The sequence below is a fragment of the Apium graveolens genome, chromosome 3 (assembly GCF_009905375.1).
Source record: "Apium graveolens cultivar Ventura chromosome 3, ASM990537v1, whole genome shotgun sequence".
In the NCBI taxonomy this organism is placed as follows: domain Eukaryota; kingdom Viridiplantae; phylum Streptophyta; class Magnoliopsida; order Apiales; family Apiaceae; genus Apium; species Apium graveolens.
In genome coordinates, this window is record NC_133649.1 from 104,459,550 (window position 1) to 104,531,638 (window position 72,089).

Sequence of the window (72,089 nt, forward strand, 5' to 3'; positions counted from 1 at the left end):
TAACATTCCCAGCTTGCAAACAGCCATATCCCTCAGATAAACCTTTGCTGTTATCTCCAGAGGTAACCAGGGGGCCAGCTTTCTCAATCCACATTTGATAGCAGGGCTCTATCTCCGGTCATATGTCTTGATGATCCATTGTCAAGAATCCACACTCCCGGTTTCACCTGTTTTAATGCCCTGTAACACAAATGGATTAACCCTTCTTCGGAACCCAAACTTGGTTGGGCCCGACATTCTTGTAGAACTGTCCTTTGTCAGGCAAAACAACATTTTTAATTTTAATTGTCTCAACTTTCTCAATGACTGAACATTTGACCTTGTAAACAGCCTTAACAAATTTAAGCTTAGGCACAAATGTCTCATTTCTAGCCTTAGAAGGACTAGCAGTCTTAGACCTATCATGCTTCTTGTTATTCACATGCTGACGAGGAGTAGTCTTATCATTAAAAACATGCTTACCATTAAAATAAGCATACATCATATTAAAAGCACAAGACATACAATTAGAAACACCACATGCTTTATGAGAGTGATTAATAGCAGGCAATTTATGCATGGCAGACATGGCATTTTTGTTTTTTTGTTATCCAAATCATGTGTGTCTGAGTTAGTCTCAGTTGCTTTCACAACTTTGACTGGAACTTTCGACACACTTGACTTGGAAACAACCTTCTCATTAGCATGATCTTCAGCACGTATTTCTTCTTGAATAACAGAAGAGGTCGCATCAAATGGTTCAGCAATTGTTGCTTTATAGAGGGGTTCATCAACACCCTTAAGCACATGTGGTACTTCCCTCCCTTTAGCACAGACATGAGGAGGGGAGTTTATGCCTAATTCTCCAATAGCAGCATTGTAATCATAACCTATTCCAGATGTTTGATTAACAGCTTGCTTACTGTAGAACTCTTTAGCCTTCGAACAAGAATTGAAGTAGGCTCTAACCTTAGTCTCAAGACCGGTGATCTTGTCTTTGAGAATAGTTTCGAGTTTTCTATAACAGTCAACTCTATTCTCTAGAAAAGATACTTGTTCTTTTAATTTGTCTTGATTAATGTGCACAAGTCTTAATCCATTGACCTCTTTCTCAAGGTCCGTGATCTGTAAACTTAACAGTTCATTATCACGACGTGCACAATCTAAGTTACCTCTTAGATGATAAACCATTTCAGCATCAGAAAGTTTTACCTCTATTCTTGATGATGAAGCTTTTTCATCAATAGCCATAAGAGCAAGATTTCCTTCTTCTTCATCTTCACTGTCAGTATCATCCCAGCTTCTTCCCTTTGCCAGATAAGCCCTTTCAGAGTTCTTTCTTACTTGCTTTGGCTTCCTACATTCTGTGGAAAAGTGTCCCAACTCATTGCAGTTATAGCATCTAATGGTGCTCCGATCAACCATCCCTGTTTTGTATCCACCACTGCTGGTGTTAGAGGATGAAGATCCACCTTTCTGGAATTTGTTGTAGTTAGACTTGTACTTAAGCTTGGGATTCCTCTTGAATCTGACATGGGAGAATCTCTTGACAATTTGGGCCATTGACTCGTCTTCCAATTGCTCCAGCTCTTCCAAGGAATAAAAATCATCACTTGATTGATTTGTAGTAGGAGGATCATATTCTGCTACTAACATATTTTCCTCAGCCTTGGAACACTGTACCATTCTCTCCAATTATTGAGATTGCTGTTGTTGTTGACCTTCAGCTACAAGCGCAATAGATGTGCTGACCATTCTATCCTTCCCATAGACTTCCTTCTGTTGAATCTGCTCCAACTCATAGGTTTTTAACACTCCATAGAGCCTGTTCAAAGAAATCTCACTCAGATCTCTAGCATCTCTAATGGCATTGATTCTATGTTCAAGATGAGTTGGCAGTGTTAAAAGGAACTTTTTGTTGACCTCCCTGATTGAATAAAATTTTCCATTGATGTTCAGGTTGTTGATCAACGCATTGTACCTCTCAAACACTTCAGTAATTCCTTCTCCTGGATTTGATTTAAAATGTTCATACTCAGAGGTTAGGATCTCCAACTTGTTCTCCCTAACTTCCTCTGTGTCTTCATTGATCACCTCAATAGTTTCCCACATGTGTTTGGAATTTTTACAGTTCATCACATGTCTGTTCATTAAGGGATCAAGGGAATCAATTAAAATTAATTGAAGGCTGGCATCCAAGGAGGCTTCTTCCTTTTCATCAGGAGTAAAATCTTCAGGATCTTTAGGATAGGTTCTGGCTTTGGTGATCACAATATCATCTACTATCACCTCCGGTTCAATAACCATCGGAGTTTTTATCCCCTTCTTTAATAAGTTTGAATATTTGGGATTTGCCACTTGTAAAAATAAGAGCATCTTCTTCTTCCACATAATATAATTCTCTTTATCAAATTGTGGAATTTTAACGGTTCCAACTTTTTGTGAAGTCATTATGAATTTTTGAATGAATAAAAATTCAAGGAGTTGAAAAATCACAAAAGTCTAGGATCTTGATTTGTTCGTTAATCAGAAGGCTTTGATACCAATTGTTAGGTCCCAATGCGTTTGTAGAAGGGGGGGTTGAATACAAACGGTACCGAATAATCGAATAAATGCGGAATAAAAAATGTGAAACAAAATTCAAGTTAAATAAGAATATTATTAAACTTGAAGGGTGTTACAACAACTGTATCGATTACAAGGAATTAATCTAAAATTAATTATCATAAATTTAGAATAAATTCGACATGAACTTTTTCTATTTTTGCAATAATTAGAATCAAATGCTAAACGCGATTTGAGATTAAGTTCTAGGGATTTTGATCCGCTAGATTGTTACACAAGAGCAAGATAAAGATTTCTAGTGGATTGGATTTAACTTTACAATCTAGAAATTTAATCTTGAAGTATGCAGATGAAAAGATGAAATATTTCTTCTTGTTTTTCTTTTCTGCTTTGTTCTTGACTTCTGTGTTCTGGATAAAATTGTTGAATGGCTGCTTCTGTCTTTTTAATCAATCAACAGAATGGAATGAACTGGAATGACAATCCCATAGCTGGTAGGACTTTCAGTGAGACTATCCTTTGAACTAGCAAGACAATCTCAACAGCTAGCAAGACTTTCGGTATGACAATCAAATGAACTAGCAAGACTATCAGAATAAACTAGCAAGACAATCCTCCTCCCAGTGTAACTTTCGGTGAGACTATTGAAAATGGCCTGGCATGACAATCGGTATGACAATCCTGATTGTCATGCTAGTTCATTTTCAATTGTCTTGCTGATTTAATGCAGATTTTAATCCAATTAAAATTCTGAAAAACCTTAATCTTAATTCAGAATTAATTAATCAATTAATTCAATTAATCAATAAAATAATCTTTGCAGATATAATTTATTTTCTTAATTAAATTATATGACTTAATTAATTAATAGAGAATTAATACTAATCTTGAGTAGCAACCATTCTTCAGAAAATCTTCTGAAAATCACTGTCAATTATTAATCAATTCCACGACTTCAATGTTGACACTCGATGTACTGTCTGGTTCATGAGTGACTAACTTCCGTGACGTTTCTTCAAGCCTTGACCTTGATACTCTTGATTTTCTTCAGACTAAATCCTTGTAATTAATTGATACCCTGACGAGATCTCAGTCACTTGATTAAATCCACAATCTTGATTTATATCACTGAGGCATGATCAATTTCTTGAACTTCTTCCAGTGAATTAATTCCTCAAGTCTGTAGATGAACCTTGTTTCTGAATCCTTTGACAGATATTACTTTGCGAGATCTCTTTGACGGTAGATCCACTATTTACTTATTACATTCTTATTTGAGTTGAGTTAAATCCTCGAATATACAAATAGGCTATGACATATGCCTTACAAGACTTTTCAAATCAGTGATTGATATGTTTGTTGATTAATAAGCTTGGATATTTAATTATTCTGCACTTTGTACTTTGAGTTTTACTTCGAGATCTCTAGTTTGTTATATAGAGAACTCGACATCTCGATAAGTAAAATGGCTTATCGAGATCTCTCATTACTCTATAGTTGTTTTGACTTATCGAAGTCTCTGAGTTCTCTATAAGAGAATTTGGCTTGTCGAGGTCTCTAAATTTCTGCATGTAGAATTGCCTCATCGATATCTTCAATATTCATATCTTCATTTTTACTTGTCGATATCTCTGAGTTCTCTAGTGGATAAATGACTTGTCGATATCTCAGAGATCTCTAGTGATAATTTTACTTATCGATATTTCTCAGATCTCTAGTGATAATTTGACTTATCGATATCTCCAATCTTCACATCTACATTTAGCTTGTCGATATCTCTGAAACTTCTCTATAAGCTTTTCTTGACTTCTCTATAAGACTTAACCCGTGACTTGTAGATTTTTTGACTTAGAATGTTTTTCCCAAAACAGATTTATTCAACTCCAAACTTTTTCACACTTTCTCCGAGGCATGATCTTCATGATCTTCTTCCAGAGTTTATTCTTAGGCTTGAGACTGTTTACAGAAAAATACTCTAGTCTAATCTGTTTTCATTTTTACAGACTTAAGTGATACAATATAGAATGCAAACTTAGATTATCATACAACTTACTTAGGCCTGTCAATTTGACTTAGTCTTGTTATGGCACAGACATGTCTTGTACAACACAGACGTTAGCCGACTAAATATCACTCTCAGCACAATCTCCATATATAAATATACACTAACACGATGAATGCATATTTAACCCTATCAAGTTTATTTAAGTGAAGAAATAAGCTAATATTTGAGTTATCGCTATAATCAGCAGATTTATAATTTTTTGCAATAACATTAATTAAACTCCAACTTATATTTTCTGATTTTTTTCATTAATGACCAAGTAACAGAAATCTACGAAAAGTGTTGAAAGAGAATTTATGTTCATACGCCACTGAAATGCGTTACGATTCTCACCAAAATATCAAGTTGGTTTGTCAAAGAAAAATAAGCCAGCCAAGGACAAATATTAATCTTCACAGTCTAATCAAGATCCTAATAGCCCGAAATCGGATGAAAGAATGGAACGTCCCATTGGAAGAGAAGCTACAAAGAAGTTTAAAAAGGCTACAAATGGAGCCATGGATGAAGAGAGCCCGAAACTTCTTAAAATAATGCAGAAATATGCATTAGTCATTGCTTCTTCAAGAACTGAATCGGTTAACATTAGTTTGTATTTGCAAAAGGAAATGGTGCTGTTACAAAAGGAGGAGTTACAACTCTTTTTAAAAATATCAGTTTGCAATTGAATATGAGCTTGTTTATCTCGAATTTGTGATTTTCTTTAGGCTAGTTTGACTGGTGGTGATTGGGATTTTGAGAAGAGAATTTGCGGTTGTCTTATAAAGAAATTTTAGCTTTGAGGTGAATGATGGTTGAGTGTTTGAGCTAAGTAGTTTTGAGGGTTGAGCTTGGTTGATTTGGATTTTAGGGTTTGTTGGTATGGTCCTGAACTGTCTTCCTTCTTCTTCTTTCTTCTCTCATCTCCTCTCTTCTTCTCATCTTCCTTGCTTTCATCCTTCTTCTTGTCCTTGCTGCCAGTTGCTCTTGAATATTGACTTGGATTTGAGCCAGAAGGTTTTTGCTCATCATGCTTCTGCTCATCATCATTCTTGTCATCTTTTGAGTTGTTGATTTTTAGATTTGGCAACATGGTATCAGCATTTACAAGATACCTATCAAGAATTCTTATCAACTCCACATCCCCAGGCTTCTTGCTCCTTTTGTACTTCAGATCAGACTGAAGAGTCATAATCATCCTCATGTTTGATTTGACACAGTTTCTAGGAACAATGAGGTGTTTGCATTATTTGGTTGTTAGACAGATGTAGGTCATCCCTTTGTTGGATATAGATAGGCTTCAGGAAAAGCTGCTATATGTGCATTTTTAAGCTCTTTTAGCGACTGAGTGTCCTCTGGAATAACTGGATTTACTTTATCAATCATTACATCCAGTTTAGATGCTTTTAAGGTTTTGAGATTTGGAAGAGACACCTGGAGACATCTGTCCACACCACCATCATTGATATTCACAACAATTCTCTTCTCCAAGTAATTATCAATTCTTACAACCACTGTCCTAATAAAGTTGATGTTTTTGGTCAGTGCTCTTTTGTAGGTGATGTGGTTGTTTTGAAGAGACATTCTCAGGACTGCAAAAAGTTCACTGAAATCTTGATCTTGATTTGGTCCTTCTACATCCTTGTTGAGTCTGTCTTTTCCCACATCTTCTGAAATTTGAGCTTTTGAGGAACTTTGACCAATCTGAGTAGGGTCATTTGACTTACCAGCATCCTTATATTGTTGAATCCTAGCTTCTATCCCCCCTTAGAGCAAGTCCAATGCAATGCTATAAGTGGTGCCATTTTCATAATTTGAAACCAAATGCTAAAAATTACAATTCCAAAGGAGTTAATCCTTGGATGCAAATATGCATATATGCATCCTTGTTTCTAAATTTAAAACCAAAAATGCATTTATGCATTCATGCCACATCATCAAATAACCATAAATGACATGCATATTGGTAAACTTTAATTAAGATATAGGAGGGAAAGACAAAAATGAGTTAAATTTGGAATTATTTGGTTTCAAAATGCAACTAGCATTGGAGTTGAAGTTTTATTATAACACAAAAAAACACTTTTTGATACCAAATTAATCAATGACTATAGTCATTTTGCATCTAGCATTGGACTTGCTCTTAGTCTTGGGAATAGGCATGAGCAGGGAAGTTGGTAATTATGGCCTCACAACCTCAGGAAGTGCAGTCAATGGAATGTTGAGCTTGCCCATGATGGCTCCCAATGCAACAAAATTTTGCATTTGTAAGTTCTTGTGGGAGTCCACCAATGCTTGAATGTCTACATGTTGACTCTGCACCAGTGTAGTGAGAGCATGCACTTGCGCTGTGAGTTTGTCATTGGAGGATTACAGAGTTGAGACTTGACCTTAAAGATCTTGAATTTGGAGATTTGTAGAGGTGGAGGCAGGTTGTTGAGAGCTTGGAGCTAGTGAGGATCCAAAAGTTTCTTTCACAGCTTGTTTAATACCCTCTATGAGTAGTGCAGAAAGCTCATATCTGCTTTGATGAAGCTAGTTCAACTTGAGTTTTATATCATTTGATCCTGTTATTTGTTGTTGAACCACCTCATGCAGATCAATGAAAGACTGTCTAAGATTCTTGACATCCTTTTCCATAGAAATCAGATCAAATCTTACCATTTATTCAGCAAAATATTAAAATTTTGAAGTGATCTTGACTTGAGAAGGTATGATCTCATCCATCTTCTCTCTCACTATCTTCCTTACTTTATCTTCATGACCAACCAACTTTAGTCCTAGAGCTTTACCAAATAGGTGAAAAGCCTTGAGTTGAGCTTTGTAAACTTCAGTGAATGTATCATCGACATATCACGGAGTCAGGGCCCTGGCATTACTTCCCAGAATGGTGACATTCATCTCTAAACCTAGCTAAGACCTGATCCATCTTCAAAGCAAAATCATTAGACAACCAAGCATCAACATTTCCATCGTGCTCAGCTTCATTAACAATTTTCTGCTTCTGCTCTTCAACTTCTTCATTGTATGTTACCAGAATGACTTGATAATCTTGATTGCTTATATTTGAATAAGCAAGTGCTGTGAAATGTTGGCCAGTCCAAAAATCAGCTCAACAAGAAGATCATCTACTTTTGTAGGTTGAGTTTCAGTTATTTGCAGCCATTGTGAGATGAGGTGTGGTTGTTGAGGTTGAGAAGTTGAAGGTTGATTGGATGGGTGTGAGGGTGACAAGGTAACAGAACCACCTGTGACATGAGTCACAGTTTGACTCACAGATTGCTCTGTGCTTATGACAGTGTGTAGTTCTCCACTTGTGGTGGGAACCTCTAGTTGAATTGAAGGGGATTTGACTGGGTTACTGTCATGTGCACCAACCTCAAACCCATGTGCTTTTTGCAAATCATTGTCACATGAATGTGATGATCTTGCCTCTCCCATAGCGGGGTCATTGGAAATTGTACTCCCAGCTTCAATTGTTAGTGTAGTTTCAGCCAGAATTTTGAGGAGAGTTGTTCATGTGACAGGAACCTTCAATTGAATTAGAAAGAATTTAGATAGCTCTCATTCAAGAGTACTACCCTCAAACCTTACAGCATGTGAAAACTGATTTTTACATGAAGGTGCATCTGTAACCACCATGGGGTCTTCATTATAAACTGATGAATCCTCCAAGTTTGTGATGGTGTCATCAAGGTCTACCCCAGCTAGTAGCCTCTCATCATCTAAATTTGGTGTCTGGGTGGTGAGCAAGGTTTCTTGAACCATGTCACTTGAGTGGGGTTGCACTTGAGAATCATGTTCAAGTGTTGTGTATGAAGAAAAAAATTTAGATAGAAGATTTTGAATTTCATTATTGAGTGTTGACAGTTCCCCCTGAATAGATGAGGGACCTTCAAGGGATGTGCTCTCCTTATTTGTGCCATCCTTATTTCTCTTTCCATACACTTGCATTTGTTAAAGTGACGGTTGTGTAGACTCAATACAAGGTGCATTTGGGCTAATGCTCTTTTCAATAGAGACATCCTTTTGAGAGGATGCCCCTAGAGTCTGTTTAAGTTCCTTGTTTACAACTACATTCTTTTGAAAGGATGCAGAGGTGGCTTGAGTGGTCAACTCTAAGTTTATAGCCTTATTTGGTTTCTTGACCAAGGGTGGCTCACTTTCTGTGTTTTCCTCACCACTCTCATTTATGATTGTTAGGGTTGCCTGCTCTCTCTTCCTTTTACTCACTTCACCCTTTTGAGAGGATGAAGTGGTTGGTTTCCTAACTTCTAGTGGTATAGAAGAAGTGGTCTCAGCTTGGGAAGGCCCATGTTGGTTATCCTGTATTTGTACTTTTACAGGTTCAAGACCATAGTTGTGCTAGATTGTGCATTTGATCTCATGTCGGGCATGGGGTAAGGGAAAGTCTTAAACCTCTCCATTATAAATGGGGTGATTTTTAGACTCACAATTACCTTGTTCTTTGTAGGAAGTGAGCCAAATATAATTTTAGACACTTACTTACAGTTGCCTATTTTTGTGCTGTCTATACCATTAAGCAAATGTATGTCTGATACTTTATGATATAAAGTAGATATAATAAATTTAGGAAAGAATATTTCCTTACCTCTTGCAACTAGGGATTGTTAGCCTGGTAGCAAGTTCTTCCAGGATCAATAGACCAACATTCAAGTGTCTGTTGTGGGCTATTGAGAACACCAGCTTCTGCACCACACTTGAGATTTTGTCATATCCTCTCTTTCTGCATGTGAAGGCCCTCATTATAGAATCAAACACAAAGGACCATTCCTTCCTTAGGTTTGTTCTGTTCAGACTTGCTAGGTTGATCCTTCCACCATAGTTGACAAAATCCATGAACTAAGCAAGCTCATCATGTGTTGGCACCTCCACCAGATTTGCAGTTGGAAGACCCAAAACAACATTCACATCTTGCTCATTGAACTCTAATTGTTGGCCTCCAATTATGAAAGTCACCCTCATGGACACAGAGTTATCATTCATAAAAGTCCTTACTACAACTGTTGTCCAGAATTCATACAGGACATCCAAGTACAAGTTTGGGTCAGCAGTTAAAGCACCTGCAAGATAAGATTCTGACAAAAATTTGATAACCCCCTTAAAACTATTAGGGGCTTGATTAGCATCAGTGAAAGCAAGGTAGTTGGTTCCTTGTTTGGGGATTTCAACTCTAACAAGATTGAGTGCCAGTGTTGTTGAGTAAGAAGGAATGGATAAGAAAAATGAGAGATAAAGAGCTTGAAATGAGAGAGAAATCGGTTTGGAATTGAAAATTCTAGGTCACTTAGAGTTCTCGAAGGCGTAAATATGTATATGTCGAGATGTCTGAGTATTTATAGTAAAACCAAATGACTTATCGAGAACTCAAAAATAAATATTTAGAATTTGCTTATCGAGAAGACAATTTGAAAAGAGAATAACATATCAAGAAGTTATTTTAATTTACTCTTTTAGATAACTAAAATTGACTTGTCGATATGTCAAATAAATACTGAGTGTGTCCAAAATGGACTGAATTGTTTCCAATTTTTATTTGAATAAATCCAAATAAAATCAGAATAATTTTGCCAAAAGTATTTTATTAAATTAATTAATTAAATTAAATTATTCCAATTCTGAGTTATTTATAAGTCTAAAATTATACTTGTAGAGAACTTTTTGAGTTGACACTTATAGAGAACTCTACAATGACTTATCGATAAGTCATAATAAAGCTTATCGAGAAGTCAAAAAATTGACTTATCAAGATCTCACTTGAGAAGTCTTAAAATGACTTGTCGATAAGTAAGTCAGACTTATCGAGAACTTAGTTCTCTATAAACTTTTGATCACTTTGATTTTGCCTTGTGCTAATTTTACATATTCACGATGTAAATCAACATTTAGACAGTTTTCTTAGAATTGAAAAATTCTAAGCTAAATTTCGAATTTTGAAAAATAAATATGTAGAGATTTCTGAAATATTTATAATTCATATTTCAATTAATTTCCAATTAATTAAATAAATTTTGATTTATTAGAAATTAATCTGCTACAAAATATTAGTTGAGTTCTTGCCTTACGATAAAGAATTAAACATTCCAATTTCACATACAAGTCTAGTGAAAGTTGCTTCATCCAAAGATTTAGTAAAAATGTTAACTAATTGGTTTTCTGTTGGAACAAAAATTAGTTAAATGGTACCATTTGCAGCATGTTCTCTAATAAAATGGTACCTTACATCAATGTGCTTTGTTCTAGAATGATTAACTGGATTAGCCATAATAGATATAGCACTATTATTGTCACACATAATTGGAAATTTGTGTAACACTAGGCCATAGTCCATTGGCTGATTTCTAATCCAAAGCACTTGAGCATAACAACTTCCAGCAGCTATGTATTCTACCTCAGTTGTGGAAGTTGACACAAATTGTTGTTTCTTGCTATACCAGGATACAAGTCTTTGTCCAAGAAACTGACAGCTTCCATTAGTACTTTTTCTGTCAACCCTGCATCCAGCAAAATCTGTATCTGTGTATCCAACGGCTTCAAAACCAGTTCCCTTAGGATACCATAATCCCAAGTTTGGAGTCCCTTCCAAGTATCTGAAAATCATCTTTCAACTATCAAATATGATTCTTTTGGATTTGCTTGAAATATTGCACACAAACATATTGCAAACATAATGTCTGGTTTACTTGCAGTTAAGTACAATAAAGATCCAGTCATTCCTCTATAGCTTGAAATATCTACACTCTTACCCTTTTTATCATCATCCAACTTTGTAGTTGTAGACATAGGTGTGGATGCAGGTGAACTATCAACTATATCAAACTTTTTCAATAAATCTTTGACATACTTAGTTTGGTTGATGAAGATTCCATCACTTCTTTGGCTGACTTGAAGTCCAAGAAAGTAACTTAATTCCCCCATCTTGCTCATTTCATATTCACTCTGTATAAGCTTAGAGAATATTTGGTAAAGCTTTTCATTTATAGAACCAAATATAATATCATCCACATAGATCTGAACTAGGATCATATCATCACCATGTTTCTTGTAGAAGAGTGTCTTGTCAATTGTACCTCTAGTGAATCCATGTTTAATCAAAAATTCTGAAAGTGTGTCATACCAAGCTCTAGGTGCTTGTTTTAGTCCATAGAGAGCCTTGAGTAACTTGTATTCAAAATTTGGAAATTCTAGGTCTTCAAAGCCAGGTGGTTGTTGCACATAAACCTCTTCTTCTAGCTCACCATTAAGGAATGCACTCTTCACATCCATTTGCTATACCTTGAAATTTGAATGTGCAATAAATACAAGAAAAATCCTTATTGCTTCAAGTCTTGCAACTGGAGCAAAAGTTTCATCATAATCAATTCCTTCCTTCTGTGAGTAGCCTTTTGCAACCAACCTTACTTTGTTTCTGGTGACAATTCCATTTTCATCCATCTTATTCCTGAACACCCACTTTGTTCCAATAATACTTATGTTCTTTGGTGTAGGAATTAATTTCCATACTTTGTTTCTCTAAAACTGATTTAACCCTTCTCGCATAGCAGATATCCATTCAGGATCAATAAGGGCTTCCTCAGTTTTCGTTGGCTCAACTTGTGACAGAAAACATGCATGAAGACATTCATTTGCAGTTGCACTTTTAGTCCTCACTCCAGCAATTGGATTACCAATAATTGCTTCTCTGGTGTGACTTCTATCCCACTTTCTGGTGTGAATTTGTTGACTTGAGTTTTCTGTAGTTTTCTTCACCATTTGCATGACTTTCAGAATTTTCTCCTCTTTCTCCCCCTGAGTTTGTGCTATCAAATTCAGGTGTTTGAGATAAGCTTCAATTCTCATGATTTACTTGTTCAGTAGACTCTCCATCAACTCTGTGATTTGTGTTGACTTCAGCTTCATCATCAGAATCACTATCAATGTTAAGTTTTCATAAAGGTATTCCAAGCCTGGACATTTGTCATCATCAAAAGTAACATCAGTGCTTTCAATGATCTTCTTTTATTCAATCACATAGACTTTATATGCAGTTCTTTCCAATGAATATCCCGGAAAAATTGCCTCAAAGACTTTGGAGTCAAATTTTCCCACATATTCAGAGTTGTCTTTCAATACATAGCACTTGCTTCCAAACACATGAAGATGCTTTCCAGTAGGCTTTCTTTTAGACAAGATTGAGTAGGGCGACTTTCCAAGATTCTTGTTAATGAGATATCTGTTTTGAGTATAACATGCAGTGTTCACAACTTCTTTCCAAAAACTAGTTGGCAGTTTTACATCTTACATCATTGTTCTAGCAGCCTCTAGTAGTGTTCTATTCTTTCACTCAACTACCCCATTTTGCTGAGGTGTTCTAGCAGTGGAGAACTCTTGAACAATGCCCCTGTCTTTGCAAAATTTTGTCAAGGTTGCATTCCCGAATTCTGTTCCATTATCACTCCTCAATCTTTTCACACAATCTGATTTTCATCCTGTTTCTCAATCTTCTCAATGTGTTCAATTATAATGTGTGGAGTTTCATCTTTAGAGTGCATAAATTGTACCCATGTGTATCTTGAGTAGTCATCCACCATCACAAGTGCATATCTTTTCCTTGATATTGATTGGACATTAACTGGTCCAAATAAATCCACGTGAATAATTTGCATAGGTGCACTTATAAAATTCACAGTTTTACTTTTGTGACTTGATCCTATCATTTTTCCTTTTTGACAAGCATCATAGACTTCATCTTGAGAAAACTTCAGATTACGCATGTCTCTCACTAACTCCTTTTTGACTAGAGTATTGATTGCCTTGAAATTCAAGTGAGACAGCTTCTTATGCCATAGCTTGCTTTGCTCTACAGATGCTTTGATGTAGAAGTAATAAATTTCATCCTCATTTATTGAATCCAAGTCTGTAACAAATAAGCTTCCTTTCGTTGCTCCTTTCAGAGCAACTTCACCAGTTTTCTTGCTGATAAAATTGCATTCTTCTTCGTTAAATAAAACCTTGAAACATTTGTCTGCAAATTGGCTGACACTGAGAAGAATCACTTTAAGACCAGTTACCAGTGCTACATCTTCAATGACAATATTTCCCGAAATCAAATTTCCATATCCCATTGTGAAACTTTTGCTGTTGTCTCCAAAAGTCAGTAATGGGTCAGCCTTCTCCTCAAACTGTGATAGCAGTGCCATATCACCTGTCATATGTCTTGAGTACCCACTATCTATGGTCCATATGACTTTCTTCTTTTTGTCGTGCACACAATGAGTTTAAGTGTGTTTAGCAACCCAAACAGTGTTGGGTACTTTCTTCTTGTTAACCGATTTGATAGAGGTGGAGTTTGATCATTCAAGAAGAATAGAGTTCATTGAATGATGTGCATTATCCTTTTTAGCTGAAGACTCAATATTGATTTCCTTAAGATCAACTCTCAGCTTGTGGCAACTTGTCATTACTTTTATATTGCAAGGTATGCAATCAAACTTGTCACAGAATGAATAGGGATCTTCAGTTTTTGTTTCATTGTATTTACATGCTCCTACTTCTGGCTTACTAACAACCTTTTTGCAAAGATGAGTTAGATGATTAACAGAGCCATATTTTTGACATTGCTTTCTTAGAGCATCTGCAACATAAGCAAAATTGTTGTTCTTTTTTATCCCTATCTTTCTATTTCTATTCTTCTTCTTCTTCTTCTTTCTTGCATCTTCAGTTTTTGTTTTCTTGATAAATGTATTGGAATCTTGGGTGACCATGGGCTTCTTTTCATTTTTGGAAGTTGGAGTTGTTTCTGCATTTTTCTTCTCATTATCTTCATTAGTAATTTCTTGCTTTATGATCAACTCTTCTTTACTAAAATCCACTTCACATGCTTTGAACATAGGTGAACCAACCTTTCTCAGCATAGTTGGGACATCTTCATTTTATGTTAGTTTTCCTTTATCACCTACAACTTTCTTGTTACTATTTAAAGCATCATAATCAAGACCAATAGCTATATTAGCACATGGCTTGTTCTTCTCATGGTACTGACCAACCAACTCAAATGCATTCCTGAATGATTTCAGTTTCACCTCATTCTTTTCAATCTTGTCTCTTAACATAATTTCAATCTCATTGGCACACTTCAGCTTGTTTTTCAGATATTCATTTTCTTCTTGACTGACTCAAGCTCCACAAGCAGTAGATCCATCTTTTGCTTCTCACTCTCAAGCTTCTCATTATCTTTTGTTAACCTACTGACTTCCTCAGTAGCTTCCATTAAGCTAGTGTGTATATGAAACATCTCCACACTCATCTTTTCCACGGTCTCCTTATATTGACTAACATTTAAATCAATAGTGGTTAGAGTTGGTACCTTTGATTTTGAAGTGGATTCTTCTCCATGCTCTAAATCCATAAGTGCATCGTTTCCAACTTCTTCATCCTCATCATCAACATCAGTATCATCCCAACTCTTTCCTTCTGCAATATAAGCTTTTTCAGACTGTTTCTTCAAGAGAACTTCATACTTTGCTTCCAGTTCTAAGTAATCTTTATCCTTCTTCACCTTCTTAGGCTTTATGCATCTAGTAGCAAAGTGACCCAACTCATCACAATTAAAGCACCTTATCTTTGATCTGCCCACATATCCTGTTTTGTAGCCACCTTTGCTAGCTGAATTATACTGAGTTTTTGGTTTCCAATAGTTGCCGTTGGGAGATTGTCCCTTGCCTTTGAAAAACCTTGTCTTCTTGACTCTTATATTGGAGAATTTCATAGCCAAGTAAGCAATGGATTGATCCATTTCATCTAGCTCATCCAATGTATAATATATATTTTCCTCCAGCTCCAATACAACTTGTTTTTGAGGTCCTTTGTTCTTTTGTTCCATAACATGAATAACTGGAGCTTGATCATCTTGTTCATCTTCGCTTTCTTCTCTGTCATTCACAATCAAAGAACTTGAACCATTAACAACATGACCATGGTATGCTTTCAATGACTTTCTTTGCATCATTTCAAGTTCATAAGTTTTCAAGATTCCATATAGAACTTCCAAAGTTATTATGCTTAAATCTCTTCCTTCTCTAATAAGTGATATTTTCAGTTCAAGATGGTCAGGAAGAGTTAGCAGAAACTTTAGGTTAACCTCCCCAGCTTTATAATATTTATCATGTAGCTGCAAGTCATTTATCAATTTATTGAACATTTCAAAAACTTCAGTAATTCCTTCTTTTGGTTTAGCCATAAACCCCTCATACCGAGAAACCAGAATCCTCCTTTGGTTTGACCTAACCTCCTCTGTTCCTTCACATAATATTTTTATTTTCTCCCAGATATGTTTGGCTATGTTGCAGTTGACAATGTTGTTGTACATTAAATTGTCAAGTGACTCTATTAAGATCAACTGCAAGCCACTTTCCAGAGAGACTTTTTCTTTTTCAGTTTCATTATATTCTGAAGGATCTTTTGGAGCATAATGTACTGGAATGACCATGTCTCCATCTGTAGATTCCTCAACTCTTACCATGGGAGTGAAAGACCCATTCTTGAGGATCTGAATGTATAAAGAATTAGCCATCCTAATGAACAACATCATTTTCTTTTTCCATAGTGTGTAATTAGATCTGTCAAAGGTAGGGATGTTGATACTGCTAAGCTTTTGTGTATTCATTCTTCCAGGATCTTTAATCTGTTTGCTTTCAGATTTTGCTCTGATACCACTTGTTGGGTAATGAATATAACACAGGGGGGTAAATATGTTTTGGATAATTTTAATGGCTTTTTGATTTTCTTAAACTAGATGAACAAAGCAGATAAGAAATGTAACAATATTATGTTAACTGATCTAAAGACATTGCACACAATATTTCAAAACTCACTTAATTTTATATAAAAATCAAGCTAGTGTTTTGCTACAAATTTCTGGATTCTTGGTATGTTAAGAAATCGGCTTCTTTCTTGAGAGTTACAAGATTTTTCTAGATCTATTTTTTTACTTCTAAAACAAAGCATCCAGTGTTTACTTTATAGAACAGTAAACACTGGTTTTACACAACATGCAATAACATGTACTAAACCCTACTCTAAGTTAACTAAAACTTTCTATTTCTAGCTTAGCGTATCTTTGCAAATCGTGCATGTCTTTGACTTTACTTTGTTAGTTAATCTTGACCTTTGATCTTGTACTCTTTAAACTGCTTTTGTAGACTTTTCAAATCAGTGTTTGATTTGTTTGTTGATTAATAATCTTGGATATTTAATTGGTCTGCACTTTTTACTTTGAGTTTTACTTCGAGATCTCCAATTTGTTATATAGAGAACTCGACATCTCGATAAGTAAAATGGCTTATCGAGATCTCTCATTACTCTATAGTTATTTTGACTTATCGAAGTCTCTGAGTTCTCTATAAGAGAATTTGGCTTGTCGAGGTCTCTAAATTTCTGCATGTAGAATTGACTTATCGATATCTCCAATATTCATGTCTTCATTTTGACTTGTCGGTATCTCTGAGTTCTCTAGTGCATAAATGACTTGTCGATATCTCATAGATCTCTAAAGATAATTTGACTTATCGATATCTCAGAGAACTCTAGTGATAATTTGACTTATCGATATCTCCAATCTTCATATCTACATTTGTCTTGTCGATAACTTTGAAACTTCTCTATAAGCTTTTCTTGACTTCTCGATAAGTCATTTTGGAGTTCTAGAATGACTTCTCTATAACACTTAAGCTGTGACTTGTAGATTTCTTGACTTAAAATGTTTTTCCAAAAACATATTTATTCAACTCCAAACTTCTTCACACTTTCTCCGAGGCATGATCTTCACGATCTTCTTCAGAGTTTATTCTTAGGCTTGAGACTGTTTACAGAAAAATACTCCAGTCTAATCTGTTTTCATTTTTACAAACTTAAGTGATACAATACAGAATGCAAACTTAGATTATCATACAACTTACTTAGGGCTGTCGATTTGACTTAATCTTGTTATGGCACAGACATGTGTTGTACAACACAGACGTTAGCCGACTGAATATCACTCTCAACACAATCTATATATAGAGAATAAACACTAACACAATGAATGCATATCCCACCCTATCAAGTGTATTTAACTGAAGAAATAAGCTAATATTTGAGTTGTCGCTATAATCTGCAGATTTATAATTTTTTGCAATGACCTTGATTAAACTCCAATATTAATCTTCACAGTCTAGTCAAGATCCTAATAGCCCGAAATCGGATGAAAGAATGGAACGTACCATTGGAAGAGAAGCTACAAAGAAGTTTAAAAAGGCTACAAATGGAGCCATGGATGAAGAGAGCCTGAAACTTCTTAAAATTAATGCATAAAGATGTATTGGTTATTGGTTCTTCAAGAAATGAATCAGTTAACATTAGTTTGTATTTGCTAAAGGAAATGATGCGGTTACAAAATGAGGAGTTACAACTCTTTTTAACAATATCAGTTTACAATTGAATATGAGCTTGTTTATCTCGAATTTGCTGGTGCACTTGTATAAATTTGTGAAGCATATTTGGATGAGTACAATCCAGATTAACACTTGGTATTTCATAATATGTATCAAATTGTTCTTCTTCCGTATGTAATTCCCTTTCATCTTCAATAATCATATTGTGTAAAATTATGCAGGCTATCATAATATACTTGATTGTGCCCACATCCCAAAATCTTGAAGGTCCACGAATCATTACAAATCGAGATTGTTACACTCCAAATGCTCTCTCTACATATTTTCCTGATAGATTCTTATGCATATGCAAAATACTTTATTTTGTTACCTTGAGGCTTGGAACTCGTTTTGACAAATATTAGCCATGAAGGATATATGCCATCAGTCAAATAATATCTCATATTATATTCATGCTCGTTCATAGTATACCTCACTTCAGGTCAACGACCTTCCGTTAAATCTTCAAATATATGAGATCGATCTAATACATTAATAACATTTAATGATCCCGGTAATCTAAAAAAGGAATGTCAAATTCACAAGTCTTTTGAAGCAATTGATTCTATTATAATAATTGGTTCATGAACATGAACCGTGTACATATCTTACCAGCGAGTTGGACAATTTTTCCACTTATAGTGCATACAATCAATTATACCTAACATCCCACGAAAGCCTCGTTGTTAAGTTTCTATCAACAATCTAGCCACATTCTCATCATCTGGTCGTCTCAAATATTCAGCTCCAAAAATCTCAACGATCACTTTAACAAATATTTTTAAACTCTCTATTGTTGTATTCTTACCAATTCGAACATAATCATCAACAATATGACCAGATGTTCCGTATGCAAGCATCCTCGGTACAACTGTTACTTTTTGAAGTGATGATAGTCCCGAACTCCCACAATATCGGTTCGTTGAGTTAAATTATTATAGTGAGTTGTAATTGCTTCTTTATTGCATACAAACAAAGATATACACACTCGAAATTTTCGACGAAACTGTGTTTTTGTGTATGTAGGTATATGATTAAGGTAAACAACACTCATTCAGAATCTTATTTAATTCTTTTCTCCTTCTGTCTGCATGATATCAAGAATCATTTTTGTGGTGTTATCTATTAAGTGTTAATACAAATTTAGTTAAATGTCGTAGTATATAAAAATATTGTTTGTTAATTATATTTTATCATGTTTAAAATCTTATATTAACATCATTAAATATGTCTATATATATGTATTATTTTTACTTATATTTAATTAAGAATTAATTTTTTATTAACAATTCAAAACCCTTTTAAAATATTAATAAAATCAGTTTTTTAAATATAACTAATTATTATTGGTAGCTGCAAACACGGAAACACAATTCCTTAGCAGAATATTTGTTTTATACTGATATAAATAATGGACATAGCTGTAAGTCTAAGCCTGCTAAATTTTGGTCCGTGCTTGAACCCATTTTCCTAACTAGCGGTCCCGCAATATTCATGTATTCAGCTAATCCGAGAGATTTGTGTAAGCTAAATTATTAAAGGATTGTTTCACTTTTTGTACTGGGGAATCTGTAAACGATTCTAGTTATCAAAAGGGTCAAGCATATAACAGATCTTCCCGTACTTTTAAAAATATTTTTCCGTAACAACTGAAATAAATTTAAAAATGAAATGTAAAACTCTCTATAAATTTGTATGTGTGTTCGGGGGATAATAGAATCTTGTAAGAACCGTGTCATCTAATCAGTCAGAGAACTAACTGTTTGCTATTTTGCTGGTTCACACAAAAAAATACACAGTTGTAAAGCACAAACTACAGATCCAATGTCAATAATAAATTGTCAGGTAAATATGATTTTTAATTAATGCAAATATAATATTTATCCCTTTACAAAAAAAAAGCATTTGACGAAGAGAGTACACAATTAAGATATAAACTTTAATAATGTAATATAATCTCCTAAATAAGTAAACAAAGTGTGTTGTTTAGAAGTCCAAATTTATCCAAGTGTAAAATGAAGGAGCATATGTAAAAATGTAAACGAACCATATGGGTGAACATTAGATTCCACTTCATCAACAAAATGGAACATACTTTCTGACTCATCATGCACCCCATCTCCATTTTCCAATGACTCAATTCATATTTATTCTACATTAAAAAAAATAAATAAATTAACATTTCTGCATTACTGTCTAATAGTAAATAACCTAAACACCTATTTTATGCACCACATTTACTAATTAAAAAAAAAGAATAAATCATAATTTGGGAGAAGAAGATTAGCCGAACAACATATCATTCCTTCATTGACTATGTTAACCAACATTGATGTGTTAATATCATAATCATTTTGTTTAATGCATGATTAAGGTGACTCAACTATTTTTCAATTTAATTAAGGCGTAGGTATCACATATAAAACTAGCACTTTTACGATCTCAAATTATGATAATAAACATGGTTAGAACAACTTCAATTATTTTGGTTCACAAATTTTGAAAAATATTCTTACTGCCAAAAAAACGTGGGCACCTCATTTTCAGAAAATAATAGTTAGGGAAACTAACTGAGATTCCTGGAGCATAATCTAAATTATAATCAACCTAATAATGTTCTTAACATTATATTTTAATTCAATGATTAATTAGTTTCAAGATATTTTCTTTAAATATCCCATGTACACCTGTTTTTTTTTAAATTTATAGAAATTTGAAACTGCAATCTAATTCTCAACTATTTTGTAAGAAAAAGTCAGTATAATAAGACAAACAAATTTGCATATTAAACATTTCCAAAAAAGATTTTTTCTCTCATCAGTAATTAGTTGGGCTTTTTTAAAAAAATAACCAAATTCAAATAGATTTTTGTAAAGGACTATTACTTTTTAGTTTTTTTTTTTGCAAATATAATTTTTTTTAATTTTTTTAACTTTTTTTTGCAAAATATGTTTTTCAGCAAATATATACAATTCAACATGATTTTGCAACTCATGCAATTTCAAAAACTTCGATGCATCTAATTGAATTTGGTTGAATATATTTTTATAAAAAAATCCAGAATATAGCAAAATAGCAAATAAAAATTAGGAAAAAAAGTATTTTGCATTATTTGTCTAATCAGTTTAACTCTGAGCTTAAAATAAATGAAATTTGAGTTTTACAGAGAAAAAAGAAAGACAAAAATCTTGACAGACGAAAAAGAAAGACAAAAATCCCACACTCATTCGACTCGGTCCCTAGACATCCGGCCGGTTCACTCAGACCGGATCTACTCTAAAAGCGAGAATGGCAAAGTTGTAATAAACCACAAAAATTACATCACAACTAAAATAACCATAACACCCCTTCAACTCCCTAGGTGATTCCGTCACGTCACAATAGATATTCCTGTTAGAAAGTTGATTCGACGTAATTAAAACAAACACTAAGGGCAAATAAGTCATTACACAGACAACACAAAATACATACAACGTCCCTGTATGTCTGTATACAATGCCGGCTCATTAAACCCCTTTTTATAACAACACACTCTCTCTCTCAATTTCTTGCTTTATTCACCCTCATCTAAATTCTTCATTTTTCTCTCTAAACCTATACATACAACTTCATTGTATCTATACTTACTACATTTATACTCACCAAATTCATTTACACTTCTAGTGAGAGAAACTGTTTGCCGGAATGCCGGTTGATTTCCCGGCGAGATTGTAGAGAGAGAAACTGAGTTACAAGCCCTAATTTAGCTATGGCGGAGATTCTAGAGAGAGAAACTGAGTCACTAAAGCCGTTAGTTGTTAGTAAGAGTCGATCTCAGGCGACGACAAGGCGCGTGACGCCGACGTTTTCCACCGGAATTTCGACTTCTCCGTCGGAAAAGAAGTTACCGAACGGAGATCTATTTATAGGAAGATTCTCGGGAAACGTGCCACACGGATCGGGAAAGTATTTGTGGAAAGACGGGTGTATGTACGAAGGCGAGTGGAAGAGAGGGAAAGCTAGTGGGAAAGGCAAGTTTTCTTGGCCTTCTGGGGCGACGTTTGAGGGAGAGTTTAAGTCGGGTCGGATGGACGGGTTTGGTACTTTTATTGGATCCGATGGGGATACTTATCGTGGTGCTTGGGTTAATGATAGGAAACATGGTTATGGTACTAAAGGTTATAGAAATGGTGATTATTACGAAGGTATGTGGCGAAAGAATTTACAAGATGGGAGAGGGAAGTATGTGTGGAAGAATGGGAATGAGTACGTTGGAGAGTGGAAGAATGGTTTGATTAATGGGAGAGGTGTTTTGATTTGGAGTAATGGGAATAGGTATGATGGGAATTGGGAGAATGGTGTTCCCAAAGGGAGTGGGGTTTTTACGTGGCCCGATGGTGGGTGTTATGTTGGGAGTTGGAATAAGGAGAGTGAGAATACGATGCTTAATGGAACATTTTATCCCGGGAATGGGAATGACGGGAGGAATTGGAAGGAGGATATGTTAAAGTTTAATACTAAGCTGGTTGCGCCTTTGATGTTGGGTGATAAAGTAAGTGATTGTGGTGCGATGATAAGGAAGAGGTCGTCGGTTGATGGGAGAGGGAGCGTGGAGGGCGGGAGAGGTAGTATGGAAAGTGGGAGGGGGTTTCCGAGGATTTGTATTTGGGAGTCGGATGGTGAGGCTGGGGATATTACTTGTGATATTATTGATAATGTGGAGGCAACTATGTTGTATAGAGATGGTAATTTGTTGGGGAGGGATGATATTGGGAAGTTTAGGAGAAATCCTTGTTGTTTTAATAGGGAAGTGAAGAAGCCTGGACAGATGATATCTAAAGGCCATAAACATTATGATTTGATGCTTAATCTTCAACTGGGCATCAGGTAAATTGTTTTGATCTGTTTAATGACTGATTTTTTCATGTATTTATGCATTCATTTTTATTATTTGTGGATTGTATTCGGTCTTATGGAGCAATTCTGATCTATGCAGGCATTCGGTTGGGAAACATTCTTCTTTAGTTAGGGATCTTAAGCCTACTGATTTTGAGCCTAAAGAGAAGTTCTGGACTAGGTTTCCATCAGAAGGCTCGAAGATGACACCTCCTCATTCATCGGCTGAGTTTCGCTGGAAAGATTATTGTCCTGTGGTATTTAGGTAATTTCTTCTTTTAAATGACTCCATCTGGTCCTGTAAGATTATATACTTGTTTTTGACTTTTAGGGTATAGTTTTTTTCTGAGGCTTCTAGGGTATAGTTAGTATGTTGCTAATTGTATTTCTATTTGTGGTGTACAGACATCTAAGAGAGCTGTTTCAAGTTGATCCAGCTGATTATATGCTTGCTATATGTGGAAATGATGCCCTCAGAGAACTCTCATCTCCCGGGAAGAGCGGAAGCTTTTTTTATTTGACACAGGATGATAGATTTATGATCAAAACCGTGAAGAAATCGGAAGTCAAGGTTTGTTAACTTACATCTTTGACTTGTCTTTGTTAATTTATGGAATAGTGGTCATGTCAAGAGGATGACAAGGTCTAGTATTGGAATGGTTTTTCATGTTGGTGTTGCATCCCTCACCGCCCTTTCCAAATTCAGTACATATTTTCCCAAATGAAAAGAATTAATGTTTGGTGTATTGTCCTATCAGGTGTTAATCAAGATGCTTCCAAATTACTACCAACATGTTTGTCGTTATGAGAATTCTCTTGTCACGAAGTTCTTTGGTGTCCACTGCGTCAAACCAGTCGGTGGAGTCAAGGTATGTGATAGATGCCAAATGTCTTGAATATCAGGTTCTGGTTTCTTTTTACAAAGAGATGGTTTATTTCTACTTCCTAACACTTGTTCTTTAAATAAAAATAGACTAGATTCGTTGTCATGGGAAATTTGTTCTGCTCGGAATATCGTATACACAGACGGTTTGATCTAAAAGGATCATCTCACGGCCGAACAACCGATAAACCAGAGGATGAAATTGATGAGACCACGACTCTCAAGGACCTTGACCTAAATTATGTGTTTCGCCTTCAGCAAAACTGGTATCAAGATATGATCAAGTATGTCAGAATATATAATTTGCAATGTGTTAACACTTCTCTGTTTCCTTAAATCTGATTGGAGCTGATTAGTTTTTTTTCCTTTTCATCAGACAAATTGATCGAGATTGCGAGTTTTTAGAAGCGGAGAAAATTATGGATTATAGTCTATTAGTTGGCCTTCACTTTCGTGATGACAATACCGGAGAAAAAATGGGGCTGTCTCCATTTTTGTTACGAACAGGTAATTTACTATCCTGATTTTGTCATGTGTTGCTAAATTTGTTTGAATTGTAACATTTTTATATATATATATATACATGTTTTACCTTTTCAGGAAAGAAAGATTCACATCAGAATGAAAAGTTTATGCGGGGGTGTCGGTTCTTAGAGGCAGAGCTACAAGACATGGATCGTGTTTTAGCTGGGAGGTATGTTCTTGTTTAAGATTTCTCTGGATTGATTGAATCACTTTAGTGAATTTGAGGGTAAATAGAAGCTTTTGAATGTAGTTGATATGTTCATAATTCATATAAATTATGTCTACCTTCACATCTTTGACACCCAATAATAATTTAAATTGAGAAATATGTCAACAATTCAGTATTTAAATCAGCTATAAGTGGCCAATGATTATCCCTCAAATGAATTTATTTTGGTAGTTGAATAATTCAAAGAAGCTTCAGTTGGCAAAATGTTGATATAGTTTAGAAGGCAACAGTTGTTGTAGGGCATATTCCAGAGTCTGGTCCATCCATTGATATTAAAGATGAAACAAGGTTGTTTCAGATATTTTATCTTACATCGTTACTAGTTGTACACTTCCGTTGGGATGTTTTATAAATCAAATAACCTAATCGGTAGCGATAAGATATTACTTGCCATATGAGTAGTTAAGGGTATAAATTAAATTATATTCGTGGTAATTATATATCATCACAATATTTGGTTTATGTTAGAAATTGTAATTTGTTAAATTTTTTCCGTCAATGACACAGTTGAGGCATATATACTGAACATGAATTGGATACTGTTATTATAGGAAACCACTTATCAGATTGGGAGCTAATATGCCTGCAAGGGCAGAACGTTTGGCTCGACGAAGTGATTTTGATCAGTATAATCCTGGTAGCGGTGAAACATACGAAGTGGTTCTGTACTTTGGGATTATTGACATTTTACAGGACTATGATATAAGCAAGAAGCTTGAACATGCGTACAAATCATTGCAAGCTGACCCAACCTCCATCTCAGCTGTGGATCCAAAGTTATATTCTAAGAGGTTTAGAGATTTTGTAGGGAGAATCTTTGTTGAAGATGTGTGATTTGGCTAAACATAAAATTCCAGTCAGCAGATGTCAAGATTCATGTTTTGAATCTAGAATAATCCCATTTCACTTGGAGAGTGGAAAAAAAATTACTAGCTGGTAGCACCAGTCAGAAAACTACACTGGAGTACAATTTTGTTTGGAGCAAAAGATTAAAGCACTGAAAGTGTTTCTGCCTTGGGATTGAACTTGAAATTCTACTACTAGGACTGCTGCTTAATGGCTGAATTTTGTAAATAGCCAAGGGGTTGGAAAAGAGGGGAGCTGGTGGGTGCCATGTACATTTAAAGGGGCAAGTGAAAATTTGGTTATGAGTATTTGTTTTGTTTGTTAAATTCTGTGATAACCATGGAATGTCATGGTTTTTGGAGGGGGGGATAGTTAGAGGGTATTGGGAAATGAGTATATAATTCCCAAAAAAAGAAGATTCAACAATGAGGGATTGTGTTGGAAATAAGAAAGTGTACAGATTATAGAAAAGAAAAAGTTGAGAGTATGAAATTTTTGTGGGACAATTTTCAGAAGTAATTCAATGTGTGCAGCATTGCTGTGTGTGTGTCTCCCTATTATAATAGTAAATATAACATATGCTTCATTCAAACACGTAATATGTAACTGTATAGTACATTGAGATGTATGAGTTTGTGTATGTTGAATAAGAGAGAAAATAGAGGGGTCATATGCTTTATGATGCTTTATCTTTATGGTGTTGTGAAAGAAGGGCATTTGGGGCAGAGAGAGAGAGGACCAGCTGCTTGAGGCCACATGAAAAGCAGAGAAAGCGAGGAGAAAGATGCGCTGGGGTTTCTTGTTTTTGCTCTCTTTGTTTACACACTCACTCCTCACTCCCCCCTTTTACAGTAGTACCATTTTCAATGTTTTACTAGTATTTATTTTTGAATCTACTACTACAATGTAAACCACTTATGAGAGAGACGAAGAGAATCATTTAATGACCACCAATGGTCCCAGAAACATTGTTAATGGCAATGCTCAAATATTGAAGAGTATGATAGCTGTTCTGTAGAGATGTACGTATAGGGAATCGTGTAGAAGATTGGTAGTAGGACTGTGTAGGTCAAAGTCCATTGATAGGGGGTAGGGTAGGGCTAAAGTTTATTGTAGTAATATAGATACAGCAAGTGAAGAGTGGGGTGGGGATGGTGGTGGTGGTGGTCTTCTACTTTGACCTTTGTTTCTCTCTTTTAGGACTTTGTTTGCTTCTGGTAGCTAAGCTCTCCAGAGCTCTTGTCACTGTTACTCTAATTTAGCTCTTTTTACTCTCTGACCGTTTCCGTCCGGGAAATCGAATTTAGTTTGTTGAAAGTGAAAATATATTGCAAGAGGGAAATCTTGTCAATATATTAATAACTTTTAATCAAAGAGCCAACAAAAGGTTGGTGCAGTTGTTGAGTTCATGACCCTTTAGTTCCACTCTCAGTTTACACGTAAGTAACTAATTAATAAAAAAAAACTTTAAACGTACGCAAAATACTCGGTCATCCCTAAGTGTACACAACTTACGCATCACCATACTTTCGGGAAGTCCAGGTAACAGGATCAAAGATTCTTAGATGCATATCAAAACAATACTAATACATTGAGCTTTGAAGTTTTGGACTTGACAATGCGATTTACATAAAGTATAACTTAATATTGTCGTTGACAGTAACGATAATGTCAGTGTGATAATTACAAGAAGTTTTATTCAAATTATATTGGGATTGGAAGGCACGTTAGATTATTATAATAAGAGTCGCATTCAGATTTGTTGAGATCTTGATCTTCACAACCCGTGTTGATCATCATGTGGGAGGTGAAACATTGACAGGCTGAATTGATCTTCTCCACTTTAATCCAGCTTGGTTAATGTATAGTTTATACTACTCCTACTAACATTAGTTTTTGTGTACGATGATCTCGACAATAATTAGTTAATTAATGACTTAAAAGTTGTGATACGGTTTTAAAATTTGGGCATGGTTACAATTATATGACAAACTCTAGTACTTTTTAAAGTGTTTCTTCTACGTGTAGTTTCAAACAAATCTGAAACTTTTGTAAAGTATATACAACATTTCTTGTAATATAAAATTGATTTTAAGTCGTTATTGATTTTTATCTGCGAGAAATACTAATGTGTTATTTCCTATATTTAACTGAACAATTTACTTGACATGATATCTGAATTCAATTTAGTAAATAGTCTCGTATTCGAGTTCTCCCCCGATATTTAAAATCATTATGTTGTTAATTGTTTGGTGATTTATGTTGTCTATTTGTTCAATTATACAATTGATGGGTTCCTTAAAGAGTATAATATTATGTTCGAATTTTAGATGGACCGGTTAATTAACAACTTGATAATTTTTTGGGTACGTTTTTATAGTATGATTCAAAGAATAATTCAAGTATATGGCGTGAATTCACGAGGCTTCGAATCAGGTTGGATGTACGTAAATCACTAAAAAGGAGAAAAAAGATTGTTAAGAAATATAAGTCAGAAGTGATGGTTAACTGCAAGTATGAAAAGCTTGGTGATTTTTGCTTTATTTGTGGTTTACTGCCTCTGTTAGATATATTTGTGATGTCATGTCTAATCTGATTTGTTTAGTTTCAGAACTTAGTATCAGAACTTAACTAGAAATCAGAACTTGTTGAAGACATGAAGTTATCAGAACTTAAAGCGTTGGAACTTATATCAGGACTTAAGTGCGGGTATACTTAGATAAGGAAAGCAGCTGATTTACAGGAGAGGATCTGGATTAAACAAGTAAAGATATTCATGAAGAATTGGACATCTATAGGACTGGAGTAGATAATCTCTGATTGATGTATTCTATGAAACATAATCATTATCATATCAATTAGGAGATATCTTGTAACTGTGTAGTATATAAACACAGATTAGGGTTTACACTATACGTGTTATCATTCACGAGAATATTATTCATTGTAACCATAACAGCTCTTAGTGATATCATACATCATTGAGAGAGTAGATTAAACATACTGTAACATAGTTTGATATATTGAATAAACTTGTTTTCTGTTACATACTTGTGTTTATAATCAAATTGATTGTAGATACTATATTCAACCCCCTTCTATAGTATAATTGAGGCCTAACAAGTGGTATCAGAGCCAATCTGTTAAGCTTACAAACAGTTAAGATCCAAACAAACAATCAATCATGTCTATTCAAGCAAAAATACCAGACCCTCAAGAACCTGCAAATGTTCAACCAATTCAAAACACCAGTAAATATGAAACCATCAGGGTTCCTTTGCTCAGAGTGTCTGAGTACCCTGTATGGAGTGTGAAGATGGCCATGTTTCTTGAAGCTACATATCCATAATATTTAGACAAAATTTATGATGGTCCACACAAGCCCACAAAGCTTTCTGTTGCAGTTGGGAATGAGCCACATAGGATGATTCCCAAAGAAAAGAGAGAATTCACCACTGAAGACATCTCTTCACTAGGCAAGGATGCAAAAGTAAGACACTTGCTTCATAGTGCACTTTACAATGTCATGTCAAATAGAGTGATTGGATGCAAGACTGTAAAAGAAATCTGGGATGCATTGGAAGTGAGATGTCAAGGAACCAATGCCATCAAAAAGAACAGGAAGACAATACTCACACATGAATATGAGCACTTTGACTCAAAATCTGATGAGTCACTAACCGATACATATGACAGATTCACAAAGCTGTTGAATGATCTGTCACTAGTGGATAAGGAATATGATCCAGAAGATTTAAATCTAAAATTCCTACTAGCTCTTCCTGAAAAGTGGGATTTGAAAGCTACTACAATAAGAGACAACTATGAACTTGCTGATATGTCTCTTGATGATATCTATGAGATGCTCAAGACTCATGAACTTGAGATGGAGCAAAGAAAGAAGAGGCATGAAGGAAAGTCTAAGACAGTTTTTTTAAAGGCTGGAGAAAATCCAATTGTCTCTAGGAAGGCAAAAGGAAATGCTCTCATCATACAGTCTGATTCAGAGTCATCAGATTCTGATGATGATGATTCAGAACCTGAAAATTTATCTGAAGTGGATGTTGATGTAGAGATGATGCAACCGTGTGCTCTTATGGTGAAGGGTATCACAAAGATAGCCTACAAGAAATTCAGAAAGAGTAAGAAGTTTTCCAGGAAAGGTGGAAGTTCTGACAAGAAAGGGTTCAGAAAGACTGAAGGCAAATGAGGAAAGTCTGACAGAGGAGACAACTCAAATGTCAAATGCTATAATTGTGGTGAAAAAGGCCACATCTCTCCTGATTGCAATAAAGGAAAAAGTGATAAAGGCCATGCACTTATCACAAAGAAGAAAAACTGGGCAGACACTTCAGAATCTGAAAAAGAGGTGAACTATGCCTTAATGGCAAATGCTAATAGCAGTTCTGATGCTGCTGAACTAAAAGTACCTCTATCAACTCTTGCTTTTGATACAGAAGATATTACTGAGTTGAGATTATTTCTGGAAAATATTTATATTAGCTATAAAGATCATACTTTAGAGAATGAAAGATTAAAATATGAAAATCTAAAGTACAAAAACAGAAATAGCTATCTTGAAGAAGAGTTAGTCAAGATGAACACTATTCAGACAGAGAGAGATAATGCCGTGTATATTAAGAATGAATTGCTTAAACAGAATGATTATCTAAAATCTGAATTAGAAAAAGAAAGAGAAATCATCAGGACTTGGACTAACTCAGGCAAAACAACTCAGAATATTCTAAGTAGTGGAAACTGGAAAGAGATGTTAGGTTATAAAGATGGTGAAAGTGAGAAAGAGACTTTTCCAATTAAGCCAATTGCTATCATACAGACTAAAAAGCCAAAGGTAAATCCTGTTAAATTTGTTACAAAAACTGTTGTGTCTGATTCTGAAGAGATGAAAGACTCTAAAACAGAAGTCAAAGAAAAGTCAACTTCTGAAAAATTAAAACAGGATAAACCAGCTTTGGTAAATATTAGCTTAATGACAAAGAAGCAGCTTAAGTATAAGCTGAAAGAGATTAAAAATATGAACAAGGTAAAGGAAGCTAGAAAAAATAAGAATGGAAAGGAAGGTGTGAATAAAAGTAATAATTATATGCCTGTTACTAATGCTCCCAGAAAGAAATGCTATAATTGTGGAAAATCTAACCATTTTGCTTCTTTTTGCAGGAAAAATAAAGATATAAACTCTTTACCTCCTAAATGAGGAGTTAAGAGTCAGTCTGTTAGGTTTAAACCACAAAATCCTTGTTTTCACTGTGGTAGTTTATGACATTTTATTTATACTTGTAAGGAATATCATAGTTTGTACTATGATTATTATGAAATAAAACCTTCTTTAAAGAAAGTTAGTGTAATTCCTTCTAGTGTAAATTCTGATGCAAAGTCTGATATAAAGTCTGATAAAAAGCATGTTAGCATAAACTCTGAAACTAAATCCGCTGCAAATGCTAACAAACTTAACAAGGCCAAAGGATCCAAGCAAGTCCGGATCCTTAAAACTAATCAATAGTGGTCTTTGTGATTGCTGGGCAACAAGAAAAACATCCTGGTTCTGGACAGTGGATGTTCAGGACATATGACTGGAAATAAAGCCCTGCTATCAGACTTTATGGAGAAAGTTGGCCCAGGAGTTTCTTATGGAGATGACAACATGGGAAAGATTCTGGATATGGCAATATCAATCTTGGGAATGTCATAATTGAAACAGTAGCTCTTGTCTCAGGACTTAAACACAATCTGCTAAGTGTGAGTCAAATCTGTGACAGAGGTTATCATGTGGATTTCTTTGAAGAACACTGTGAAGTTGTAAGTAATTCTATAGGCAAAGTGATTCTGAAAGGTTACAAACATGGTAACATATATGAAGCCAGACTTTCAACAAATTCTGATGGTTCTGTAATCTGTCTGTTAAGCAGACCATCGATTGAAGAAAGCTGGAATTGGCACAAGAGACTCTCTCATTTAAATTTCAACAACATAAATGAGCCAGTAAATAAAAATCTTGTGAGAGGACTGCCAAAATCAATATTTGCTCCTGATGGTCTTTGTGACTCATGTCAAAAGGCAAAACAAAGAAAATCTTCATTCAAGAGCAAAACTGAATCCTCAATTCTTGAGCTTTATCACTTACTGCATGTTGATCTATTTGGTCCAGTCAATGTCATGTCTATTGCAAAGAAGAAATATGCTATGGTTATAGTGGATGAGTTCACAAGATACACTTGGGTGTATTTCTTGCACAAGAAGAATGTAACTGTATCTACTCTAACTGATCATGTCAGACAGCTGGATAAGTTAGTCAAAGATTCTGTTAAAATAATAAGAAGTGATAATGGTACTGAGTTCAAGAATTCAATCATGGAAGAGTTCTGCAAAGAGCAAAGAATAAAGCAGGAATTTTCTGCACCTGGAACTCCACAACAGAATAGAGTTGTAGAAAGAAAGAACAAGACTCTTATTGAAGCTGCACGAACTATGCTTGATGAAACAAAGCTACCAACCTATTTTTGGGCTGAAGCTGTGCAGACTGCTTGTTTTACACAGAATGCTACACTCATAAACAAGTATGAAAAAATAACATATGAGATGGTGAAGAAAAAGAAGCCAAATCTGAAATACTTTCATGTATTTGGATGCAAGTGTTTTGTTCTTAAGACTCATCCTAAACAACTGTCAAAATTTGATCTAAAAGCTGATGAAGGAATTTTTGTTGGATATCCACTTTCCACAAAAGCCTTCAAAGTCTACAATTTAAAAACAAGGGTTGTCATGGAATCTATCAATGTATCTTTTGATGATAAAAAGATTACTGGACTTGAAGATTTCATTGATCATGATCAGCTGAGATTTGAAAATGAAGATGTAAATTCTGATTATATTAATTCTGATGACCTAAATCTTGATCCTGTAAGTTCCAACGGGTTAAATTCTGATGTCATTGAAACTGTGGTAACTGCTCCAAAGGAAAATGCACCTGTTCAGAGGGAGCAAGCTGATGATCATACCACACCTCAAGACTCTCAAGAAACATCAGAACCGGTCACTGGCTCTTCAAGTTCTGATTCATCAAGTTCTGATGAGCCAAATTCTGACAATTCTGGAAACTCTAATTCTTCAATTCCTGAAGGATCCAACTCAAATTCTGGAATCTCAGAGAGCATAACTTCAGGGGGAGCATCAGAAAATGCTGATGGAGATATCATGAATCATGGGGGAGGATCCAGTTCTAGAGATCAACTTCCATCTGCAAGGAAGTGGACTAAATCACACACACCTGACTTAATAATTGGAGATCCTGAAGCAGGTGTCAGAACTAGAACATCAACAACAAACGAATGTCTCTATCATTCCTTTCTATCTCAGACTGAACCAAAGAAAGTGGAAGAAGCTCTTCAAGATGCTGATTGGGTGCAAGCAATGCAGGAAGAGTTAAATGAATTTGAAAGAAATAAAGTCTGGACCCTAGTGCCAAGACCAAAGAATAGGTCCATTGTTGGCATAAAATGGGTGTTCAAAAACAAAACTGACAGTGATGGCATAATAACAAGGAATAAAGCAAGACTAGTTATAAAAGGATATTCTCAACATGAGGGTATTGATTATGATGAAACATATGCTCCAGTTGCTAGATTGGAAGCCATAAGAATCTTTTTGGCTTATGCTGCTCACAAGAAGTTTAAAGTCTTTTAAATGGATGTAAAGAGTACATTTCTCAATGGAGAATTAGAGGAAGAGGTATATATTGAACAACCTCCAGGCTTTGTAGATCCAAAATTTCAAAATCATGTCTACAGGCTTGACAAAGCACTTTATGGCCTTAAGCACGCTCCTAGAGCATGGTATGAGACTCTGACTCAATTTCTTCTGGAAAGTGGATTTATCAGAGGCACAATTGACAAGACTTTATTCTATCTCAACCATGGAAAGGACTTACTTTTGGTACAGATATATGTTGATGATATCATCTTTGGCTCTACAAATACAACACTTTGTGAAAGATTTTCCAAGTTAATGCAGACAAGATATCAAATGAGTATGATGGGAGAGTTGAGTTATTTTCTGGGACTTCAAGTCAAACAAACTAAAGAAGGTACTTTTATCAGTCAATCCAAGTACACCAGAAATCTATTCAAAAAATTTGGAATGCAAGATAATTCTACTGCATCAACTCCCATGGCCACTGCCACCAAGTTAGATAAAGATACTGGAGCATCAGTAGATATTACTAACTATAGAGGTATGATTGGCTCTTTACTCTATTTAACTGCAAGTAGACCAGATATCACGTATGCTACCTGTCTTTGTACAAGATTTCCGGCTGATCCAAGAGAACCTCATCTAATAGCTGTGAACAAAAATTTCAAGTACCTCAAGGGTACAGCTGATCTAGGATTATGGTATCCCAGGGAATCAGATTTTAAGCTAAGGTTACTTAGATGCAGATTTTGCAGGATGCAAAATTGACAGGAAAAGCACAAGTGGAAGCTGCCAATTTCTTGGAGGCCGATTGGTTTCTTGGTTTAGCAAGAAACAGAAATCAATTTTCACATCAACTGCAGAAGCATAATATATTGTTGTAAGAAGCTGTTGTGCACAAATTCTTTGGATGAAGAATCAGTTACTGGACTATGGGTTAATATTTTCTAAAATACCTATTTACCGTGATAATCAAAGTGCTATTGCTATGACAGGAAATCCAGTTCAATACTCAATGACAAAGCACATCAGCATTAGGTACCATTTCATAAGGGAACATGTGATGGAAGGTACAATGGAATTGCATTTTGTTTCAACAGATCAATAACTAGCATATATCTTCACAAAACCACTATATGAAGCTACTTTTACAAGACTAGTAAATGAACTTGGAATGGTTTCAGGTTCTTTTTCAAAATCTGTTCAGTTTTTGTTCTCATACATCAGACTTTATGATCAGTGTTTACAGATTTTCTTATCTCAATGTAATCTGTGCTTAAATTGTAACATATTAAACACTACTTATTATATGATGTGATTCTATAAACTCTGAAAGTGTTTTGAATGTTGTGTGACTATTCAATCCAATGAGGATTATCTTGTTAGATGCTGAATTAGTAGTCTTTAACAAACTATGTATCCCATGTTTGAATTAGTTATTTATGTGAAAATCAATAACACAAGCAAATTCAGATTTTGATCTTAGTCAAATTTACTTCCTGTATCTTATTACTAAGTCACAAACTAGACTATTGCTTCTTATCTGTCAAATTCTGATGTCAGTAAATCTTAAGGATGAACTAAATGCTTGATAAGCCTCACTTATCTGAAGAAAATAAAAAAAATTGAAATCAGGTACTCCTTTGAGATCTAGAGTAATTTATGTTAAAGGGAAGATCCAAGTTCATTGCTGGTATTAAGTTATATGCATTAGAAAAACAAATTAATTTTTCTTGGTGACTTTTCACATTCTCTGATTACTAGAGAAATATTCTGATAACAGCATAAATTCTGATGGCAGTTGTAACTCATTTACACTGAGAAGCCCTTGTCAAAAGAATTTCAAAAGATGCATAAAATAAGCACAAATAGTTGAGGTGGATTCTTGCATAAATTTATTCTACAGTAGACTTCACAATTCAAGACAGATTTTAAGCATTTTTCTTAGTTATGCCTTATTTCTAAGATATACTGAAGTTTATCAAACTTTAATCTTTATCTGATCATTTGCACATACACACACTATCACTCCATATGAATGATGAAAATTATTGTGGTGATTAAGTTGTTTCTGATAAACAGTTAAGTATTATTTGCATAAATTCCGAGGACAAGTTCTGATTATGTTCTGATGATGAAACTCTAAAGAAACCAGTTAGTATTTGTGTGAAGAAACACAGGAACAGTCATTCATTTTTTTTGAGTACAGAAGCCATGTTCTGATGACCGTTAAATTCTGATAATAGTCAAGTTCTGATGCAAATCCTGATGCTTGCGTGGAATTATTTATTTACTTGACTTATTTTTAGTATTTACTGTAACAATTATATTTCTCAGAAAAATAATTAAGTGAGATAAAAAAGTGATAATCATTTGGTTAATGGGTTGCGTGTTTATTTTGGTAACCGCATGTGAGCAATAATTACTGCACGTTTACCGTGCCTACTAATAATATATTGACTATTTACATGTTGCCAGGTGTAAAATGTCTGTCCTGCTTCACAAATATAGTCGTTGTCATGTGGAGAGTATAAATACTAGAGTTAAAAGACTTTACAATCTTTTACCTACTTTTACTCTTTTCTAATCTCCCTTATTCTCTCTCACTCTGTATTATTCTCTGAAGCTATTTTCTCACAAGCATCTTATCAAACCCTCTATACACACACAACTTTTCACTTAATTTTCACAGAAATGGCACCTAAGGATCTTATCTATGATGGATCCAAGTTTTTCCCCAATAACTATATGACTATTCTCAACAAGGACGAGGCTCCTTCAGAACTTCACTTCATTCAAGATTTTCTCACTCGAAGTAAAATTGGGTATGCTCTGACCCAACCACATGCTCTCTCATGCAAGCAAATTCTGGATTTTTGGAGGTCTGGAGTCTATGATAATGGTGGTAAAAGTGGGTCCCCAAGCATCATTTTTACAACATGTGAAGATGCGCACTTGGTAACCTTGTCAACTATTCGACAAGCATTACATCTGCCAGAAAACTATACTTACAATTCACAAGTTAGGGAGTCAGTTCTTCAAAACATGATGGCAAATCTTGGCTATGAGAATTCTTTGTCCAAGCTGGGACAACTGAAGAGGCCCTACATCCTAAAGGAGTGGAGCTTCTTTTTCGATTTTATTACCAAAGCCTTTGCCAACAAATGCTCCAATTTTGATGCTATTCCAATCATGAGTCATCGAATCGGGTATGCTCTTCTTAATCAAACTCATTTTGATTATGCTAGTGCTGTGCTAGGGTTTATAGGTGATAGGATGAAAGAAGATAACAATATAGTATATTTTGCTAGATTCTGTCAACTTATACATAGTTTTTGTTGTCCTGATGCACCTCAAACCTTTAGTGAGTTAATTGAACCCTTTAAACTTCACAAAAGGGCTTTCACCGACTTATTATCTGCTGATAATAAGAAGGATATACTAAGACCCCTCCAAATTCCCCAATATGTCAAACAATTCTTAGTAAATTCTGATCCTCACACATACACAACCATATATCCTGATGTTGTACCTACACAACCTGCTACTTCTCAACCTCCACCAACACAATCCTCTCAACCACAACCATCAGCACCTACTTTCAAAACCTCACCTCTCAAGTCCAAATCTAAACCACACTCTAGTACATCTAAATAAGTGCCAGTTGTGAAATCTGCTACAGCATCTAGGCCCAAACCAAAAGAACTATCTCTGTGCCTAAATCTCCACCAAGGAGAAGAAGAAAGTTGATTCTGAGAGATGAATCTGATGAGGATGAACAGGTCCAGGTTCCTGTATCGGAACCTGTGACAATAGAAGCTGAAGAGTCAACTCTTCAGAAGGAGAAAGCAGCTGAAGCTTCCGGCATTCAGAAAAGAAAGAAGGCTTCACATTCTGATACAGATCATGTCACTCCTCCATCTAGAAAATCAAAATTGAGGAAGACAAGAGCAGGTGTGCATCTTGCATAACTTTAATTTAAGGATGCTGAAGATGCCGAGGAAGGGTATCATGAATCTCTGATCTCATCAGAACCTATTGTGATTGAAGCCCTGCCAGCACCTGAAGAAGTTCTGATTCAAGAATCTGAAATTCCTGAAGTCCACAGATCATAACCTATACAAGAATCTGTGATTTCCCCACCTCACTCTCCATTCAAAGAAACTGCCTCAGTTGAAGATTCAGAGTTAAGTCCTGAAATTGACATTCACAGGTTGAATATTCCAACTGTTTTGTATCTGGAAGCACCACCAGCAAAAGAGTCAATGATAAGTGGCATTTTATACCACTTAGAGCGTCTCATAACGGCTTGAATTGATGTCTTGAACTCGAGTATTTTGTGTATTTGATGCATTTTCGAGTGTTTTTGCATTTCAGGGTATAACTTGCTTAAATAAGAGGATTTCATCAAAATAAGCCTAAGGACGTGCTTGGAGTCAGCCCCGGGTTGATGTGCGAAGAATTCAGCAAAATCAGAAGCAAACCTAAGAATTTTCCAGAAGGGTTGCAGGCGCCCGCCTAGAAGGAGCAGGCGACTGCCTGGTAGCAGGCGCCTGCGTGGTGAATGCAGGCGGCCGCCTGGGTGCGGAAAATTAGAATCTGAATTTTATAATTCGAGTATGAATGGGCTTCTGTTGGAGCTGTTTCTTATGGACTCTTATATAAACCTATTGGGGAGACGTTTTTAATAACAAGTAACAAGGAGAGAAGATCAAGAAGACCGTTTTAGCACGCAACAACGAAGAAGAGGAAGCATACGTTTATCTTGTGATTCTCTTAATTCGTTGTAACAGTGGATGCTAGTTTTCTTTACTCTTTGAACCTTAATACTCTTGTGACGTACTTCTTTGTTTATTAAGTATTTTTAGTTTATATCGTTGTGTTATTATCATGTTTTCATATGAACCCATGGTGACGATGAGTTCTATTATGGGCTAATCGTGATAATGGGATCATAGCGGATTTACTATGGATTTCTTTAGTTAATTGTGTAATACCTTGGTATGTGGTGATTGTATGATATCTAGCATAGGTTGTGCTTATTCGTCTTATGTGCGTCGCGAACATGTAAGATAGATTGTTAATCTCTTGTGAAGCGACAGTGAATCTTGAGATTTAGAACTTGCCATGCTAGCATAGGTTCGTGTATTGTATGCATGATTAGTGGATAACTCTAACCGTTTTACCTGCCCTATGTAATCATAATGAATAACTTGCGTTTAAATCGTTATGTTGTCAAATTCTTTAGACATATAGGGTCTCAACATAATTGATGCCTATTCAACTTCTATCTTAATTGTGGATGCTTGGTAGAATGGTATTCGTACAACGAAAGTTGGCGTTTATCAGTTTCTTGTTGTTCGATTAATATCATCACCATTACATGCTAAGGGTAATAACAATAACTATTAAATGAAGTAGTAATGAAGTTAAGGTCTCATGTATGTTTAATATTGTTAATTTAAGTGTTTAATTCTCGTAGTTAATATTAGTTAATCAACCTTAATTGTTATTGTCTTGACATTGAAGAGTAATCATACATTGGTGGGTAAGTGTTAATTAAATATAATTAATCAGAGTCTCTGTGGGAACGAACTAGAAATCATTTTATATTACTTGCGAACGTGTATACTTGCGTGATTTATTTAGCGCGTGCTTTCGCCCTAACAAGTTTTTGGCGCCGCTGCCAGGGACTCGGTGTTAATTTGTTTAGTTTATGTACTTGCCATCAGTGGTCATTAGGATTCATTGATTAAGACTTGTTACTTACTGCTTCTGGTTGTGTTTCAGGTACTCTAGCGAGCGTTTATGCAAACACGTTCTCGCACCCGCAAGAGAAATCTAGATACGACTGAGGAGACAGATACAACTCTTGACTTTCCGGAGAAGATAGTTTTTGAAGATTCGGATAAAGAGAGTGAAAAGAAAGAACCTGTAACAATGGGTGATCGTATAGTTCAAGCTGATCCAGCTCTTATGGACTTTTCTCGACCTAAAATTGATGACATTCAGTCAAGCATCATTCATCCGGCTATTCAGGACAATACTTTTGAAATCAAGCCGGACACTATTCAGATGATGCATAATTCTATTTCTTTCGGAGGTGCTGCAACTGAAGATCCCAACATGCATATTAGGCATTTTGTCGAGATCTGTGGTACTTTCAAATATAATGGTGTTACTGATGATGCTATCAAGCTGAGGCTTTTCCCATTCTCTCTGAGGGACAAAGCTAAGGACTGGTTATATTCTTTACCAGCCGGGTCCATCACTACTTGGGAAGACCTTGCACAAAAGTTTTTGGTGAAATTCTATCCAATGGCCAAGACTGCAGCTATGAGGAGTGCTCTTACTCAGTTTGTGCAGTAACAAGGAGAATCTATGTGCGAAGCTTGGGAGCGCTACAAGGAGATGTTGAGAAAGTGTCCACATCATGGTATGCCTGACTGGATGGTGATCACTGGGTTCTATAATGGTTTGGGGGCCCAATTGCGGCCCATGCTCGATGCAGCTTCTGGAGGCAGTGCTCCAGCAAGTGCTCCAGTCAATGCTCCAATTCTTCGCAAGGAGGCACTGTTTAAATTTGATGAAGAAGATGCTCCTGTTCCTTGGGAGGACACTCACAGAGGAGTTGAATGGACAAAGAAGTGGAATGAACCTGACTTCATTCCCAGCCCAACTGTTCTGACAGATCATGTTGCAAAAGCTGATGAGTTGCTGATAAATTCTGACTTTAAAACACAACTTAAAGTCACTGCTCTTAGTACTAAAACTCTTCAAGGTCTACACTCCAAGACTCATGCAAAGGTTGATAAACTTCAGGAAACAACTGATAAGCTAGACATGATGCTCAAACTAGACAAGAAGAGGTTTATCAGACCAATTCAAGAAAAAACTTTCTATAGGGAGGGTTATATATACCAAAAAATGTATTCATCTTTTGGATGCTATTGAGCTTGTTCAAGACAAGTAGCAGGCCCAACTGGATGAGGTCTAACAAAATCAAGCTGCTCAACAGACTCAGTTTAATGAGATCCAATCTTCAGTGGAACTCCTTCTTTCTCTACTCCTGACAGATGATGCCAAAAAGGGGGAGAAGGTAGTTAAGTCCAAATGCTCAATTAGCAAGGCACTGAAGAAACAAGATGATTCTGAAGATGACTAGGGAAACCCTAGCAAGGGCAAAGGTCAAAGTCAAGGAAAGTAAGTTAGCAGAATTCCTATTCAGAAAGTACCTGATAGTAAGATTTTTGATAAATCTACTATTCAGAGGAGTGATAAGGAAGGAAAGAAGACTTTAGCTACAGATCAAACTTTTCTGCTCACAAGTTCTGAAATTGAAGATCAAGTTCTGACAGCAAGTTCTGATAATCAAATTCCGATGACAAAGTCTGATGTTCTCATTCAAGGTCGAAGTCAAGACTCAAATAAATTCATGCAAACCTTAAAGTTCAAGGGAAAGAAGGCAACCTTCTTTTACAAGGATCCTAAGATTCAAGCCTTAGATGATGAACTTGCAAAGAGACTGTTCTTTAAGGATAATCCAGGAGTGGATTTAAAGGAACTTAGAGAAGAAGAAGCAAGATTTAATGCTGAAAAGTCAGAACTACAGTCTAAAGTTTCTAATGCAAAGAAGCCTCCCAAACCTAAGGAGAAAGGTATAGTAATGAGAGAAAGATCTGCCACAGAGATTCCTAGATCAAGGAATAGATCTCAAACTACTACTGATCCCAGAGACAAGGGAAAAGGAAAAGTTGGGGAGACAGTCAAGAAACAAAAGATGAAGATTCCTCAAATTCTGATGGATCCTGTGTGCAAGATGGTTCAAGTCTTTGATGATACTGCTGCTAAAGATGAAACAGTTGAAACTCTGAAGAGAAAGAAGATGACAGAAGAATCTATGACAACCTCTGACATAGCTCAAGTTGTTCAGAGTGAAGATATTCAGAATAACAAGCTATAGATGAAACTGCAAATCCTGACCAATTCATCAAGACATCAACCTCTGACACTGCTCAAGTTAACATAGACAGCTTAACACTTGATCAGAAAAAGAAGCTGCTATGGAACAAAGCTACTCCAGTGGAACCCAAGACCAATCTAATACTGAATCAGCTTGTGTCTTTTGGGCTTAGACCTAAACAAGCTAAAGACAAGTCTGGGTTAGGTTCTGACAAAGAAAAGAGACAAACAGTAGTAGAAGTTACTCTCAGAGATCCTTTCATTTTGATAGACAAACCATATGTAGAAATCAAACAAAAGCACCTTGACAAAGTGCTGTCTGCTCAAATTGTCATAGATACTCATGATGAATCGGAAGTTAAAGAAAAAATGATCCTGTTTCTCAATGATGGCAGAACTTACAGACCAGCAGATTCTGATGTGCTAAAGAAGTCTGTCAAAGAGCTTCAACATATTCACTACCTTTTGGAAGTAAAATTTGATGTTACAAAAAGATGGTGAGATTACATTTTGAAGGCTATAAGAGATCTTCTCAGAATTTCTGGTGCAAAAGCTTCTGAATACATTCCAAAAATCACTGAAGATGATGGAAGGAGAGTTTCTATGAAGAAGAAGCCTGCCAAGATTGAAGTAATTCTGAAGGGAAAATGTTTATGATACAATGAAGACTCTTCACATCTCAGAGTTATCAAACTTGGAGATGGGCTTGAAAGAACATCAATTTCTGCACTCAGAGCAGCCATTTATCAGATTGGTGATAATAAAGATGAATAACTGATGCAAGTCAAAGCACAATTAGTTGAAGTTCTGAGAAATGTTGAGGATAAGCTGGTAACAGACTTTACAAGGAATCACTATGGATTCAGATTGATCCAGTGATATTGGTAAAGCTACATGTATTGTAAGTTATATTTAGCTATTTAAAATAATATCTCATTGCATTTGTACTTAAATGTTTTTGACATCATCAAATCTATTAACTTGTATATTTTTCATAATTTAAAAGTTGGGGGAGATTGTTAGATATATTTGTGATGTCATGTCTAATCTGATTTGTTTAGTTTCAGAACTTAGTATCAAAACTTAACTGGAAATCATAACTTGTTGAAGACAGGAAGTTATCAGAGCTTAAGGCGTCAGAACTTATATCAGGACTTAAGTGCGGATATACTTCAGATTAGGAAAACAGCTAATTTACAGGAGAGGATCTGGATTAAACAAGTAAAGATATGCATGAAGAATTGGACAAATATAGGACTGCAGTAGATAATCTCTGATTGATGTATTCTAGGAAACAAAATCATTATAATATCAATTAGGAAATATCTTGTAACTGTGTAGTATATAAACACAGATTAGGGTTTACACTATATGTGTTATCATTCATGAGAATATTATTTATTGTAACCCTAGCAGCTCTTAGTGATATCGTACATCACTAAGAGAGTAGATTAAACCTAATGTAACAGAGTTTGATATATTGAATAAACTTGTTTTCTGTTACATACTTGTGTTTATAATCGAATTGATTGTAGATACTATATTCAACCCCCTTCTATAGTATCATTGAGGCATAACAGTCTCATATAGAGAGGTTATGCAAGAAAAAACTAGAGGCAAATGAGGTTCCTATAAGTAAAGAATGGGGACAGTGGCTTAGAGCTCCGCCTCGAAGGGTGGTGGGCGGCGGCAGAAGTAAGTGGCTCAGGGGAGATGGCGACGGTGATGGGGGAAAGCATGAAGGAAGCGATAAGGATAAGGAGAAAAAATTGGGATTTCAAACACCTGATTCCATGCATACAGAGATGCATAAGCGTGATTGTAGGGATAGAAAAACAAACTATTTTGTTGATGAAGGAAAGTCTATAAATGGAGCTAATATTTCCGGAGGAAAGGAGGGAACTTTAAATTCAAATGAGTTTGAAATTAATGGGCTGGATACAGATGAACTATATGGGCTTAAACTGTAGGAAAGGAAAAGACAACGTAGCGAGGCCCATGGGTGTTCAGTTCAGGTTAGTACAGATGTCACAATACCAAAGCACTCTACTCTTTCTAAAGCTGATTGCGTGGAGACGAATTCGATTTATTTGGCTAAGCTTGCTCAACAAGCTAGCCAGCAATAATGAGTTGCCTAAGTTGGAACTGCCGGGGTCTTGGGAACCCTCAGACAATTCGTGCTCTTTATGATCTCATCAAAGATCATAAGCCCAGTTTTGTATTTTTAATTGAAACAATTTCTGTTGCTAGCAAAATTGAAGAGTTAAGGGTCCTTTTTGGTTTTGAGTTTTGTTTCTCAGTTGATAGAGGTGGGAGAGGTGGTGGCCTTGCAGTACTTTGGAAAGGACCTTTACAGTGCCAAATTTCAGGTTACTCACAACACCATATCGATGTTGTGTTCTTGGAGAATAATGTTGAATCTTGGCGTCTCTCCTGCTATTATGGACACCCTGAACGTACAAGGCGTAGAGAATCGTGGGCATTAATTTGCAAGTTGGCGAGTATCTCTGTGCTCCCCTGGTGGATCTGGGGAGACTTTAATGATCTCATGAACGTGGAGGATAAGAAAGGTAGATCACAATACCATCAATATCTTTTTGATGGATTCAGTAAGACCATACATGACTGTAATCTATCTGAGTTACCCCTAGGAGGAGGTAAATTTACCTGGGAGCGAAGCCGTGGTACTAAAGCCTGGGTTAGAGAAAAGTTGGACAGAGGTTTTGCTTTTGCTAGTTGGTGGAAGAAATTTCCATTGCATGATTTAAAAATTATGCATACATCTGTATCTGATCATGAACCCTTGGTGTTGGACTTATTCAAAGTAAACATGTCAAAGAAAGCATTTAGATTTCGCTTCGAGAATATGTGGTTAAAAGAACCTGAGTTTACCAAGGAGGTGTCTGATATCTGGAGTACACTTCCCCCTATTCATCTGCTATCAAAACTGCTGGAAGTGTCATCTTTTATGGCTCGTTGGGGCAGGACGTTCTTTCATAAGTTCAGAGAAAAATAAAGCATCACAAGGCGAATTTGGACAAACTGGTTTACTGCACCGATCATGAGAGTGTTTAGGAATACATCAATGAGAAAGATAAGTTGAATTCACTGTTAATGCGGGAAGAGACCTACTCGAAACAAAGAGCAAAGATTTTTTGGCTCAGGGAAGGCGATGACAATACAAAGTTTTTCCACTCTTCTGCTACGGTAAGAAAGAAGGCTAATAAGGTCTCGTTTTTGATTGACAATGATGGTTCCAAAGTAGAGGATCAGGAGGGAATATGCAAAGTGGTTCGAGATTACTTTCTCTCATTGTTCACAGTCGAGGATCAGAGTGAGGAAATTACGATGACTAGACATATATTGGTGACTGCTGAACAGAATAAAATGCTAACGGATGAGTTCACGTTTGATGAGTTTACCCTGGCCATCAAACAAATGTACCCGGATAAGGACGCAGGGCCCGATGGACTCAATCCGGGGTTTTTCAACATTTTTGGTCAATTATGGGCCATGAAGTTTTTAGATTCTGCATAAACTGGCTTCAAGATACTAATTTTCCTGGAGAGCTTAACAGCACCAACGTGGTTCTTATCCCAAAAAAAGAAAATGCATCAAATATGAAGGATCTTAGACCTATTGCATTATGCAACATTCTGTACAAGATACTGGCCAAAGTCCTATCAAACAGACTCCGTGTTGTTCTCCCTTCAGTTATCTCTAAAAATTAGTCAGCATTTGTAAAGAATAGAAGCATAACAGATAATGTCTTGGTTGCTTTTGAAATAATCCATCACATGGGGCGGAAAAATCAACAGGGAACGGGGGAGGTAGCCCTAAAACTGGATATTAGTAAGGCATATGATAGAGTGAGTTGGTCATTTCTGAAACAAAGAATGCAATGTATGGGTTTCTGCAATACTTGGATAGACTAGATGATGCTATGTGTTAAAACAGTGAGCTATAATTTCTGCTTCAATGATGCTCTAATTGGGCCTAACATACGAAGGAAGGGGTTGCGTCAGGGCGATCCCCTCTCACCCTACCTATTTCTGGTGTGTGTTGAGGGTTTGTCAAATGCATTGGATTTATCATCAGCATCTGGTGAAATTCACGGTTGCAGAATAGCACCAACAGCACCATCGATGTCACATATCTTATTTGCAGACGACAGTTTTCTTTTCTTCCAGGGAACAACAGAGGAGGATGGTAATGTTAAAAGGGTGTTAGAAGATTATGAGAGGCATTTGGGACAAGCTGTAAACCTTATGAAGTCTGAAGTTTATTTTAGTGCGAACATCAGACGCGACAAACAAGTTGAGATATGTGGCATTTTGGGAGTGTACAACGAAATTACAGAAACTAAATATCTGGGGTTGCCATCGTTTGTGGGCAGATCGAAACGTAAGGTTTTTGGTTACTTAAAGGAGGAGGCCAGTAAACACATACATAAATGGCAATCTAAGCCTATGTCTCAGGCTGGGAAGATAGTGTTAATTAGGAACGTAGCATAATCAATACCCTCGTATAGCATGTCATGCTTCCTAATACCAAAAATGCTATGTCAAGAGCTGGAACAGATGTTTAACAATTATTGGTGGAGGCCGGGTATGGTGGAGTCGCATAAAGGTCTAAACTGGGTGTCTTGGAACAATATGAGTGTGCCCAAAAGCAAATGAGGGTTTGGTTTTCAGAACCTATTTGGCTTCAACATTACACTCCTGGGTAAACACATATGGAACTTCATGAAGAATCCAAGTTCTCTTGTTTCACGTATCTTTAAAGCTAAATACTTCCCTACGACTCATGTACTGAAAGCAACAAAAGGACGTAACCCAAGCTTTATCTGGACGAGTATTTGGACTGCGAAGGAGGAATTGAAGTCAGGATTTAGATGGGTCCTTGGCAATGGAAATGATATTGTTGCAACTACAGATCCTTGCTTAAGGATAAAGGCAGGCTTCTGTGTTGACAGAAATCCCATGTATGACGAAAGAAATGAGAAAATGTCAAGTCTATTTCTTCACAACCAGAAAAATGGAACATAATACTGGTGATAAGGTGTTTTCTGCAACATGATGCTGATGTAATCCTGGAAGTTCCAATCCCTCAAAGGGATTCAGTTGATCGGATAGCATGGACGGGTTCGGATAATGGTATCTATAGTGCTAAAACAGGTTATCATTTTTGGTATAGTATGAAGTTTGGGACTGTTGGTGCTCCGCATAGTGTAGGCTGAAAGAAGATTTGGCACTTACATATTCCAAATAAAGTGAAGGTTTTCATCTGGCGTTTTTGTTGAAATGCTGTTCCAGTCAGGAACCGTTTAATCTCTAAAGGAATGCGTGTTCCCATCACCTACCCCATGTGTTTGTCCGACATAGAGCATTTGGCTTATTTGCTTTTTGATTGTCCATTTGCTGCTGCTTGTTGGGAGCATGTAAACATGAGTTTCAACTGGCAGGAGATTGAGTTTGCCCCTGACTGGCTACTGGAGAAAATCACCACTTTGAATTCTAAGGACCTAAGTAAGGTGTGAATGGTGCTATGGGGTATTTGGCACTGGCAAAATAAGAAAATCTGGAATGAGAAGGTAGTTAGCCCATGGTTTGCCATGGACAACAGCTTGAAAGTGTATTTGGATTGGGTCGAAGCAAGGAAAGGTATAGATAGAACTCAGCATGCAAGCACTATAAGAGCTAAAACAGAAACTAAATGGAAGAAACTTGAGTTTGGTTTTGTCAAAATCAATGTAGATGCGTCTGTGTTCATTGGTGCACCAACATTTACTATTGGAATGGTAGTAAGAGATCTTAACGGAGAATTTATGTCTGGGAAGACCATGTGCTTACCTGAGTTGAGTCAGTCTTCGAGGCTGAAATAGTAGGGATAAGAGAAGCGTTAACGTGGCTCAAGGACCAGCAATTTTACTTGGGTAGAGTTATTGTTGAGACTGACTCCATGCTTACCATCTCAGCTATTATGGGAGAAGGAGAAAATAATTTGGAAGTGCAAGAAGCTTTAGAGGACTGCAAACAGAAGCTCAGTGAGATGCCATTGCCAACAGTTCGTTTTGTTCGGAAAAATTCTAACAGGGTAGCACATGAGTTTGCTAGATTCCCGTGTTTAGCTAATGACCATATTGTATTCACGTCTCTTCCTACGTGCGTGTTGGAGGCCCTTACTTTTGATCGTTTGAATTAATGCAACTCATTTGGTTTTAAAAAAAACACTCAATCTGTTCGTTATGTGTCTTTGTTCTTCTTTCTCTCGGTCAGATTGCGGTGCAGTTGCTGGATGACTTCCTGCAAAATACTGTTAAGGTGGTTGTGATGTGAGAACGCCGTTTGTCTTTGCTATTCTTTTTCTCACTAGATTTGAGATAAATTGGTTCTGATATGTGAAATAAACATGATTTTTTTATTTTTAAGGATATATTAGAATTAATTGTGTGTGTATATAGATATATATAATTATATAGAGAAAGATAGACAAACATTGTAGTCTTAACTTATATTCTCTTGTATTCTTTTGGGTTGTGAGGGCAATGAAAATGTTAGGAATGTGTCTCCCGTAAATATTACTGTGTGCTTATATTACTAATATCTATAATAATATTAGCATAAACCAAGTGTTGTTAATTTAAACGAAGTGTGTTGGTTGCGGGGGGCACTTGTCCAGATTATGCGCCTGGGGCTGTTTGTGTTGTCGGGGCGACTGGTGCTGTCGGAGCCGTGACGAGTACGACTGAGAGCGGGCCGTGCAGATGACTATTTAAAAAGGATATATATATAATAAATCTTGAATCCACAAAACGCATACATTTTTACACCCCTTACCCCAAATCTTCATACTTATTTACCAAATTTGCCACACAGAAATGATTATTCCCTCTAAACACACATGCAATGCCAATAAAATATTAATAAAACTTATACATTTTACTTACTGTAACACCCCCAAATCCGGGGTCGGGGATTCGAGTTGTCACGAGTTCCGTTTCCCTTATCAATACTTAATCTTAACAGTCAACCAACTACTGAGTACTGTGACCCCACAATATACACACACACACACCACAAGTTATAGTCTCAGAGATGAATACCAAAAGTAACAAAAGTTATTTTATTCAACAGTTATAAACCGTTACACCTTAAAAGGGTTTCTGAATAAATTTACATTTCTTTGCCATTATTACAATTCATATAGATACATAAGTCTGGTACATCAGAAGTTGAAATCCTAGCCTATTGGTAATTTCTACCTCAGCTATAGCGGCATCAACGTTTCCAGAAAACTGCGGAACGTTTCCTAACCGCTTGCGAATTGGAAGCTTGGTCCTGTTCATCTTTTCTATCTGTTGTTGTGTGATGAAAGAAGAAAGCAAAGGTGAGCAACAAGCCCACCGAAATAATATATATAATAATTAACAATATATGAGCATTCTCATAGTTTCTTGAAAGTCTTGGTCAAAAGAAATGAACCAAGTTTGATATCTTAACACGATCAGTCGCAAAATATTCAGTATATATATACATATATACTTTTCACAATCTTAGAAATCCTCTGACATGTATAATATACACAGAGTTCCAGTTTATAACTGTATACAAATATCGTTGCAAGGTGATCTCATATATCTAACCTTGTCTCAACATTTTTATAAAAACCTTTGTCATTCACAAGATAATCATTAACTAGATATAAGTTGAAAAGATGAAGTTAGAAGATACTCCAATATACTTATATCTTTTTCCGAATACTACTTGAACTACCACCGTTCAAGGTATAAATAGTTCATCCCATAGATGAAGCTACACGACAAAAATTGTATAGAATCAATATTTGAAATATCATCAAAATGAAATGAAGTTACGAGATACTTCATTTGATGAAAACATCATTTTGAAAACTCGACCCTGCCAACACTCAACAATCGCCCAGTCGTAGCCTTTCTATCGAAGTGCTCTGGGTAGTGTTGCAGAAATATCCAATTGGATGATGAACTCATTACGGGAGTTTGCCGCGCCAGGAAGACCACTTAAGATGATCAGTCGCAGTAGTGCAACCCCACCATTTTCTACATGTAGAGGAGAACCTGTCGGATTTACTTGTCAACCGAACACTGGACTCCTAAGGAATGGACCGTCTTAGCGGAACTTCCAGGCCATTTGGGCCAATATAATAAGACTGGGCCGGCGCCACTCGACCACTTACGCCACTCCTAGTTCAGATGAAATCCATGACTCTGAAACGTAAAGCTTGTCCCCCCTTTCCCCAAGTAGAAACTTGTTGATACAGCTCCACCAAGAAGTCGTATCTAGTTGGAAAGGAAAACTCACCGATATTTCCCAGGCGGTGCCTGTTAATGGATTAACTTGTTCTAAGAATTTTACTTCCCCAGTGTAGGGTAAGTAATCAAAAACTCTTTTATCAAAACAGCAACCTTGTTGCGAATATAAAACACACCACAGAGCCGGATCCCTCAGTTTTTGAGCGAGTATTTAAATCCCATTCGAAAGGAGGATCTTAAATATAAAAATGAGTTTTGGGATCCGCCCTAACCTTTAAAAATTATTTTGAAGACTCGAAAACATTTTTAAGAATGTTTGGAGTAATGCTGATTTAATAAAATAAATCAGTCCCAATATATTAGAAAATATCTGAATATTATTATTTAAATAATATTCCTATAAAGAATAATCTTTATAAAAATAATTGAAGTATAAGTTTTAAAACTCATACTTGAAATGAATAATAAATAACCAAAGATATACTTATACGAAAGTACGATCTTTATTTGAATAATCGAAAATAAGTTTGATTATCGAAACATTATTCTTTAATAAAATAAAGAATATTATTTAATAAAATAAGTGGAGTCATAAGTCCTCGAATGAATATTCAAAACAATATTCATTAAATAAAATAAGCGAAGTCATAAGTCCTCGAATAAATATTCAAAATAATATTCATTAAGTGAAATAAAGTTATCGAATAAACCTTATTCGAATAAACTATTTATATATATATATATAATATACTCGGGAACATCGTCTCCCGGTTTAGAAAATATGGTTACCTTTGGGTCCCCTATACTAAGGGTATACGCAACTACTGCTTATCTCTAGCATAGGTATTATGCAACTTATAAGCAATTGAATCAACAATTAGATATCAAGATTACGAAACAGACATGCATATATACCATATCAGCATGCTCCAATATATCGCAAAATTTGCTAATAACAATCATGCACTTATCACAAGATAATGCATATACATATATTTACATCACAACAACAGTATAACGGGTAGAAAACTTGCCTGAGTGCTCCTGGATAGACTTAAGTTTAGAGTGGGTCCGATAACCTATGAACAACAACATAAGTCAAAATTAAACCCCGGTCGCTTAAGAAACTAGACTTTAACCAATTGAACCCTAACGTTCGCTTTTGCGCTTAACGATTCACTTAAGTCGCTCGAGTACCCTCGGCTCCACCATTTTTAATAAATTAACCATTAAGAATTTTAAGGAGATCCTTTCGCTAGTACCCTATCAACTGCCTAATCCACTTTACATAAATGTTTCATACTTCAATTAGTCATTTAAGGGCCTTAACCAAGGTTTCAAAGTAAGGCGAGGGGTAATGGTTCGGTCGCGAAACGCCGTTACTTAAAATAGTCGTTTCTCCTAAACCGTACATCGGATTCAAACGAACCACATATCAAAACGAAGCTTGAAACATAACCTATCTAAGAATGGAAGTGGTTAGTTTATAGAAGTGGGTGTTCGTGTCCAACAGTTAATCACAAAACAGTTTATAGAAAATCGGGCATTACGACGGCTATAACCTAACGATTTCCAAAGTTTAAACTATACCAAATCATCACCAATTCAACAAAAATCCAACATCCATCGACATCAAACTAAACCCGTTCATCTAAGAACCATTATCATCCAAACAAACCAAACTTAAAACTAAGGGTTCAAGAGTTTATACCTTCCTTGGAGAGTGGGTAGTCACTAACAAGCCTCTAGGAACCTTGATCTATGCTTAATCAACCTTAAGCTTTCATGAAAATCAAAGTAAGTTACTATTCACTACTATTCATCATCATCTTTGATAAGTGGATTAGCTAAGCAAACCATGGAATCTTGATCTTAAACTCATGGTATAACTAAGTTATGAAATATAGGATCCAAGGAAACAAACCTTGTAATTTTCCATGGCCTAGAACTTGAGTTTTGAAAATCTATTTCTTCATTTCTTGAAAAGGCCGAATGGAAGAAGAAATAAATGGGGGAGAGCTTTTGCTTGCTTGTTTTTCCTTGGAAAATGAGAAAGAAATGCTTGGTGGAGGAGATTTTTGAACAAATATCTTGATAAAGTGAAGACATCACTCACACATGTCATTGCTTGCATCATTCCTTTGCCATATGTCCTTCCCTTATGGTTTGATGATGTCATCCTCCTCTAATCTCTTTGATTAGTGCTTAATTATTTGGTTAATCCATTGGTTACTTATATAAGCTTGATCCTTGGTCGCTTATTTGTTTTACGGTTCGCTTCACTCTCGTTCTCGGTGATCGTTCGAGGGATCATATCCGGGATCTTATTACTTGGGTTCCACTAAACCTTTCTCAATATTTTATATTCCTTTTATGATCCTTTCTTAAAATCCTTGAATTTAAATCCTTTTAATCATGTTACCTTATACTCAATTCTTTCGGTATCTGGTGGATTTTCGGGAAAAATCAAAATGTTCGAATTTGGATTCTGACGATATTTACATACACTTATATCCCATATAAAGTACTAATAAGATCTTAGAATTTCTATAACAGTACTCCTATATAGTGTGGCATGAAAAATTTCCTTAATCGGCATAATCAGCAAAATCACTATTTATAAGGGTTACAAAAAGTCCAAATTTTTTGGGGTTATTACAGTCTCCCCTCCTTAAAACGATTCCGTCCCGGAATCAGATAGAAAATGAATAGGGATACTCTCTTAGCATTGCACTTTCTAACTCTCGAGTAAATTTTCCCACATTGTGGTTCTACCACCAAACTCTGACTAGTTTGATAACCCTTCTCCTAAGCACTTGTTCCTTTTTGATCTATAACCCTTCCTGGTTGCTCCATATAAGTTACGTCTGGTTACATGTCTATGCGCTCATATGCCCCTATTTGTCTGGCATCCGAATTATACTTCCTTAACATTGATACGTGGAACATGTTATGAACTTGCTACATGTTCGGGGGTAGGGCTAGCTCATATGCTAACTTCCCAATACATCTTAATACCTCAAAGGGTCCAACAATTCATAGGCTTAGCTTTCTTTTCTTTTTGAACCTCATCCATCCATTCCAAGGGAATACCTATAACATCACTAGGTCCCCTACTTCCTAGTCTTTGTCATTTCGTGTCAAATCAACATACCTCGTGTGTCCATCTGGGGCTACTACCAGCCGTCCTCTGATTAGATCTATTATATCCTTGGTCCTTTGGACTACTGCGGGTCCGAGCATCTTGCGTTCTACAACTTTATCCTAACATAAGGGAGATCGACATTGTCTCCCCTCAAGGATCTCATAAGCTGATATCTCGATACCTGACATACGATCTATTGTCGTGAGAAAACTCAATCCGCGTTACATGATCATTCCAAATTTCTTTCAAGTCTATTGTATAGACTCTCATCATAGCTTCTAGCATTATAACTTTTGCTTCTCAATACCCATTCTTTTCCAGTTCGTAATCGTTACTATCTTCTGTTCATAATACTATACTGGTTACACTTTTGCTCGTTAGCGTTCTATAACCTTTTACTACACGCGTCAACCTTAGTATCACGAATGTGTTTCCATTCCGAATACCACCATACTCATACTACTCCTTTCTAGCTGCTTCTATCTTCGAAAGCTTGATCCATCATATAGAAGTAAAGGAATTTGTTGAGAGATCACTATGATCATGAACACTTGTTCTATTGTATAGTTAGACAGAAGGTGGCCAACCTTTAGTACTTGACAAGCAATTAAACAACATGTGGTATCCTACTAGGCTTCTATCACACAGATAGATAGTCATTCGGCAATACCTCCCCTTCTGGAAGGGTTCTTCTTCTCAGCTTATATGAAATGAAAAGGAGAGAAAAGAACGAATTGAAGAGAATTGTATATATAAAAAATATACTGCCACAAAATATCTGGCTTGGAATCTACCTCTGAACTATAGAGGTTTATCATAGGAGAACAAAACATATACGTATATATATCAACATCAGGTATTATAGCATCGTATTTCACATGCCTAAATATTTTTGATATTCTGTCCATCATTCTATGGACCCATGCTCTTGCTCGAGCTTACACACAATCACCTTTGAAACTCCCTCGACATCGAAAATCGAATCTTGGATCTCATTCTAGACATCATCGTTACTAGAATTCTATGCTTGCACCGCAACCTTCCTCGTATAGTAATACGACTCTCTACTGATAAGAAGGAATAAGTATTCAATAGGTAAATAATCGACTTAATTAGTCTATTCAATGATAATTTATACACCACCACGACCCGATTAGTGGTACTCAATCTCAACATCCATTCCAATACAACTCTCACGGTTGTAAGTAATCGGCTCATTACTCGCAGAATCATTCCTGCATTACTATGGTCCACCGTTGACCTACTGTAGTCATTCATTTTCCATGAAATCTTAATAGCTAACCATACGCAGTCCATACATGTCGTATCGAATTCTTCTAAGGAGGCAACATAATCACCATTCCATGATTCCTGAAGAACACTCCTGAACTTGGCGTACATATGACATGAAGTAGATAAAATTGCAGTAGAGTTTCAATAAAAGCAACGATAGCAGGTTAATACCATTATTAACCATATGTCTTTATTAGGAGACATGAAGCTCAAAGGTTTATTTAGTCCTTTTTGTAACATGGTCCTGGCTTATCTCAAGATAGGACCTTCTAAGATAGATAGCCCGCTTATGGCGATTACACGAATTAAACCTTTACCAAACTACTATTACGGTTGGGTATTGCATAGTCATCAGAAGGAATGTCAATCTTCCAAACCATAATACAACCTTCACGGCTTCAACCATTATCACTATATTCCTCTGGCACGAGCGCCTATGATTGTCCTCTTACACTTAAAGTGTCGGCCACCTCTTTGGCCTTTCCTGATAGTAAAATTTCCTTACAATCAATGTCTTTTAAATGATCTTCAACTAAAGTTTCTACCTCATTTCCAATCACTGCTTGCGTGAAAATGCTCTTCCTTACGCTTTGGTGAAAAAAAATATCACCATTTTTCCATAAGTTATTGCCTCGGTCTTTTAGAGGTTAACATTGTCACAACTGACTCTCGATCATACTTAGGACGCCTCTTATCTTGGGTCCTACATGTTTTCACCAATCTCGACCTTCATTGGGTCGATCTATACTTTCTTATGGTTCAACACGTGCCCACCTGGCATTATAATTATGTCATATTTCCTTTATCAAAATTTCTATTCTTGAGAACTTTGAATATTACCTTTCTCCTTATAAGACCTCTAAGGTTATCCTTCAATCGTTCCTCCAGTATTCCCTAGATACAGGAACCATTGTCTATATACTTCTGAAAAATTTCTCCACTGATCCTTAAAGGTTGTTGTTACCTTAATCCTTTCCAATTCATACTGTCAAAACTCATACTGTCCCTAATAAGGGCGAAATGCCAACCTTTATGCATTCTCCTAGGGTTCATCTCAAGTTATCGAAGTTATATCCTTAATTCCACCTTTAAAAAGGTACTTGCATCCTTCCATGGATAAATCAAGTCATATATCCTTGATAGATTATCTTATTCAATCTTTCCCACCTCGATAGTCTATACCAATTTCACAATAGCATCCTTATTCAAACTGAGGTCAACCCATATGGCCTTCAAAAGATAACAATGTTTACCCGCTTTTCTTTTCAAATTTGGTAATGACAACAGGGATGTTCTGGAAGATATTGGTTGTGTTCAACATGAACTTCTTCTTAATAATTCCTCATTTACTTTTGTTGTTTATCTCAACAGTCATCTCAATGTTGGGATATCTTTCATACCTGGCGTCTCCCTTTCTGGGTATCATGCCACCAGTCTTACACTTCACATTCTTGAAGGTCACTTCCTTCATCCAATTTTCCTAATTTCTTACTTTCTTGTCTCCTCAGTCTATCCGCATCTCATTATTTATCCTTCGAACTATCTCAAGGTTTCCTCGAATCCTCCCAACTTACAGGGGATAAAATATATGTATCTCTTATGCCTTCAACCATCAACTTTAACTTATGGTGAATCACCCTTATCCTGACGAATATATACTTTTCTATTTCTATTGCTACGAGTCTTTAGGGTTTCCTCATACCCAACTCCCTTATCATTCCTCAAACTCTATTGTCTTTATTTTCCTTTCCACTTCAGTTTCTTTTTATTTTCCTTTCTCTTACAATCATTTCATGAACCCACTAATCATTGACTTCAAACATCACATCGTTCTGGGATTCTTGTCATCAGAACGAATCTTGACAACTTCTACAACTTAACTTCATATTTCATCATACTCGTCCGCCTTTGTTCTGGCTCTAAAGCTTTTACACTATCTCCATAACCTTGGGAATTACTTTCCCGTAAACAATTGACTGAACTTTAATCAGTTTATTCTAACCTCTGGCTCCGTGCCTTTCTTGGTCTTTCACCAGCGGGTGGCCCCTCTCTTAGGAGGGTAAGTGACAAAAACAGTCTTTTGTGATTCGTCCATCATTTAGAATCTCAAATGATTCCTATATTTCCTTTAGCCAGGCTCTTGCCTCGACTGGGTCAGCTTGTTCCTTGGAACTCTAAGAGCTTAGCGACTTAAAGGTCCTAAAAGAATTTCTCGCCGTATTATTTCCTTAGGGTGGTGGTTGGGGATAATAGTCTAAGTTCTGTTTAGGCAGGTCCATGAATTGCCCAATAGGAGTACCATCCTGATTCTCCCTATCTTGTTCAACTTCTGTTTTCTCAGTATGAAATGTTCCAACCTTCTCCCATAATCGGGGTTATCTTATACGTTAAAAATCCTTGTTTTCCACTTCATTATGTTATGGGTTCCTTCTATCTTGATGTCGACCTCCCTGACTATCACGTTCAGGGTTTGCTCTAAATCTTATTCCTCAAACTAGCTTTCATCTAAGATCTCATCTTTAAGTTCTTGAACATTTGGAACCCGAATTCTGTAGGAATACCTCATTATTCCCTTATCATCTTTCTCGGTATTACTCTCTTATCTATTTGTTGGCTCTCTACCTTCATTTATCACTTTTTCTGGCACAATATGTTCTTTTCCAATAATTCGTACTGTATTGCAATCTCAAACAGCTTTTCGGTACCGGCTCCGGTTACCTTCACTTCTATTTCCATTTTCTCAAAATCTCTAATAAACTCTCCCAAAAACATTATCATCTTGAGTCTCTCCTTTTTACTAAGGGCATCAGCCACCACATTGGCTTTCCCCGAATGATAAAGAATCTCCCAATCATAATTCTTGATTAGCTCTAACCGCCTCCTCTGGCGTATGTTGAGCTCTTTCTACGTAAAAATGTACTAGAGCTCCTATGGTTTGTGAATCTCGCACTTCTCTCCATACAAGTAGTGCCTCAAATCTTTAGGGAAAAATTATTGCCACGAGCCCAAGCTCATGGGTGGGGATATCGAATTTTATATTCTCTTAATTATCTTGACGCGTACGCGATTACCTTGCTGTGCTGTATAAGAAGCACCCTAATTCCTCATGCGAAGCGTCACTACACTTCACAAAATCTCATTTTCCATCCGGCAATGCCAACATAGGGGACGTCACCAACCTTTGCTTCAGTTCTTAAAAGTTGTTCTCGCATTTCTCTGTCCATTCGAACTTCTCAGTCTTACGAGTAAACCGCGTTAAAGGGGCTACTATGTTTACAAACTTGAACGAACCTCCAGTAGTGACCGGCCAATCCTACCTCTGGTAGTTTCCCTAACCATGGTCATCAATTCCTCAGTGGTCCTTTATTCATTCTTGTCAGGATCCTCCACGGGATCCTCCCTAGCAACAATCCCTTCTAGGACAACATCCTCAACCGCTACATCCTCAATATGAACATCATCCGGTCCTGCATTAGGACGCTCTATCAGATCCACAATCACATCTCCAATTAGTAATAAAACATCATCGCGCTGTCGCTTCTCAACCTCAGGGTTCGGAGTCCCGCTACCATATAAGATAACGAACTACGCTTCTATCACGATATTTATAAGGGTTCCCATAAGGGTTTTAACAGTCAGTATTACGTTAGGTAGTCCGACTATGAACTTGGAAAGAATTCTTATTTTCTTAGTGAACTTATTATCTTAACGTCACATCATCTCTGAGGTTTATAACGCTTAGCTCTGATACCATTTCTGTAACACCCCCAAATCCGGGGTCGGGGATTCGGGTTGTCACGAGTTCCGTTTCCCTTATCAATACTTAATCTTAACAGTCAACCAACTACTGAGTACTGTGATCCCACAATATACACACACACACACCACAAGTTATAGTCTCAGAGATGAATACCAAAAGTAACCAAGTTATTTTATTCCACAGTTATAAACCGTTACACCTTAAAAGGGTTTCTGAATAAATTTACATTTCTTTGCCATTATTACAATTCATATAGATACATAAGTCTGGTACATCAGAAGTTGAAAGCCTAGCCTATTGGTAATTTCTACCTCAGCTATAGCGGCATCAACGCTTCCAGAAAACTGCGGAACGTTTCCTAACCGCTTTGGAATTGGAAGCTTGGTCCTGTTCATCTTTTCTATCTGTTATTGTGTGATAAAAAAAGAAAGCAAAGGTGAGCAACAAGCCCACCGAAATAATATATATAATAATTAACAATATATGAGCATTCTCATAGTTTCATGAAAGTCTTGGTCAAAAGAAATGAACCAAGTTTGATATCTTAACGCGACCAGTCGCAAAAATTCAGTATATATACATATATACTTTTCACAATCTTAGAAATCCTCTGACATGTATAATATACACAGAGTTCCAGTTTATAACTGTATAAAAATATCGTTGCAAGGTGATCTCATATATCTAACCTTGTCTCAACATTTTTATGAAAACCTTTGTCATTCACAAGATAATCATTAACTAGATATAAGTTGAAAAGATGAAGTTACAAGATACTCCAATATACTTATATCTTTTTCCGAATACTACTTGAACTACCACCGTTCAAGGTATAAATAGTTCATCCCATAGATGAAGCTACACGACAAAAATTGTATAGAATCAATATTTGAAATATCATCAAAATAAAATGAAGTTACGGGATACTTCATTTGATTAAAACATCATTTTGAAAACTCGACCCTGCCAACACTCAACAATCGCCCAGTCGTAGCCTTTCTATCGAAGTGCACTGGGTAGTGTTGCAGAAATATCCAATTGGATGATGAACTCATTACGGGAGTTTGTCGCGCCAGGAAGACCACTTATGATGATCAGTCGCAGTAGTGCAACCCCACCATTTTCTACATGTAGAGGAGAACCTGTCGGATTTACTTGTCAACCGAACACTAGACTCCTAAGGAATGGACCGTCTTAGCGGAACTTCCAGGCCATTTGGGCCAATATAATAAGGCTGGGCCGGCGCCACTCGACCACTTATGCCACTCCTAGTTCAGATGAAATCCATGACTCTGAAACGTAAAGCTTGTCCCCCCTTTCCCCAAGTAGAAACTTGTTGATACGGCTCCATCAAGAAGTCGTATCTAGTTGGAAAGGAAAACTCACCGATATTTCCCAGGCGGTGCCTGTTAATGGATTAACTTGTTCTAAGAATTTTACTTCTCGAGTGTTGGGTAAGTAATCAAAAACTCTTTTATCAAAACAGCAACCTTGTTGCGAATATAAAACACACCACAGAGCCGGATCCCTCAGGTTTTGAGCGAGTATTTAAATCCCCTTCGAAAGGAGGATCTTAAATATAAAAATGAGTTTTGGAATCCGCCCTAACCTTTAAAAATCATTTTGAAGACTCGAAAACATTTTTAAGAATGTTTGGAGTAATGCTGATTTAATAAAATAAATCAGTCCCAATATATTAGAAAATATCTGAATATTATTATTTAAATAATATTCCTATAAAGAATAATCTTTATAAAAATAATTGAAGTAGAAGTTTTAAAACTCATACTTGAAATGAATAATAAATAACCAAAGATATACTTATACGAAAGTACGATCTTTATTTGAATAATCGAAAATAAGTTTGATTATCGAAACATTATTCTTTAATAAAATAAAGAATATTATTTAATAAAATAAGCGGAGTCATAAGTGCTCGAATGAATATTCAAAACAATATTCATTAAATAAAATAAGCGAAGTCATAAGTCCTCAAATGAATATTCAAAATAATATTCATTAAGTGAAATAAAGTTATTGAATAAACCTTATTCGAATAATAGTTTTGAAAACTATTTATATATATATATATAATATACTCGGGAACATCGTCTCCCGGTTTAGAAAATATGTTCACCTTTGGGTCCCCTATACTAAGGGTATACGCAACTACTGATTATCTCTAGCATAGGTATTATGCAACTTATAAGCAATTGACTTAACAATTAGATATCAAGATTACGAAACAGACATGCATATATACCATATCAGTATGCTCCAATATATCGCAAAATTTGCTAATAACAATCATGCACTTATCACAAGCTAATGCATATACATATATTTACATCACAACAACAGTATAACGGGTAGAATACTTGCCTTAGTGCTCCTGGATAGACTTAAGCTTAGAGTGGGTCCGATAACCTATGAACAACAACATAAGTCGAAATTAAACCCCGGTCGCTTAAGAAACTAGACTTTAACCAATTGAACCCTAACGTTCGCTTTTGCGCTTAACGATTCACTTAAGTCGCTCGAGTGCCCTCGGCTCCACCATTTTTAATAAATTAACCATTAAGAATTTTAAGGCAATTCTTTCGCGAGTACCCTATCAACTGCCTAATCCACTTTACATAAATGTTTCATACTTCAATTAGTCATTTAAGGGCCTTAACCAAGGTTTCAAAGTAAGACGAGGGGTAATGGTTCGGTCGCGAAACACCGTTACTTAAAACGGTCGTTTCTCCTAAACCGTACATCAGATTCAAACGAACCACATATCAAAACGAAGCTTGAAACATAACCTATCTAAGCATGGAAGTGGTTAGTTTATAGAAGTGGGTGTTCGGGTCCAACAGTTAATCACAAAACAGTTTATAGAAAATTGGGCATTACGACAGCTATAACCTAACGATTTCCAAAGGTTAAACTATACCAAATCATCACCAATTCAACAAAAATCCAACATCCGTCAACATCAAACTAAACCCATTCATCTAAGCACCATTATCATCCAAACAAACCAAACTTAAAACTAAGGGTTCAAGAGTTTATACCTTCCTTGGAGAGTGGGTAGTCACTAACAAGCCTCTAGGAACCTTGATCTATGCTTAATCAACCTTAAGCTTTCATGAAAATTAAGAAAATCAAAGTAAGTTACTATTCACTACTATTCATCATCATCTTTGATGAGTGGATTAGCTAAGCAAACCATGGAATCTTGATCTTAAACTCATGGTATAACTAAGTTATGAAATATAGGATCCAAGGAAATAAACCTTGTAATTTTCCATGGCCTAGAACTTGAGTTTTGAAAATCTATTTCTTCATTTCTTGAAAAGGCCGAATGGAAGAAGAAAGAAATGGGAGAGAGCTTTTGCTTGCTTTTTTTTCCTTGGGAAATGAGAAAGAAATGCTTGGTGGAGGAGATTTTTGAACAAATATCTTGATAAAGTGATGACATCACTCACACATGTCATTGCTTACATCATTCCTTTGCCACATGTCCTTCCCTTATGGTTTGATGATGTCATCCTCCTCTAATCTCTTTGATTAGTGCTTAATTATTTGGTTAATCCATTGGTTACTTATATAAGCTTGATCCTTGATCGCTTATTTATTTTACGGTTCGCTTCACTCTCGTTCTCAGTGATCGTTCGAGGGATCATATCCGGGATCTTATTACTTGGGTTCCCCTAAACCTTTCTCAATATTTTATATTCCTTTTATGACCCTCTCTTAAAATCCTTGAATTTAAATCCTTTTAATCATGTTACCTTATACTCAATTCTTTCGGTATCTGGTGGATTTTCGGGAAAAATCAAAATGTTCGAATTTGGATTCTGACGATCTTTACATACACTTATATCCCATATAAACTACTAATAAGATCTTAGAATTTCTATAACAGTACTCCTATATAGTGTGGCATGAAAAATTTTCTTAATCAGCATAATCAGCAAAATCACTATTCATAAGGGTTACAAAAAGTCCAAAATTTTTGGGGTTATTACACTTACTCCCAGGCATAAGCTTCTCAAGTGAATATAATATTTTTTTTCTGGTTCCCTAGCAAGATACAGGCTGTGAAAGTAACGCTACTTTCTTGGAATTTCAAAATCTAAACTCCGAGCATTGCACAAATAATTGTTGTTCATCTTTGCTTGTGTTCTATCAAAGTTGAAATGAAAGAGGTGAATCTTTGTTCCGCATGATTTTGTTTCTTTTTTCTTCTGGATTATTTCCAAATTCCTGTTTTTTTTTCAGCAATCTTACCTACTTTTCCATTCTTCTAACAAATGATGCAGTCTAATTTCAACCGTCTGAAACTTGATAATTTTACATCCTTTAGATCTGATATAGGTATGAACCCTACACGCGCTCTTTATTTTTTTGTAAAAATTTAATTTGTTACCTATGTTCTGTTTGTTTTATGTTTTTAGCAGCTCACTCCCGAAAGAAAGCCAAATTGGGAAATGTTGAGAATCAAAGATCTGTTAATGGTAAATTTTTAATGTGTCCTCTCATTGTCTTTAATATTGCTAAGATTTGTTTTTTATTCAAAGTTGAAAATATGGTCTCAACATCTTATTCAGGTTTGTCAATTATTCCTCTGAAGTATTTGTAACTCTGTTACTGATCCTGTAATTTTAATTCATATTTTTTGCATAATAATGAGAACACTCCTCATGTTCCCATAAGTATAAAGCCTATTCTTGGTGTACGTTCCTGTAGTGGTAGAATACCTCTCTCTGACATTTCAACCGTGAAATTAAATGTATTCGGTGAGACAAGTTTACAACTCCTGATTATTTTTATCTCTTAGTTGTGTAAGTAATAATCTTAATGTTGTCTCTTTTTTTAGAGACACCAAACAATGTTTTGAAAGGAAACAACACTGTTAAAAGAAAAACAGGCGATGATGTTGATCTGACTTATTCTGGTAGTAGAGTATCACAACTCCACATTTTATCCCAGAAATCAAGTCTTACAGGGATTTCAGGTCACATACTTTTGGTGACATTATATTTTTTCTGTTCAATTCCTTGCTCTGTTTCCTTTAATATATGATTTTTAAATCTCTACGCTTATGTCAATTTAACTCAGTCTCTAACCGATTAATTATTATATTAATCTTCTCAGGACTGAAAATATTTTATAGGCTTGTGTTCTACTCCACATTTACACTATGAGAGTACTACATAGCTTCCTAGAAAAGGCGTCCATCATAGTACAACCACTTTTAAAAGACCTCTTTCTGACATCTCCAACAATGAAGGTCGTCTTAAAGGTTTTTCTTGGTCATTAATGTGGACAAAAAGATCAGTTAAATTTTTCTATTTATTTTGTATTGGATTGTTAAACTAATTTTGAAAATGTTTTTGCTTTTTATAGATTTATTGTCATGCAAAATATTCCTGCATCTAGCAATTTTAATTCAACTATAAGGCCTGTAAAATCTTCTAAATTGTTTGAAGAGGATGACATTGGCATTGAATATGATGCCGCAGGTTTGCATTACAATCTTTCCGAATTACATTTCAATATTTTTGCTAATGAAGACATAGTTATTTTGAAATTTAATAATCAGGTGCAGAGACTTCCACAATTGCTGACCTGCAGGCAGAGGATGATTGTTCATTTTCAGATGATGGTAAAAATTCTTAAATGTAATACATGTGTATGTTAGTTTTGAACTTGAAATATATTGATAACATTTGTTTCAGATTACTATAGCGATGATGGCGGAGAGGAATACATGGAATTCGATAAAGAATTTGCACCTTCACGTATGATATGACCTAAATTCTCTTCTACTACATAATATTGAAATTAACCTTGCTACTTAACTGTATTTGATATAATAATCCTAATTTTTTGATTCAGTAGGCATTGGGTATCCAATTTTGGGTGCTCCTTGTGAAGATTATCGGAAATATGGAGCTATTATGTGGAAGGAAGAGCGTACAAACAAAAATGTGAAGGCCGGCATCCCTAAGTTTAGTCTTTGTTGTGTGCATGGTCAGGTTAAACTTCCTCCCACACCATCCACGTCTGCATACTTGAAGGAATTGTATGCTGATCGAAAGAGAAGACTTCATTTCCAAAGATGCATCCGCTTATATAACACAATGTTTGCCTTCACGTCAATGGTGGAAAGGTTGATCACTCAGTAAACCGTGGTAGAGCTCCTTACATTTATCGTCTAACGGACAGAACCACCATGTTTTTGGCACACTCATACCAGAGAAAGGAAATGATCCAAAATTTTGTCAACTTTATATTTATGATACGGAGCATGAAGTACAAAATAGAATGAAATGGGTTAAAGTTGATGATAGTGAGGCCGCTGACACTGAAATTGTTGAAGGTTTGGTTCGGATGTTGCACGAGTCAAACCAATTAGTAAAGAAATTCCACTATACCCGAGATCGTTTCAAAGAACAACAAGTAAGAGACTTAAAGATCAGGTTAAAGGTCTGTCGTTCAGAGAGTGGTCGGGAAAATATTATTGCTCCCTCAGATGAAGTCGGTCGCGTCATGGTTGGTGATTTTAAAACCACAGTGGGATGACCATGCGGTGGAGTTACAGTCTCAACTAAATCATACTTCTGTTCAACCTCTGGTATTAGTAATGCAATGTACAAAGGTACAGTTGTTTGGGAGAAGTTCCTTGACAAATTTGGTGGCAACTAGGTTCCACATAAATCCTAACATGAATCGTACCGGAAATATGAGAAGAAGGTAGAATATAGTACTTCAAAACATAGATAAACTGAAATTTAAATTGTCTTTACTTATGTTATTTCTTACCTTCAATATGTAACCTTTTAATATTCGTAATTTTTACCATTTTATTGTTACATTTCATTTTCCCAAAATAATTTTTATTCTACATATTACAAAATGGATGACAAAGATTTAATGATATTGTTATTTGATTTAAGTGACAATTTTATAATGTTCTCAATCTATTTCTTGTAAACCACTTTTTTCACATTCTCCAACATCGGAAAAAAATAAGAACGTTAAATATGTAAAAATAAAATTCAACCCATGGTATAGAATATATGCACCCATCTAATATTAAAATCGATATTTACATACCTTATAAACACAACTGTTCTAAAAATCAGTACGAGTAACAGAACATGGGATTAATAAATTTGAAATCATGTTAAGAATATATTGAGTACAAAAAGCGTATTAAATAACAAAATACTACGAGGTTCACATTTCAATCTTAAATCTTATTTATATACAATTCATAATTGACGGATGTGGGTCATACTATAGTAGGTGACTACAACACTTTTGCCGAACAAGTTTACTGCAATCTATTACAAATTTTCGTTCAAAATTACAATACATGTTTTTATTCATTGCTTCCCCCCACCCAAAATAGATGAAACATTGAATTAAAAAGGACTTCACCTTTGTTCCATGCGCATAGCATTACAATCTCATCTCTTCACAGACACCTAGCAACTATAACTTGGTAAGTAATGACTAATAGATTCCACACGCTGTTAGAGCTAAGTACTGAAAGATTAGTTTGGTCCACTAAAGTTCGAGCACAGGCGGTATGGAAATGAATCAACACGAAAATAAATGAGTTTCGAGGGTTCAACATAATATTTATTAATGATCAGGTTTGATATTCTCTCACTTGTGGTTGCAAATAAATATCTTCAACCAACTAATTTTATTTTATCATTATTCCTCATCTTACAGCGTTGCAGAATCCATGCATTTATTAGTGACAAAATAGCTCACGCTTTTGCTGCGGATCTTAAGGAAGGGTAGGCATACATGGTATCAAATTTTAAGGCTGCTACATACAATGAAGACGAGAAAAATAGATGTCTTAGGTTCAAGAATCATATATACTTTGACCACCAAACAGAGGTGAAGATATTAATCGATGACATTGGGCTTCTACAACATTATGCCTTTGATTTGTTCTCTTTGAAAGATGTTCCCAATTTCTTAAGTGATGACAATTCCTTTCTAATTGGTATTTCTGATGTCATGTTTAACAATTTATTTGAAGAATAAAATTGTTACAGTTTGTTTATTCATATTTGAAAATTTAATTACATATGTTTGTGACACTTTATGTAATCATGTTTAAATAGATTGAGCTGGTACCTTGCGTACATCATCGCCAAGATCAGTTTGTGCTAAGGAAGATCCTGCAAAGTTACATGTAAAATTTGTTTTGTGTGATGGGAGGTACGCTTAACTACCTTTAGTTACCTAACTTGACTGAATTAACTGCTCAGATATTGTTTCAAAATTAAATTTGGTCATTGCCTACAACTATGAAGTTAATGTAACCCTGTTTAATGAGTTTGGAAAGGATTTTGAAGCTGCCATAAAGACCTTTGCAGAAGAAGTAGTTTTTCTGGAAAGTACAAAAGTAAATAAGTATGAAGCTGCATTTCCTCAAATCACATCATCAAAGGTATACTATTTGTGCTATACCAAATACCAGCACCTCTAAATACCGAAATTATGCTTTTTTCCCTCCTAGAGACAAAGGAAATTTACCTCACAAATTATCCAGCCACACGTTTCTACATTAATCTGGCTCACTATAGTGTAAACATGTTAAGGAAGAGGTAACCTTTTTATTTATTTTTGTGGTATAAATGCTTGACCTAGAAACAAATTTTTATGGCCCTTTTATTCAAAATGGTTCAATAACTTTTGAATTGGTAGATTGGAGGGAATGCAGACGATAAATGTTGCGGACACTAAAATGTACACTGTCAAGGAAATTAAACAATTCAAAGAGGAGTTCATGGAGGTGTAGTAGACAGTATAACTCCCCAAATATTTTCACTACATATTCCATAATACTCATCATATCTAGGAAATACTGAATTGAACATATCCCATGCAGAGAAATGTTTTGTGCAATATTACTATGAAAAAAGTGCAGGAAGAATGCAATTGGTATGAAAACTTCCACGTCAAATGTGACAAGGAGGTCACTTTAGTAGAAGGAAGATATCGATGTACAGAATGTGAACGAAACCTACCATGCCTAGATAAGAGGCAACATTCTGAATTCTTCGAACCAATTTCCATGATGTTTTGTTATTCTTTATTCATTATGCATGTCAACTAAAATTTCCTATTAATAAAATAATAGGTTTAAACTATAAACTTTTTGTACTGATGAAACTGTATTCCTAGCTATTATCTTTCCGGATGATGAAGTCCAAAGACTAACAGGGAAGGATGTTTACGAAATTGAGAATGATAATTTAAAGGTACATTCATACTTGTGTTTCATGTTCATCAGTTTATGTAAGTTGTTTAATGAACAACATAAACTATCATTTATGTTATTTTACCATAAGTACTTACCAAGGCCTATGCCAAATGAACAAATACAAGTTGGTGATGAAAAAGGATTCCCACTCGTTCTTAAAGAACTGCAAAACTGACAATTCATTGTTACCCTGACACCTAACGAAGATAACATCAAGAATCAGTCCAATGTATATATTGCTAAGTCATTCAGTGATCCTGAAGAAATGACACGCAATCATAACCCATGCGATGAATTTGACCCTGAAGTTGAGCAAATATCCGCAAGCCCTATAAGCGTTACAATCTTTCCACCCATCGTTACCGTTCATAAAATTTTATATGATCTACACCAATTCAGCATTGCTCATAAATAGTTTAACATTGCAGGAGATTGCATGTAAAAATTTGGAAAACTACACCAGCCCTCCAACTGGGAAGTCAACAAATTGAACTCGTGGCAGAAAAAACAAAAAGACTGTAAAGTGTGAGCTAGAGGACCCTGTTCGATCACTAAAGGCAAAGAAAATTTAAGCTTATCCGAGTTCATTTATAATTTCTGAGGATTTGTGTTTAAGTTCCATCATACTATATGACTATGCACCCTTCTAATTAACTACCAATGACATTCTGTTAAAACATTTCAGTTAATTAATTTATGCAGATGGTTTTTGTATGCAATCCTTTTAGTTGTGCATAAATTATATTGCACAATTTTTTGCTACTTTTGACATTTTACATACAAGTTTAAGTACAAAGGAAAGTAGTTCTTTATTTATGAATTTTAAGTGCTTCATTTATTGACGTAATGGTACTCTATTTAAACCAATCGTACTAAACCATGACATACAGTTAGGTATGCATTTAAGGTTACTTTATACAATAGTAGAGATATAAATATTGCCTTATTCTTTCAGCTATTACATCAACTCAAAATCTATTGAGTAACAGGAAGATATAAAGTTTAACAAAATCAAACATTTTACTTGCCCAATTTTTGGGAAATATAATGTCTGGCACAATCTATGGCTCCTTCAAAGAATTGCGTAAAGGAAATATGATTGGAAGATTCCTGTGAGAGTGATGAACCTTTGGCGAGGATATGCTAAGAATGGTGAAGCATTCAAAGCTTTCAATATGTTATTAGTTGATAGTAAGGTAAAACAACCTCTTCTATGCATACTACACTTTTCTACAGAGAAAAAGAATTCATGCCTTTGTGCCAGGTAACATTGCTAATCTGTTAGAGCCAACAATAGAAGTGGGTAACATATACCTGTTCAAAAATTTCACTGTAAAAGAGTACCAGGAGGAGAAGAAGTTTAGATGTGTACTGGGCCCCTATAAAATTGTTTTTTCAAATGAAATCAAAATATGTGACTTTGAAGAACAGAAACCATGCATTGAGAAGGCAGTTTTTGATTTCTACGACCTATCTGATTTTAAAAAGCTTTCAAAATAATCAACCTATCTTGCAGGTAACATCGTATAACATATTCCCCTAACCGTTTCTTCAATCATTTACCATAATAAAATTTAAAGTCATTTTACTTCTTAATGAATTAAAAAACAGATGTTATTGGAGTAATACACGATCCGAACTCCGGGTATCCCGATTCACAAATAAGTTTGATCAAGCCCAATCAAGGTTAAAATTCCATATTACAGATGGAAACTGCACCGTCAAAGTAACTCTATGGGATGTATGTGCTGACCTTTTTGAAGAATTGGTGAAGGAAGTCTTCGAGTTTCCTATCATAATAATCATTTCATGTGGCAGGATCACAGAATGGCACAGTAATGAAAATAATTACCCGTTACTGGGTACTTTTGTTTATGTTCTTAAGATATCTCCCTGCTAAAATTAATACTTACACATTTATATAAAACTTGTAGATGAAATTGACATCTCAAATGTTGGAGCAATAACTATATATCTGTTATTCCTAGAGGACTAACAATGAGATTTACAGAAGGGGGGTTGAATGTAAATCTCAAAACTTTTTCAGGTTTTGAGAAGTTTATTAAAGCAGTGTGTTCTAGATGAACAAGTGTATGAATTGCTTTGAGCTAATGCAGACAGATATATATTCAAACACAAAATGTAAAGAACACAACAAACTTTAAAAACTTTTCTGGTGGATTTGTTGTTCCACCAGAGATGGTATATTAGAAAATCTGTGTTCAACAATGTTGATCACAGCTGCATCCTAGTACAAACTAGATGAATTTTCTCTCAAGATATTTCTTAACAGCTCTGAAAATCTCTCTCTAATTACTAGCTTCTTCTTGGTTTATATATTACCAAGTGTACAAGTGAAAAACAATATAAAATTACAATAGTAAAATAAGTTCTTCACTTGCTTCTTTTCCTGTTCACTCCAGTACTTTGTTGACTATTGCATCTTTGTACTAAAGAAGAACGGCTGCTTTTTCTGTTGATCCTGAAATTCGGCTGCCACATCTCAGTTTTCTCTGTCAACCCATGTGCCTCTGTCTGTAGGTACAACTACCACTTATCAACGGCTAATTAGCAGAACATCCGTTGAAGCTTTCATCCGTTAATGACTTCATCCGTTGAAGGATGTTATCCGTTGAAGCTTTCATCCGTTGATGCATTTATCCGTTGATGCTCTCATCCGTTGAAGGATGTTATCCGTTGAAGCTTTAGAGACATCCGTTGAAGCTTAGCTTCTCATCCGTTGAAGGTCTTTAAGTCATCCGTTGATACCACTTCATTTATACAAAATTACAAGGCATGAAATATTTACAATTGGCCTTCCTATCTGCATATCATCTAGTAGTCAACATGACTTATAGTTTCTCTCAACTTCTAAGAATTACATTTTAAATACAGAGACTGAAATATGCTACAATACTAGACTTATTTCTAAGTAAAGCTACACCATCAACGGATAGCCAAAGTGGTCTTATCCGTTGAGGCTACTGACACTAAATTTCTACTTAAGTATTTTGTTAAACATATCATCAAACTAATGCACATATATTCCTAACAATCTCCCCCTATTTATGTCTATAAGAATTGTAGGCATAAATTCAGGGTTAACTTGATGATAACAAAACACTTAACAAATATTTGAATTGAAACTAAGTAGAAATATAAAAGTGCTGCAAAAGTGTATGTACTAGGAGGTAATTGAAGATTTACAGTATTTCCAAGGGTGCTCCTCTAGCCTGAGCAAATCATTATTTTCTTCTTTGTTCCCTGGTTTTCTTTCCTAGCCCTTTGTCATTTTCCTCAAATTGGAGTTGGAGTTGTCTGAAGAATTCAGCTTCATCTTCATCACTGATATCCAACTTAGATTGCATTTCTTTGAGAGTTTCATTGCTGGCAATCTTGAGTTGGTCTTCAAGTCTGAAAAATCTTCTGACTCCTTTGTCATCTCTAAATTCCATCAACCAATGAGGTGATTTGTGAATTTTAGTTCCCCTTTCTTGTATGAGTAAGGTTCTGGGCAAAGCATTTGGTTCCCTCCAAGTCTTCCTTATGTTGGCAATCTTGTTGAGAATTTCAGTCTTGGCTGTTCTGGTAAAGCCAGAATCCTTTTTGATGGCTGAAAAGACTCTGATCAAGGTAGAGTAGCCTTCATTTAGAATCCTGTAGAGAGGCCATGTTCTTTCCCCAGCTCCCTTATATCTGAAAACCAATCTCTCTGGTAGCTGTCTGTAGGCAGCTATTCCCCTTACTTCCTCCAGCTCATCCAGATAGAGATTAATGTCTGAAGCTTCTTTTATGTCACAGATGTGAACATAATCATCTTTAGAAATGGGTGGCTTAGGGTTAGGTTTTTGTTTTTGAGTGAATTTCTTAGAGGTTAGGGGAGGTGTAGATTTAGATTTTCTTTTCTGTTTCTTTGGTAGTGGTAGAGTGGTTAAAAAGGTAGGCAATGTGATGTTGTCCCAATCAATAGGTTCCTCTTTTGGAATGATTGGTTCACCATGGATATTTATAGAGGGATCAGCAACAAAAGGTTTAGGTATGGAAGGTAGTGGTTTAGATATAGATTTGGTATCTTCAGGGTTATCTTCACTCCTTCTGTGTGCCTTGGCCTTTCTTCTGTTTCCCTTCTGCCATTCCTCTCTTTCTTCCATATTTTCACCAAATATGCTCCCAAGAACCTCATCTAAGTTAGCAATCTTTTCTTCACCCCTGACTTCAATTCCTTTCATTTCTTCAACTTGGCTTGACTTTAGCTGTTTTTCAAGCTTTGCTTGTGCTCTTTTGTCAGCCTTGAGTTTTACAGCTTCTTTCTTCAACCTTCTGGTTTCTTCCCTTTTGGCCTTTAGAAATTTGGGATGTCCTTGCATCACACAGATACTCTTTCCCTCTCTATAGATAAAGGCCATGTCCATTCTCTCACCCTTGTCCTTGGTCTCCTTCTTCTTTATGATGCTTGCACTTAGAACTTTGTCTCCATCAGGTTTTGGAAGAGGAAAGTCTACTTCCTGCATCTGAGCAAAGTCTAGGGGATTCTTTGTGGAGTCCATACTGGATCTAGTGTTAGGCTTTAGAACCATAGGTTTTAAATTCTTGAAAGAAGTCTCTCCAACCTTATTTCTCCCTACTGGCTTGAGCTCCATGTTGATTGGTTCAATCTTTGTGCTAAATTTCACAGATGTTGATTTATTTTGTGTAGAACCAAACACCAATTGCAACCTTTCATCAATTCTCCTCCATTGTTCTTTCATTTGTATTTCAGCTGCTGCTAGCTGAATCAAATCAATTCCATCAGGTTTTCCCTTGATTTGAATGATTGGAGAGGTAGTGATGGCAGGAACTAGCACTTTAGATATCTGAATCTTTGTAGAGGGCTCTCCTTCCCCTTCCCTTTTATTCTCCCCCTTTTTGTTATCATCAAGGAGAGGGGTCAAGCCTTGTGCTTTTGCCAGCTGCATTAGGAGATTGGTTTGAGATTGTTGGTTGAGAAGAAGGGTGGCCACAGAATCTTCAATTCCTTGAACTCTGTCTTCCAACTTGGCCAGCCTTTGTTCAGTAACTGATTCCTTTTTCAATCTCGAAACCAAGTCCTGCAAAGTACCATAGGGCATGACTGAATCCAATTTTTTTTGAAGTGAAGGATTTCAAGTCAGCAATATCTTTCCTGAGATCATCTAGACTCATATCTTGCTTTACTTTCTGCAACTTCATGAGATGCAGTGAGTCCAGGTGAG

General features: G+C 35.8%; 3 protein-coding genes and 1 non-coding gene across 4 annotated transcripts; 3 read left to right on the forward strand and 1 right to left on the reverse strand.

Moving 5' to 3' along the window:
• The first annotated feature begins 21,564 nt into the window (after nt 1-21,564).
• Nucleotides 21,565-26,006, forward strand: LOC141712666 (phosphatidylinositol 4-phosphate 5-kinase 1-like). Its single transcript, XM_074515688.1, has 8 exons — nt 21,565-22,920; nt 23,030-23,194; nt 23,335-23,500; nt 23,688-23,798; nt 23,903-24,096; nt 24,189-24,319; nt 24,413-24,506; nt 25,118-26,006. Exons 1-8 carry the CDS (start codon nt 21,803-21,805, stop codon nt 25,398-25,400), a joined length of 2,262 nt encoding a protein of 753 aa, XP_074371789.1. The 5' UTR covers nt 21,565-21,802; the 3' UTR covers nt 25,401-26,006.
• Nucleotides 26,007-39,452: 13,446 nt separating this feature from the next.
• Nucleotides 39,453-39,559, reverse strand: LOC141716017 (small nucleolar RNA R71). The gene has a single exon (XR_012572752.1). It is a non-coding gene; the product is annotated as a small nucleolar RNA R71 (small nucleolar RNA).
• Nucleotides 39,560-43,206: 3,647 nt separating this feature from the next.
• LOC141714500 (uncharacterized) lies at nt 43,207-44,097 on the forward strand. The gene has a single exon (XM_074518017.1). The coding sequence runs from the start codon at nt 43,207-43,209 to the stop codon at nt 44,095-44,097; it is 891 nt and encodes a 296-aa protein (XP_074374118.1).
• A 919-nt stretch (nt 44,098-45,016) lies between these two features.
• LOC141714501 (uncharacterized) lies at nt 45,017-46,620 on the forward strand. Its single transcript, XM_074518018.1, has 2 exons — nt 45,017-45,518; nt 46,397-46,620. Exons 1-2 carry the CDS (start codon nt 45,017-45,019, stop codon nt 46,618-46,620), a joined length of 726 nt encoding a protein of 241 aa, XP_074374119.1.
• Nucleotides 46,621-72,089: the final 25,469 nt, after the last annotated feature.

Coding starts and splice junctions, on each gene's coding strand:
- LOC141714500 (XM_074518017.1), top strand. CDS start 43,207: ATGAGTTGCCTAAGTTGGAACTGCCGGGGTCTTGGGAACCCTCAGACA.
- LOC141714501 (XM_074518018.1), top strand. CDS start 45,017: ATGATGCTATGTGTTAAAACAGTGAGCTATAATTTCTGCTTCAATGAT. Junction 45,519..46,396: donor TTACTTAAAGGAGGAGGCCA/GTAAACACATAC, acceptor ATGCTGTTCCAG/TCAGGAACCGTTTAATCTCT.
- LOC141712666 (XM_074515688.1), top strand. CDS start 21,803: ATGGCGGAGATTCTAGAGAGAGAAACTGAGTCACTAAAGCCGTTAGTT. Junction 23,195..23,334: donor TATTGTCCTGTGGTATTTAG/GTAATTTCTTCT, acceptor TGTGGTGTACAG/ACATCTAAGAGAGCTGTTTC. Junction 24,320..24,412: donor TCCATTTTTGTTACGAACAG/GTAATTTACTAT, acceptor TTACCTTTTCAG/GAAAGAAAGATTCACATCAG.